General features: G+C 28.0%; 3 protein-coding genes and 1 long non-coding RNA gene across 4 annotated transcripts in view; 1 reads left to right on the top strand and 3 right to left on the bottom strand.

Moving 5' to 3' along the window:
- Positions 1-9,386: 9,386 nt before the first annotated feature.
- LOC132947929 (uncharacterized) lies at positions 9,387-12,839 on the bottom strand. Its single transcript, XM_061018559.1, has 3 exons — positions 12,185-12,839; positions 11,060-11,523; positions 9,387-9,542 (listed from the first exon to the last, which is right to left on the bottom strand). The coding sequence occupies exons 1-3, from the start codon at positions 12,474-12,476 to the stop codon at positions 9,513-9,515; spliced, it is 786 nt and encodes a 261-aa protein (XP_060874542.1). The 5' UTR covers positions 12,477-12,839; the 3' UTR covers positions 9,387-9,512.
- Positions 12,840-14,832: 1,993 nt separating this feature from the next.
- On the bottom strand, positions 14,833-44,094 carry LOC132933583 (uncharacterized). The gene is made up of 3 exons (XR_009662905.1): positions 43,610-44,094; positions 16,252-16,472; positions 14,833-14,902 (listed from the first exon to the last, which is right to left on the bottom strand). It is a non-coding gene; the product is annotated as an uncharacterized LOC132933583 (long non-coding RNA).
- On the bottom strand, positions 29,092-37,560 carry LOC132933581 (uncharacterized). The gene is made up of 3 exons (XM_060999849.1): positions 36,033-37,560; positions 31,662-32,156; positions 29,092-30,585 (listed from the first exon to the last, which is right to left on the bottom strand). The coding sequence occupies exons 1-3, from the start codon at positions 36,838-36,840 to the stop codon at positions 30,566-30,568; spliced, it is 1,323 nt and encodes a 440-aa protein (XP_060855832.1). The 5' UTR covers positions 36,841-37,560; the 3' UTR covers positions 29,092-30,565.
- Positions 44,095-59,998: 15,904 nt separating the features above from the next.
- Positions 59,999-72,089, top strand: part of LOC132933582 (uncharacterized) — a 15,272-nt gene continuing 3,181 nt past the window's right edge. Inside the window, exons 1-4 of the mRNA XM_060999850.1 lie at positions 59,999-60,368; positions 60,531-60,669; positions 66,957-67,166; positions 67,762-67,998. Of these exons, the coding sequence (XP_060855833.1) occupies position 60,368; positions 60,531-60,669; positions 66,957-67,166; positions 67,762-67,998 (587 nt within the window). The 5' untranslated portion in view covers positions 59,999-60,367. The remainder of the gene's footprint in view (positions 60,369-60,530; positions 60,670-66,956; positions 67,167-67,761; positions 67,999-72,089) is intronic.

Below are 72,089 nucleotides of genomic sequence, written 5' to 3' on the forward strand. Positions count from 1 at the left end.
TTTATAAAACTATATTGGAAATTTTAAATTTTAGCTTTCCGAATACACCAACAAGATTCACTTCCCCATCGAACGAGATACTATTAAAGAAAGAAGTAGTTTTACTGCTCCAAACGGCAAACAGTAGTGATAGATACAAAAATTAAATTAAAAATTAAAATAAATAAAATAAAACACACATCATTGTAAATTAAGTACATTCACCACTCCACTCAGAATCTAAAACGTTAAAAAGCTGTTTTTTTGGTTTTATTAAAAATATAAGTGTTCTTTCCAACCCTGGTCGGCATGTAGGTACTATGTGTATGTAGTTAGTTCTGATCTACACGTGTACGAGTGTGTATTGTCTTCACATTTATAGGTCTAATCCCGTCAATATGTGTATAATATTGACATTTATTGTCTATTGACATTTATTATTTAGTGTTTTCGTTTATAGTAGGCGTGATGTATATATCTCGATTTTTACGCTCAGAATGTAAAACGTTTAAAACGCTGTTTTTTTTTATTATGAACTTTTTTTTTGTTTTCATTTTAAAAAAATAGTGTTTTATTCTAAACCTGTTCGGCATGTAAACATTCTTGATTTTGAATATTATAATTGTTGAAAAAATATTAACTAAAAAAACTCAAAATGGAAAATGTTATAACCAGTACCTACGCATTTTTTTTATTCGAGTATACAATTGTTTGGTGGTCTGTTTTTAAAATATTAACTATTTTTTAATACTTTCTTTAGTTGTAGGTACTATTTTTATGGAACCCACCTCGAACTTTTTAGCCTTATTTATTAAAAAATTACCTGTGATCTATGCAGTGGCACCGAACACGTACTTAAGATGGTGCATATTTGCACCACCTACAATTGGTGGATGGGTACTGGCCACTGGGTGTGTGGGTCCATATAGTTTTGAAAAACTGACACTTATTGGTTAAAACTTAAAATGTAAAAATTAATTATATACTTACATACCTACATGTATTTTATGAGAGATCAAAGACGTATCGATTTATGTATAAAACAATATTTTAGTAAAGTTTTATTAGAAATGTTGACATTGAACCTAATCAAAAATAAAATTTGTGTTTGCACCTACTAAAAAGTAGTTCGGCGACACTGGGGCTATAGGATTTAGTTCTACACGTATACGTGTGTGTGTTGTCTTCACAATGTGTTTTTCGATTACGTAGGTAACTGTGCTTCACATGACTCGTTAAATCAAAATTATAGAATTAAAATCTATATAAGTAAAATAATTACATCAATGTGATCATCTTACTCTTTATAATAGTTATACATATTTTTTAAATTGCAATATTTTACATATTCATATAACTTGGTTAAGCATTTAAATTATAGTCATCTTGCAGCCATTCTATGTACCTACTACCCTACTGCTATAGACGCTTGTGTACTCTCTTGTGTTATGTTTTTCATGCGCTAACGTTTGCGTTTTACCTCTCTGGTTGACTTATCTGGCATTTATCCCGTCAATATGGATATAATTTTGACATTTATATTGTTTAATGTTTTGGTTTTATGTTTACAGTATGTGTGAGCTATACCCTCGACTGGTCATCTATTTATTATAAAATACAATCACGATGGCTACAAACGACGAGATAACATATGTCTTACCCAGTCTATTAAAGGTTGCTTACCAAGCATGTAATGATGAACAGCAGAAATGGTACGACAACCTGCCCGTTCCGTCCGTTGACTTGGAGATATGCTGCCAATCCATCTTAAAGATTATTCGCCTCAACTCGGACGTCAAGCGTTTTAACCCACATGGCGATCGGCTATCCATGTTCCCCAAAGTGAAGCCCCTCGTCCAATCACAGTTCAGCGATGACTATGTAGTCAAAGACATATGTGAAAGGGCTGCTTTCTACGGACACGTGGAATGTATGAAGCTTGCTCGCGCGATCGGCATCCCATGGTATTCTCCGACGTTGGCGCAGAAATCGGCGTGCGACCGGGCCGCGGAATCGGGCAACCTTGAATGCCTAAAATACGCGCATTTGAACGGGGCCCAGTGGTCCAAATTTACCTGCAACTATGCCGCGAGCAACGGTCACCTAAACTGCCTTGTTTACCTGCATACAAATGGATGTTCATGGAACAAACTAACGTGTATCAACGCCGCAAGAAATGGACACTTTCAGTGTTTAATTTACGCGATAAACAACAATTGTCCGTGGAATGAAGATACATGAAGTGTGGCTGCGTGGGGTCGGCTGGAGACTAGTGCTCTGACGAATTAGCTTTGTGAAAAATTAAGTACTAGTTAATTGATTTGTGTCAATAACAGGCAATCGATAATTATTATTTTATCATACCTTTTTTAGTTGTAGGACCAATAGGGCCTTAATATTATGTAACTTATACTATTTGTAGAAAATAAATATTTATTATTTTAAGTTACTTACCTTTTTTATCATTTGTTTAAGTCTACATGTACCAATACATGCAGCGCACAACACACATATAAAACACACACACACATACACAGAATTTGCTCGGCAAACTTGTCAACCTCCTGTGAGTGTTAAACATAAGATACACTGGTTTGTTGGTGAATGTTAAGGTACGTGGCGAAGTATTTCTGGGATAGGCCTATTGTTGTTCGTATACCTGGCCTGTACAAGTACATTGTACAACTGCAGTTACCTGTATAACAATCAGTGTTTGGAAAGAACGTCGTTCATGAGCGCACGTTCACGTTCATACATAGTGAACGACGTTTATATTTTTAATGAATTCGATCGATTTTTAAGACGTGCAATTTATTTACCATCTAATAAATATTATCTGTATAAAATATATTAATTAATTATACTATAATAACAATATTTTCATTTTTCCCATGATAATTCCTATAGTATTTGTTTGATTGCAAAATATATAAATTAAATACGTTAAATTCCAGTGTCGCCGGCTAGACATACAACAACAATAATATTATGATTTTCAAGAATTAATAATTTTATCACTAGGAAATCCTTATCAAAATGTAACTCAAATAACGTGTCAGATATTAAAAATTAATTCAGATAATTTATAAATTGTTTATGTTCTAAAGTCTAAATTGTATTTTTATTTTTTGGTTGAGTCGTATATGTTTATGGGTTTTTAATTTTTATACTGACTGCAGGCTAACGATTCATAAAAAAAAAAAATTAAATGAACGACCCAATGAACGCGTTTGTTTGAGAAAAACACAAACGTGGACGTGAACAAGTTCCTTTTTTAAGGACTGAACGTGAACGTGAACGAGTTAATTTTTTTAGGGAACGTTCCAAACACTGATAAAAATACAAATTTATTGTGTGTACAACTGTTGAATTAAAAGTAAATAATATATATATGTACATGTACATAAATCCTTTAAATCGTATTCCATGTGAGATAAGTAAAATAATAGCTATACGTTCAATATACATATAAAAACTATTTTTTAGTTTAAGTGTGTTGCGATGTCAGCACCATTGTTTACAGATGGAGGTGATTTGGGTGTCGTATCATCCCATGACTTTTTTTTAAACTGCCGAACCATATTTATTTTCTTATTTAATTAAATACATATTTTTATTAATAGGTTCTATAGTACTAATATAGTATATTTTATAGAAACAACAAATAAAACCCATATGGTAGCTGTTACTAAGATAATGTTGCTTCGCAATAAACACTAATCACTATTGCAATATTATACAAATATATTGAAATAATGCAATTTACCTCGTTTTATGATTTTTTTTTGGAAATCTATATATTTCAACGAGTCAATTACAATGGTGCAATCAGAATTTATCAATCGGACTTAGTTCCAAGGTTATAACCTTTTGAAGTTAACAATTTTGAGTATTTTATGTCGACGCAGATTATTCTACAAACCTACTCGAAACAGTTCATTCTGAAACTTTAATAAATAGTATGCAGTTATTTATTTTATTCATTTAATGTATGTATGCATTTATACATACACCTATTTACATTATACAGATTACGGATCACCATGGTTGGACTGAGAGGTTTTTATGATATAAACAAAAATGTTTTGGTGCTGATGGGAGGGGGTTATTGGGGTAAATGTTTCAAACCCACGAATCACGACATAGGCGGCGGCGGCCGTGGGATCGACTATAACAATGGCTTGTCGGTCAACTATTTTTCGACCCTTAATATCTCGTTGTATATCTCATTTTTTGTTTCAGCTTTGTGAAAAGTTAAATGAATAATATTGTTATTTGTCAAAATTATTCATTTAACTTTTAGATCAAATATAAAAATCACTCTGAGACCTTACAACATACGTCGAACACTTAATCAATCGAATACCTACGTATTGTAATTAATAGTTTTTCTAAACAGGAAAAAATGTCTGTGAAAAAAGTTTTATTTTTCGTAAAATAACAATTGTTAAAAGGTGGATTGAATCTACGATACTAATACATTTAAAAAAAAAACAGTAATACTATTATTGTTGCATCATATCACTCTTGTACTTCAATGCGATTGAATAAAATAACCTATTTTTTATGTAGTATTTTAGTGGTTTTATACGTTTTAGTTGAATGTGTAGTTATTTTGAATTTGAAGAGCGTGCGTATACGATTAAATTTGTTGGACCCGAGTGAAGTATATTATATTTTTCACTATACAGTATTATATAGTGCCACTGTATCCGTAGTTTAAAACGATACTATGTGTATTAAACTCTATGTGTGTATCGTGTTCTGTGGGGTGTCCTCTTTTGGCTTTACGAACACAATAAAATCGTCCTTATAGTTTATACTCGGTAAAAATAAATGTCTTCGAATACCTCCCGGGGAGCAATGTGTACAACATACTCGTATGATAACTGGCAAACTGATGCAACCTTGTTTGTCGTGTGCATTCAATATACATTTAACGGCGAGTTTCAGACCTATTGTACAACTATAAATTAGGTAGGTATCTACCTACGTTTTACCCATGTGAACGCGCGTTTTATAATAATGTAAACATTGTTGTCTAAGCACGCGGAGGACCTTTATTGATAATATGGATGTATATAGTTATATATCTATACTCATCCTATACGGTCTTGAGGTACTTATTTGGGTTTCGAAAATACGACCGCAGTATGATAATACACGATATTATTATATTGTAGTTGAAGGTTCGTACGTATAAGAGTGGCAAACCGTTTTTTTCTCAAACGGCGTGTCTAATGATAAGTTAATAATATGGACATTATGTATATAATATATATGATATATAAATGTGTATATGGTGTGCGTGAGTGTAGGTGTGGTGCCAGCTTTGTTCGTCAGACGGAGATTAAATTTGTGGGTTTTTTGCGGAATTCGAAGACATTTGTATTATTGTACGGTTTTAATGGATTTTATACGACTGACGCCTTTATAATGCCATTATTGTACGATACCTGATACTCTATAAAGTCTGTACAATGTGTCATTATATTAATGTGCCTAGACGAGGACACGATTACAACGATTATTATGGTATTAATGTCTTGCATTCCTACCGGGGGAAAGTCGATTCGCAGAACCTATAATACCTAAGTTTCAAAAAAATAATAATGTAGTTGTAATATATTATACAGATATAAATCATACACGAGTATGTATATAAAACAGTCGCCTTCCCTTTCCATGTCACTTAAAAAAAAAAATATTAGGTCGTATAGTTAATTTTTCTAACTGGACTATTATTTTTAAGCTTCATTATTAAAAAATTAGAGTGATGGTCGGCCTATTATGAAACTTAATTGTAAGAAAATTAGTAAATTGTTTTTGAACGATAGTTCAATTTTTAAGCGAGTTTTGTGTATAAAAAATAACGCTATTTAAAAATGAGTTCCTATATTCTTGTTGTATGCAGTCTATACCGCAAATACTTGCGTCTAGTCTATTCCAAGGTTAGACAATCTTTTTCTGTATTATGCCAAAAAATTGATTATATGTAAGTACCATACAAATGTAACACGGCGAATGGCGATCTTAGCATTATTAATGTTATTTTGACACAATAATATTGTTAAGTAATACAATATTTACGACTTTTACTATTTATTTAATATTGAAAAACATAATTATAGAAATACTTAAAATTTATATTTAATTTTATTTGACGTTAGTGTGCCATTCAATAACATCAAATATTCAAATGTGCCGCAAATGCACACGTACCTCAGGTTGGCCACTTCTGGTATTTACGGCAGTGGTTCAAACCCCCCTTCCCCTATATACGCCACTGTCTATGGGGATGAGCGATTCCCCTGGATATTTATATACATATATTGATTCCGCCGACTGCGATTTATTAAATAATAACCGATGTATCATATTATACAGATTTTTTTTTTAAATTAATAGTATAGGTACACGCAGCTAACTATAATAGTAGATATATTTTTTTTCAATTTAAATAATCGTCAAACTTTGTAATCCACAAAAGAAAAAAATCAATATTTCCCTAAACTTACAAATTATTTTACAAAATGTATAGGTATTATACAACACAATTAAATTTTAATTACACATATATTATAGCAGAAAAAACAATAGAATAAAATATAAACTCGTTAAAATAATAAAATAATAAACCCTCAAATACTTTGAGGTTAAAACAAAATGATTATTATTTTTACAAATAAGTAAAATTGTCTTTTTTTTGAATACCTAGTTAGAATTTGATGACATATGTTTTGATGTCAGATTTATATAATATAATATTTTAAAATATCAATATTTTTTTTACTTCAATAAATCAATTTCAAATTTGAAGTTGTAGAATAGAATAAAATATTATTTATAGGGTCAATGTCATCGAGTAGAAAATTTTCGTTATAAATAGTTGCAATCTTCCGATTTAAACGCTGGATATGAAGATCGGCGAGATCGGTACAAACATTGATTTATTATAATATTATATACATCAGTATTCGTAAATAATTAAATTGGTTAGGTTTAATTTGAATTTCTTTGTGTATGATTTTCAACAACGTTATTTTGTTACAAGTAAGCTCTAAATTACAATTATAGTGTGCACTGTGCACTAATGAAAGAACAAATCTAATATAAATTATAATAGATTTGTTCTTTCATTAGTATTATAATTTATAATATTTAATACGTATATATTATATAGTTTTAAACGTAGGTACCCATGTTAAAACTTATATATCATAAAATAATATTGACATAGGTAAATTTAAATGTAAGCCTTTTAAATTTTGTTTTATTATTATTAAAATAAAAATTTACAAATATTTAACGGACTGATAGATGGCAGAATCAACATCTAAAAAATTTCAGAGGAGTTGAAATGCGGCGTGATTTTATAAGTGAAAATTTAATTTCGTCGCGATTTGTGTAAGTAGGTACGTCTCTGTCTATACTTATGGATATTATGAACAATTATAACATGTGTTCAAGTGTGATCAAAGGCAGGAACGGGATTGGCCCATCGGAAAATCGGAAAATCCCCGATGGGCCGCTTTCCTACTAACTAGTTGACGGGCTTTAAGATTTCATAAATAAATCGTTGCTGCAGAACAATGGTGGCGTCTGAACATTTTTAATGATTTAATGACCACCCCATTTCAATGTTTTATTTTAGAGACGTCAAACCACTTTGTAATACAATATAATAAATATTGGGGGGACGAGGTGGCCGAGCGGTCTAACGCGTCGGATTTGGCACAGCTGCTCTGAGTTCGATCCTCGACCACCGGGCGGCATTTTTCTCCGGGCAAGTCACGGTGTCCAGAGAACAAGTGCCGCCATCCGGGCATGGCAGATACCTACGGGTGCCCAATCAAAAATTCTGCCAAACCCAACACACACGTGTTCCTCCCCCCTACCGACATTAACAACCCACAAATAAACCACTACAGCTAATGACCATAGTTGCCGAAGCTTAAAATCAATAAAAAAAAAAAAATAAATAAATAAATATTGTTTTATAATTATTTTTATAAATTATTATAATAATACTTTATGACATACAAATTTGTATAATGTAAAAAAATAATAAAAATAAATTATTGTATATAGAATTAGTATAATAGGTACCTAGGTAATTAGATAACAGCGTGCGGTTTATACGTTTTTGTATTACTGAATAATGTTTTACTACTTAGATAATATTTTAATAAGTATATATATTTATATATATATTATATATGTTATTGTTATTATTTCTAAATTTATGTATTTATTGGTAATTTAATTAAATCGGTCAAATTTAGTTTCAAAATGATAAAACATACAGTTTTTACTATGAATTTTATGGTGCAATACTGCAATCGGATTTTGGCCACCGTACCTGCTTACTATTCCATTAACGAGAGGTTCATAGAGTTTATAAATGATTCATTGCTGTTTGTATACCTACAATAGTTTCTCTAAAATCCATAATATATTAATAATATTATTCATATCAAAAATGGTGATAGGTACACACGTCCACATATTTGGCCATTTCAGTGATTATGGAACACAAATATTTATATATAAAAATAATAGAACCGAAACAGGTGCCTATAAAGGAACTATTCCAGTACATTTGACAACCATTGACAATAATGTTTAAATATTAATTACAAAAATAAATGATTGCCAATAGGTTTATGGCAAACGTAGATAGGTACATCTAATTCAGCAAACTAATGTTTCATTCAACAATATAAATTGTGATAAGGATTAAGTTACATAATAATTAAAAATCAAAAACCATTTTTATTTAGTAGACAGCGTACATAATAATATTATAATACAAAAGTAAAATAAAATATTTTGACAGTGATGATGTATTTAAATGTATTATTATTATATACATTTCAAAAATTATTATAGCTATTAAATATAATAAAGTAAAAATACATAACTTTTAAAAACCATGACAGATAAATTGAAATTATTTTATTAAAATTATTATATATTTTATTATAATAAAAAATCAAAAAAAACTACTTGGTCCATAAACCAAAATTACTTAAAGAAGTGTATAGAAAATTAATAAATATGTTCCTTTGACAATGATAATTCTTATATTATATTATATTAATATTTATGTTTCAAAAATTATTGTAACTATTAAGTATAATAAACTAGAACAATATAACTTTTAAAAACAATGACAGATAAATTTAAATTATTTTGTTAAATCTATTATATTATATTTTATTATAATAAAAAATCAAAAAAAACTATTTGGTCCATAAACAAAAATTACTTGAAGAAGTATATAGACAATTACTAAATATGTTTGATTTACAATTTACAAAATTAAATCTAAATGTATACATGTTTATCAATTATCATTTTTATAAGTATATTAATTTTTAATTTAATTCGTTACAACTGTTAAAATCATAAAATAACATTTTTAATAGGTAATGGACTTAGATGCCGAACCTAAATTCAATAAAAAAAAAAAAAAACATTTTTGACAACTTATACTTACAATTGTTCTTACGTTCAGCTTTTTGTATTTTTCAATCTTTTTTAAGCAATTTTTTCATTCCCTTAAAACATAATAATAATAAATTAAGTATTTTTTTAAAAGTATAAATAAATATAAAAATGTGGGTAAGTCCGATCTGCTATACAGCGTAGGTGTAAAGTGGGTCACTGTAATGGATGTGTTAATTTTGAACTCAGTGATATAAAATCATTGAATACGAAAAACGATTCTGCGCGAAGACAGTCTGCATTATACTGATCAGCTAATATTACTGTCTGAGTATATTTTATGAAATTATTGCTATTAACGTAATTTATTTCACTATTTGTAGGTTGAATTAATTTTTGACGAAAACATTGCATTTTAAAAAGTCATTATCTGTGTACAATATAAAAATATAGCTACTTTAAAAGTTTCAAGTACTGACGAATAAATATATTTAAATTATAACAAAATAACTAAAATTGTTATTCTTTGTTTAAATATGTAATTTCTCCGACGCTATTTTCAATTTCGGAATCTCAGAAGTAACAACTAGATTCACTTTTCCGGCTACCAAGATACTTAAGTTGAAAATAGAATAATTATTCCAATTACCTACTAATCATGTATACAGACACGGATAAAAAAAAAATTAAATAAAACACACCACATTGTAAAATAAATACATTTATCGCTCAGAATCTAAAATGTAATAAAGTTGTATTATAGTGTTTTCGTTATTTTATATTGAGTTGATATCAGAATGAATGTAATATTTAGGTGGCTAGGTTATTATTTTTAAAAGACTGATAAAAGTAAAAATCTACTAAGTACCTACCTAAAATATATTTAATTCTAAAATTTTCCAATTTTGAGTATCTAAATAGGTATATACTATATATTTCATTCAGCTGAATGAGTAATATAAAGAATTATATAAAGAATAAAGATAACATACCTACTATATGCACCAATTACTAAAAAACATAATTTATAATTTATTGTAGGTACCTATTGGATAGTATGTCAGTAGCGTCATTTTTGAGAGGGGTGGCAACATTGTTGACTGGCCCATAGAAAAACTGAAAAAAAACCGCTCGCTGACAATTACATTACATTACAATTACATTTTTATCTCAATACAAATAGCATTCTTACATAGTTTTATACTTGCTGGTTACTATCATAGGCATAAATAAACCATTTTTTTGAGAGATAATAATGACTAAATAATTAATACATAATATGTAGAGGGATACCTAAATATATACATATTAGCTTCAATATGAAACCCCAAAAATAGCCCATAACCGATACCGATAACCAATAGCGGCATATGAATTTTTGGAATGACAAAAGGGGGGGGGGCGGAAATTGCGACAATTACGAGTAACGTAAGAAACATTCCAAATACTCATAGTTTATAGGTACCTAACCATATTATAATAATAAAAATAATTGAGATGGAATTTTGTATATAACCTATATTATATTATATTAATTATAATTTGAATTATCAAGAATCAAGACTATATAATATTATAATATTATACTTTTAATATGTAAAGTAATAATTTTTAAAACATTATACCGTACCATTATGATTTGGTTGTTAACGACTTTCAATGAATAAACCAACTTTTGTTTAAATTGGTGTCGCGCAAAACTTATAGACTTCCGAGCATTGCTATGTTCTTTCAATCTTTTATCTGATATCATCGCCAAATGTCGAAGAATGCGATAGCTTCTAATCAATTCCTGTATTCCCATGCCGATGGAAATGGTCACAGCTGCATCATCAGTTGTAGAAGTCGTTATCTGATTGCCATCAGGAAGTTTACCAGAGAATTGTGTTAAAACGTATTTCCAGGTCCTTGGAATACCATCAGCTTCCAAACATGCACGATACAAATTATTTGGATATCCTTGAGTGATTGGTCCAAGCAGATGGTATACTCCATCACTAGTTCTAACAATATTTTTTGCTATCACAAAAACTAATCTACCAGCATCGTAGCTTTCACATGATATGGTTTGACGATCATTTTCCAACAAAGTTCCTAAAAACATATATAAACCGAATTATGAATAAATTATACATATTGATAGTGTTAGTCCAAGCACTCCAAACTATTCAATTAAAGCAGTATACAGATAACAAATTATCAAATATTAACCGAATTCAATTAATAGCTTTTAAAATAACCTATACGAATTCTAAAATAAAATTTGTAATGAAATGCTCTTAAATAAATTTTGTTATACCATAAAATGTATATTTGTAGCCACGAAGGACAAATTATAAAACATCTTAGCAAATAAAAAAAGGTGTGCAAGTGAGTACCGCTCTCCTGTACACTGGGTTTTGCTATTAAAATACTTTATCATAGAAAACATTGCTTTTAAAATATTATTGTGCCTATAAAATATAACAATATAGGTATATTAAACGTTTTAAGTAGCCATTAATAATATTATTAAATAACAACAAAATAACTAAAATTGTTATTCTTCGTTTAAATATATAATTTTTTCAAAATTTGAACTTAAAATGTCTATAAAAAATATTGTGCTTATGTATTTTTTATATTTTTTGGTAACAGTATGAACTATTTATGAGAATCCTTGTTTTAAATTTAATATTTTATTTGATGCACTTATTTTTATTATATTTTTGGCACGATGCTAAACATTTGAATATAAATATATTTGAATACTTACCACTTAATGCGGCGATCAAGCTTGAATCGCCCTGCTCTAATTTTATGCTTTTGACGTTCACACACCAATTAGATAAATACTTCGGTTCAGCTTGTCTAACAGTCTCTATCAAATGTGGACCATAGTAACTTGGCGGAGGCGGCAAACGGTAATTAGCCGAGTGAATTGATCCAATACTGAAATTACCCGTCAAGTGAGAATTGTTTTTAGGTCTGTTAACATTTGATGATGAGGTGGCCGCATCGTGTGTGCTTTCACCAAAAATGCTTGATCCTGCAGGTTGTAGATACATTTTATAAAATACTAGCCGTTGAATTAAACTCGCAATATTTTTTGTAAAGATAATTTAATTATAATTTAATAAGTAAGATTTGACGCAACAAAAATACAAGATACAACACGTGGACAATTTAACAAGCACGGACAGAACACAGAACCGACACCAACGTGGACTGCGAACGCGACGGTCACTGCCTACGGTTCAACAAGTGTCCGGCAACGAACACGCAATGATCGACACCAACGCTAATCACAAGGGGTGGTGTCTCTCCAAAACCAATACAATCGGTATTTTCTTCCATGCTGAGGCGAAACAGGTTTGTCTGTTTCCCTCTTGCGTGCGTCCCGTTCTCGCATGAACACTCGATGGCCACTGGTCAGCTACGTGATGTAGTATTATACGTTTGTATTTCTTTTTTCATTTACCACCCTTAGCAGTTAACGTAAAAATTTAAAGTGGTATAAGAACTGCAATAGTTTAATCGCTGTTTTAACAATAATTATTGTACCCATAACCCATTTCACGGTTGTTGGACGTCGACGGGCCTTCGGACATTGTGATATCGGTCCAATACGCATCGTGCTATAACTTTTAATTATTTATTACCTATTGTTATTTTAGCCGCGTAAACATTTTTGTTACATTTTTTTTTATATATGTACACATTGGGACAATGTGAGTATTTATAAATCATTTTGCAATGTAGATCCTACATCTCTACTAGTTGAGTCCCATGGTCTTCCAAATTGTGAACCGAGATTTTTATACTATTTTTTCATACTAAATTGATGCCAACGTTTTGTTTTAACGTGCATACGAATTGCGGCCCAGGTTTTATTTGGGTATTTACTAATAAGACATTGGTAAAAGCTTATTTTAATTTTTTTTATAAATTCGAATTTGTTAATTTGGTGTTTTTCATTTTTTTATATCGTATGAGTTTTTCTTTGTATTTTATATTTGTTCTGTGAGTACTAGGTGGGTATCCTTTCCCTGAGTACTGTTGGTACAAGGCGCTCAGGCGCTCATAGGTTTTTGAAATATAAAAAAGTCATGAACATAAAATATGTATAAATTACCTATACATATTTCCAAAAAATAATAATATGTATTACACAATAATTTGTAATTTAACACGTTGAATTCCGATGTCAACTCGTAGGTGACACGAGTAACTGAGTCAGTGGAGTGGTGAGGCGAGACGGTTTTCTTTGAGCCACGGCTCCGTTGATTTTTGGGGGTGGTGGTGGTGGTGGTGATGCCCAGGCGCGGACTGACTGGGATGCTGGGATGCTACAGCATCTCTTGCCCTAAAAAATATTTGCCTAATATTATTTATTATATATTTAAAGACTCTAGACACCTAATGAACAGCAGATCGTTACCAACTTACGATTATTAGTCATCTATAATATTGTAAAATGTTGATTGAAAGTTTGTTGTAACTTGATAATTCACGTTTTTAACATGTATTCAGTATTTTTTTAAAACAAAATAAAATATATTAATATTTTATAAATAATCTACATGTTTTAAATTTGCCCCAACAATTTTAGATTCTTAGCGGAGTAATGAATGTATTGATTTTACAATAAAATGTGTTTTTTAAATTTATAATTTTTTAAATTTTTGTGTCTGTCATCACACTTAGGACAGTAAAAGTGCTTGGATTTTCTTCAACAGTATCTTTTCTAATAGGAAAGTGAATCTAGTTGGTACTTTTGGGAGTCAAAAGTAAAAATGTCTAAATAGTTTTCAAATGTGACGTGACAAACAAAAGAAAAATTAAGGAAAAATGGAAATTTTTACACAAAATCTGTTTTCGAGAAAATCGATTTTGGTTTTTGGTGCAAATCTAAAACAAATTACCGTAGATACATGAAATATTGACTGAATGTTTATATTAGCATTTTCTATACACCATAACGTTTCCAAATATTTTGACTTATTTTGAGCTGTTTACGGACATTTTCAGTTTTAAATTTTTTTAGTTTTTTTGTTCTATAAATATCAATAACATTTTATTTGTTAGGAAAAAGAGCGTAAAAATATATTGTTAGAATAGCAGTTGAAAATATTAAAAATACGTAAGCACATTTTTTTCTTATAAAAATTATCAAACTTAAAATGTAATAATTATTTTGTAACTAAAAATTTATAAAATTTTCAACTTATGTAGCTAAGGGTTGAAAATTTAAAACAAGGTTCCACGTAAATAGGTTATATATTAATTACTTTATTCACAATAATATCATCAAATATACTTGGTAATATCATAGACTGACTGACCGTTTTCACTCAGAATCGTTTTTCTTATACAATGATATTATATCATTGAATTCAAATTTAACACCATCCATTACAGTGACTAGTTGCGTATTTAGAGGGGACAATTGCCCCGGTGCGCCAAATTCTGAGTCCTCAAAGGGGCGCCGTTGCTAGATGTTATAACAAAAAAAAATTATTTATTTATGTATTTTATTATACTGTCATAAAAAAAGGCTTAAATATAAAATTATAATTTGTTTTATTTGATTATGAAAGTTGACTTTTTTATAAGGAATAAATGGAGTGGTAGGTAATGGTGAAATAAAAGTGTTCTCTAAATTAGTGGAAGCATAAATATGCAATAAGGGGAAAATATACATTTTAGGTTATCACATTAACAGGGCGTGAAACCGACTGAAAAATTTTCGGTTTCGGTTTCGATTTTGTGCACTGGTTTTTATTTTTTTCGATTTTGGTTTAAATTTTTTAACACCGGTGTTAGGGTTTCTAAAATTTGTGTCAAGGCCTAGAATATTTACGTTCATTCTTAGTTATATATTTTTTTCGAATTGCCGGATCGAGCGTTCGAATTGTCTGTCAAAAGATTTTCAAAAAAAATACCGTGTTTTAAATTATTTTTTCGGTTTCGGTTTTGATTTTGTTTTTGGTTTTGGTTTTAAAACGGTTTATACCGGTTTAAGCTCTGCATTTTTAACGGAGAGAAAAAGTAAATTTTAAATTAGAGGAGGCTTAAAAGTTTTTTGTGACAATGAGCAATTGGAAATTGAGAAAAAAAGGGGCGCTAAAATGTGTGTACCTAGGGTGCCAAAATCGTATATACGCCTCTGACAGTGATACAATATAGAGTTAGTCATACTACCCTGATGGGTGGGAATACGCAAACTCGCGGACTTCGTAAGGTGATACCTTTGAAACTAAGTTCGAACGAGAAATTCTGATTACATCATTGTTCATAACTCATTGAAATACATGTTTCAAATAAAGCTAAACGGCATTTATGCTACAAAATAGTAGTTATACTTTACATTTTCGGAAATAACTTTCTTGTTTTTGGTTGGGGAAGGGGGAAAATATGTTGCCCCTACGGCCCTAGACTTAAGATAAACGTTTAATTTGTATTTGAATCGACTCCTGGAGTACCTACCGTGTATTGTTTTGATTTTATCGTTAGCAATAATAAGCAATAATAAGCAATATGGCAATAAGAGAGTTTATTGAAATTACATAAAAGACAATAATATAATATACATTTTTTTTAACAAAGTTATTTGTCTCCCTGTTGGGCAGTGGTTCAAAAAAGAAAAAAAAACCGCCTTCGTAAGTAAAATTAATTCATACAGAATTATATTAGTATAGATGATATTAGGACTTAGAATACCAACAATTACCAAAAATCAAAATTATTATGCAGGCAGCTATTATTGGTATCGAATACCGCAAATATTAATACTAAATATTAACAAAAGAAAAACGGAAGTTAATTATATACCACACTTACGGGATACAGTAACAATCGTGGCATAATATCCGTGCATACCCTCTTACAGAAGGAACAGGAACGTTTGTTGTGATGATTGTTGAACAAGTAACTCCTGTCGCCACCGCAGCGTGTTGACGATTTCGAGACAGAATAGCGAGTAGAACGACAATATCACATGCGACCCTGGTACCGCCAACTCCCATTTAGAGAACGGCGTCTGCTACTCACCCCGGTCTATTCTGAAAAAGATGTATTTTTCACATAAGACACGTGCGTCCTACACCCCCATGCGTCCTCTCTGTCTTACAAACGCATAACATACCAAATATTTCACTCAGCAAATCACGATTAACTCTGATAGTTTAAAAATTATAGTGAATTGACCTCTTATAAAATTTAAAGGTAAGATTATTATCAAGCGAACCTCATAGGTTTTTTTAGATTTTAATATTAAAACAAGTTATGAGTATTTTAATATCCACTATCAATTCACAATTTTAAAATAATTATCATTTGTCTTAAACGTAAAATATTGAAAAAAAACTATGAAGTTCTCTAGATGATAATCTTACCTTTAAATCTTATAAAAAGTCAATTTACTATAATGTTTAAACTAACAGAGCTAACCGTGATTTGCTGAGCGAAAAATGTAGCTTTAGGACGTCGTGGTCGGAGCTGGTGTGTCAGATCTTTTTCATAATTTAAAATTAGAGAACATTTTGCAGGTTGGATTCAAGCCTGATTTTCAAAATAATAATTATTAAAGCTAAAATTTGCAATTGAATAATGCACAATATTTGTTATTTTTTAAACGTATTTTTCTACCACTATTAAAAGTAAAATAAAAATTCGGCCTTTAAACCGACCTGAAAATATTCTCTCCTTTTAAATAAAAAAAAATTAACAAAATCGGAGGGCATGAGAGTTTTTTCTGTGAAGTATTTTTGGTTGATATTATAGTGTATATATCAACGCCCCCTAAATAGGCATTGAACTGTAGATTAGTGGAAAAGTATTATAATAAATTAAGGCATAGTAAATAAATATAAAATATAATTTTCAAATTTTATAGAATTTCGGAAAATTAGAAAAACCGGCACCGACGCCCTTAATACAAATACGTTATACTCGTACAGTCGTACACGGGTAATTCGTTACCTAAGGGTAAGGCTAAGGGTACTTACTCGTCTATGTTCATACTATACCTTTATATTCTCGACACCTATATTCCACGCTTTCTAGATTTTAAATTTTTACCAGGTTTATTAATATTATCATTATAAAATATTATATCGTTATTCGTTAATGTTGTATACTAATATATAAAGAAAAAAATTGTTTTCTAGACCTACTTGACCGATTTAAAATTTTTTTTACCATCAAAAATCTGCTACACTTTCCCAAAAATCTAGCTATATTTTGTCTCGACGAGGGGCCCTTCATGTTTTTATTTGTTTATTTAATAATTAGTATATTATCAAGAGATATTTTTCTCCTGAGTTCTACGTATGTATTGATGTGATTCAAACACCAATATTATAATATGAATTTGTTATTTTGTGATTTGGGACGTCGTGACTATTATTGTAGATATACTCTCAAATTACCTAAATTCGTAGCAAGATTACAAATAGTCAATTCACCAATTGAATGCAATTTACGTTAATGAGCACTTATTATTATACTAAATAGACAATTATGATTATGATCTAATTATAATGATATAACTGTGTAATAATACTATAACTGGCATATAATACAATGATAGTCACAGAACCTTATATTGCAAAAGAGTAAATAGATAGATGAATAACTAATTAATAAGGTGAATTTGTCCGATGATACGAGATAATTAATTTAGACAGTCGTACCGAATCCTGGAATAACTCAATATGCATACATATATGAACGCATTCGCTTTGAATGCAAAAATATTGTCGAAGTGAATACTGGCGCGATGATTTTTTTATTGTATTTAGGAGGCACAATTCTAAAGACTATAAAAAAATCAAGTGCGCTAAAATGGATACGGTCAAACCATCAGTAGCTATAAATTGTTTCAAACTTTGGTCTTTATAGGTAAGGGCAGACTGGGCTACTACTACTGTGCTACTGTGCAATTACACAGTGGGCCGATGTCATGTTATATTATGTTCCTATGGCTGAAGCTCCTCAATACATTTTCCTAGAGAGCCTTTATACTTGTATAAGATAGTGGCCAACTCGGTGAACATTTTCTATTGGCTGTCTGTTATCATTGATAATAGACTCCATTTTTCGTCCAAATTGGTGTATATCTTACCAATGTTAAATACATTAATTGTCAGTTGTTTTTACACTACAATGTAATTTTAATAATATGTAACTATTAATATTTTGTTTTGTTGCATAATTATATAATACCCATATTCATATTTTGTATCATAGACTATAGTTATATATTATAAATTAAGATATATATAAATACCTATTTATTACACCCATATTTCATATTATATTATACAATAATTTATTATTTTAGTTACTGTTATGCAGTACCTAAGCATATTTCTTTAATATTTTATAAATTGACTAGTAAATTATATTATTTCCTATTTTATACATTTAAGGTATAAAAAAACGCGGGAACTTTTTGGACGAAACATGGCTGATATTTATTCAGTTGACCACTCTCTTATTATCTAAGCTCTTTACATTTTCCTAAAGAGTAATCCGATAAAGGTTTTCCCACATACCCTACATCATTATAAATAGTAAATGACAGCGCTATCTAACTAGGTAATTGAGCAGCTGTGAGGGCCATTTCTTCACGTACACGTTAAAAATGAGTTAAAAATGATTTGGCGGTAGTAGATGGCGCTGCCGTTAACTAATTACTAGAGTAATAGTAGCCTTAATAGTTTATTATCAAGGCACTTTACTAATTACTTTAAATCTAAATAATAATACTGACACGTCTATGATACCAAGCCAACTAGAGCCATTGCCCATTGCCCACAACCCACGAGCCTTGATATCAATGTAACTTTTACATAAGGAACGTAAAATTATGTAATAAGACAAAAAAGTTAAGTACTAACCATTATTTGTGTGAATTAAGTAATTTTTACATTTTATTCGTTTCTATGTAGATAAATAAAGCGTTACGCAAAATCTTAGTTAACTTTTATGTATTATACCAGATTTTTATGCCGATATTCCTGATTTTTGAGAACACATTAAGCTATTAACTATAAAATTATATTCCATTTCTCAATCACAATTGTAACAATTTACCAGTAGTTGCCTTAATCAACAAACACGCTTAAAGCTATTAAAGTAAACTACACTGCAGTCAAGTACTCAAGTCTAGTAACATTTAATTAGCTAGGTAGAAACAATGTAGGTACCACTTATCTAATTTTTAAATCTTATTTCTAGTTGATGATCAGCTATAATAAATAATATCAAATTTCTGGTTTAACTTTTACACCACTTCACCTGTGAGTCATACACTTAAAACACTACCCTCAAAAACAGTATTACTCGGGTGAGTACACTTTGTTATTTAATTACTATTTAATTCATTATTTACATCTATGTAAGTATTATGTGTCACTTGTGTTAGTCTAACAGTTTTATACCAAATTTTACTTGAAAAATTGCATTTCAGTATAGTAGGAATCTGCCAACCAATTACTCCTAACTCTATAGGAAGAAGAATAAATATCATTAGCCCCTCTATTCGAAGGAATGAGGAATAAGTGTTAAATAATCAAATAAATATACTTATTTAACCACAAAATACCAAAGGTTGATATAATTTGGGTTTATTTTTTAAATGTGGAAGTCATTTAACTAGGTTGTCCTCTTTGTTATTGGTTTATAATTGTATAAATGAAATTATAATTATTATTCATCATTATGTGTAATTATTTTATATGGCGTATGATTTTATTATTTTTCAGAGGCATTGACCAAGTATACGACTATAAAAGGTACATTACCTACTTTGATAATTATATATAGAGATGGTGTTGGAGAAGGCCAAATATTGCATGTCCAGAAGACAGAAATTGGACTTTTGCAGGTAGGTTTGTTCAAATTAATTTAAATTATATATTGTAGTATTTTTATTTTTTTTTGTAGACTGCTTGTGAACAATTTTATGGAGCGAGTTCTGTCCCATTACCGTTTGTTATAGTCACGAAACGTATTACTGTATTAGTGCAAGATTTTTTTCTTCTAGTAAAAGAAACCCTGAAAATCCTCGACTTGGCACAATTATTGATAGCGATGTTACCGACCCAACTAATAATTAAGAAGCCATACATTAATTATTTAACTTAAATGTGTACATTTTATTAAAATGGGATGAAAGTAACTTAATTCCATTGTATTAGATTCTGAGTGGAACGATAATTGTATTGATTTTACAAAGATGTGTGTTTTTTTTTTTTTTTTATGTCTGTCATCACGGTTTGGGACAATAAAACTGTTTCGATTATCTTCAACAGTATCTTGTTCGATGGGAAAGTGAATTTTGGTGCATTCGGTAGGTCAAACTTTTAAATTCCCAATAGATTTTAAAAGTGCCAGGAAAAACAACATAAAAATTAAGGAAAACGAGAATTTTTACGTAAAATTGGGTTTCCACAAAATCAATATTGGTTTTTGGTGTAACTCTAAAACAAATGAACGTATACACATGAAATTTTCACTAGTAGTTTATAAATGCATTTTCTATAGATGATGAAATTTTCAAAATATTTTGATTTGTTTTAAACTGTTTAGGAACATTTTCTGTTTCCAATTTCATTAGTCTCTTTTTCTATGAATGTCATTAAAACTTTATTTGTTGGGTAAAAGAGCTTGAACATTTAATACAAGGCTTCTAAAATATTGTTACAATAACATTTGAAAAATATTAAAAACCATTAGTCCCAGTTTTTATTTATAAGCATTTAAAATTCAAATCTTGACAAAATACAGAAAAATTCCAAAAATTAGCAAATTATTTTAAGTTGAGAATTCATAAAAATTTGACTTTTTGAATCTAAGATTTCAAAATGCAATACAAGATTCCTCATAAGTTTGTCTACCTTTATCAAAAAAAAATGTCTACAAAGCAAATCAAATTAAATTTTTATGAGCGTTTGAAGTTTATATTTTTACAATATTGGATATTCACTCGAATTTTACTGAATGTTTATATTTTCATTTTCTATACACCATCAAATTCTGAAAATAAAATATTGAAAATATTTAGATTGTTTTTGAGCCGTTTACAGACATTGTCAGTTTTCAATTTTCTTAGTTTTTTTTTTCTATAAATATCAATAAAATTTTATTTATTAGGTAAAAAAGCGTGAAAATTTAATGCAAGGATCCTGATTGATTACTGACTTGTTACAATAGCAGTTGAAAAATATTAAAAATACATAAGCAAAATTTTTTTTTAAGCATTTAAAGTTCAACTTTTGACAAAATTTATCAAATTTAAAATTTAATAAATATTTTGCTGTTAAAAATTTATAAAATGTTCAACTTTTATAGCTAAGGATTGAAAATTTAAAACAAGACTCCACGTAAATAGGTTATATATAAATTACTTTATTCAGAATAACATTATCAAATATACTTGGTAATATCATAGGCTGACTGACCGTTTTCGCTCAGAATCGTTTTTCTTATATAATTATATTATATCATTGAATTCAAATTTAACACCATCCATTACAGTGACCCATTGGTATTCTACTGTACAGCAGAGTGACATCAACTTACCCACCTTTTTTTTTATTGATCATGAAGCCTGGCAACTATGGCCATTAGCTGTTTGTTTGTTTGTTTTTTTTTTTTGTTTGTTTGTAGGGGAGGAATTTGTAGGTTGTTAAACACGCGTGTTTTTTGGTTGACAGATTTTTTAGTGGGCATCTGTAGGTATCTGCCATGCCCGGGTAGGGGATGGCGGCACTTCTCTCCGGACACCGTGGATACTTGCCCGAAGAAAAATGCCACCCACTGCCGGGTTCGAACTGGTGCCGGTTGCGTCACAACCGACGCCTTAATCCACTCGGCTACTCCGTCCCCCCAGGTATATTTTATAAGACGGTGTAATTAATTTAAAATAAATAATGATGCACAAAAAATTGAATAAACAATTTCAAGATTGATCATGATACTGCCAAAGAATACCACTTCCATTTAAACGAAAAGCTATTCTTTTTATATACAAATACTAAATAAAGTACTATTTTAAGAGATAAATTATTATATGAACCTACTATGAATTCTTGGTCAAATACTATTTTAAAGAATAAAAAACCCTTGCCAATATAATATTTTGCAACTGATTTAAATCTACTACCTAGTTTCTTACTCCAAAAGTCCAAAATAATATCTAATATATTTTTTTTTTGAATCTGTAGGAATTGCATGTCAATGTCGCTTGTCAATATCAAAGTAGATACCAGTGTTAGTATATAGTATCGTCAGCATTTCCGTCACTACATCTGTAACGGCGACAACGTACAGCACGCACAATGGACAACTCTTTTCTTCCCGATATTCACCGTCTCTTCCTACGCATTACACACATGATCCTTTCTAATGTCTTTGCTAAATCAATGTAAACACCACCATAGTTTATATATTTTTTTATTTTGTTTCTTTTTACGTTGTGTCAACATAACCAAAAAGAGTTCGTATTATACTACCGTCGTGTTGCTGTGGTGTGTGTACTGGAGACCTCGCTATTAAGGCAGCTCCCAAATTTCGTTCGTATTTATTTTTATATACACGTTACATTTTTTGATCATTGGTAAGATGACACAATAATGATTGTAATTTTTCTCTGGTTTCGCGGATACTGAATCTGCAGATCATTTAAACAAGTATATACAACGACTACCATTAAATCGTATATCGTTTACAATTCGGTGAGTACTTATTTATTTGGTTCCGTTTATAATACCTATCATCTCTGTTAGATAGTCCGGACTGACTGTCTGACTATAGTCAATAAGAATTGAGCGTACGGTGATCATTGCAATATCATCTGCGTTGGCATCATTCTTCATTGGCGTAAGTCCGCCAGCAACCATTGTGCGTTGTGTGAGTGGCCGCCCAGGTCGTCCAGATGCAATACGCTGTAGATCGGCCAACCATTATAAACCTCCACCTCAATCACTGAGGCGTGGACCTTCTGGATCGTTCAATGGATGTCGTGACAACTGGACATACTTCCGTAGCATAAGTTAGTTGTAAGATTATATTCAATTGTTGTGAGCTCTGTGGTCATTGCACCATACCGATCCGATCATAGAGAAAAACCCCTCCATAAACTTAAACTGCATAATCCTCTTTCCCATTGTATAACTTGTATCCTTCCACCCTCGCGTTTTCGGGGCGTTTCGATTCCTTGTTGTCCATCGTCACGTCATCGATACCCACCGTCACATCGTTGGGCTGTGTGTTGAATTGCCTATATCTTGGAAGTAGGCGTTGTCTGAAACGTTAATCGTGCATGCAATTTTGGTTGCCTAACCGTGACTCCTTCAATCTTTTCGGTAGATACAATCACAAGAAGTTCAATCTATCGAATGGTCAATCATCGATTACCTAACAATAGCTAAGGATTGAAAATTTAAAACAAGGGTCCACGTAAATAGGTAAATATAATAGGCTGACTGACCGTTTTTGCTCAGAATCGTTTTTCTTATACAATGAAATTATATCATTGAATTCAAATATAACACCATCCATTACAGTGACCCACTTGTAACCTACTGTACAGCAGAGCGAAATCCACTTACCCACCTTTTTTAAATTTGTGTCTGTGCACATTATAAGTAGTCAAAATAATAAAATAATTTTTAATAAAATAACTAATACATAAAATACTAACTATAAATGTTCGATGTCTTGAGACGATTTCATTTTTTTGATTTTGGAATTTTCGTTTTTTCTTACTAATATATCAGCGTTTGACAACCAGACAAATTTATAATTTTTTTTCTTTTGCAACTGATCTGATTTGTGAAAAAAAGGGTTCTTTTGAGTCTTGTAACACGTTCATTAATAAATATATTTTATTTTGGCCAATTATTACTCAAAACATCCGCGGTTAACTTCGCTGTTTTAACATTTTGGATTAAATTTTTCCTTATGTCATGTTTCGCAAGTTTCGCTACTATTATACTTTTTTATAATCCTAAGTGGTTAACTCTGTAAACGTCTAATATATTTATATCCGAATTACCTAGTTTTCGTCCTGATTTTTTCAACGATGGAAATACAATTTTCATTTGTAGTAGTAGGTGTACCTATTATATCCACTGTAATTCTTAGATTTTGTTGTTCGATATCATCAATTTTCGATTTTAAATTCAAAACTTTATTTGATAAACGTATATTTTCATAGGTATTCGATTATAATATTTTCAACTCTCCCATTATACTATCAATTTTTTCATTAAATGTAGGTATCAAACTGTGTGCTCATAAAAGCTTCTGATTTTGTAATTTTTTCGATATTTTTTTCCATTGATTTTCCAGATTGTGATGTAATAACGTTATTTTTAGAATTTGGCGATTTATGTACAGCAGTTTGGCAGTTTGAGCAGGTTTGAGCTAGCTTTAGTGTTATTTGACATTTTTTTAAAACTTTGCTCAGAAAATTCCGCACAATAAAAGTGGGAAAAACTGTCACATAACGAACACTGGACCATATCCTCATTATGTGTACGTTTTTCCAGAAATGTTGCACAATTTTTAGTCATTGTTGGACGGAAAGGTAATATAATTTAAAACACCGATAACGCACGTCGTATAGAACGACGAGTTGATAACGACTTGCACCCGTGACGTCCAGATAATAATTGAATTTATCTAAAATGTTCTTACACAGTTATTCCATCTAAGATTTACACAGTTCTATTTTCAATTTTTCCGTATATTAGGCATTGTGTGGATCACTGTAAGTAATGGATGTGTTAAATTTGAATTCTGTGATATGAAATCATTTTATAGGTACGAATTACGAATCTGCGCGACGACGGTCAATCAGCCTATATATTATTGCCAAGTACTGCAGTGCCGTAGTCAGGGGGTGGGCACTGGAGGCACGTACAACCCAACCCCCCCCCCCCCCCCAATATTTTTTTGGCCTATTTTATATTAAATAATATGTTTGATAAAAATTAAAAGTTAAGGCTGTCGAAAGCGAACCATTTTGAATGGGTTGGATTTAGGAAATATTGAACACCTATCGTTGGTGCTGTAGGAATGTGTGTGTACTGTGTAGTGACTGATCATTAGTGTGTGTGAGTTCACCGAACGCTTTAATAATATGTAATTAAAGATTAACGACGGCCAAGATCCTTAGACCTAAGTAACGTACATACGCGCAGTCACGACACTAGACACTGTTCAACTTACATGTGCCACAAAACTCCCCAAAAGCAGAAGAAAACTTCACCCAGTACCAAATTCCCAATTTTAATTTTGAAAACATATTTGATTTCCTTAATCTCTTTTCTAGGTTATGTAGGAAATGGATTTTTTGATTTGTAGTATTGTTTAATTAGTATACAGCCAAAGTAATTTTCTTTTTCTTTTTAAAAATTCACTTTTACTTTGGTGTTACTAAAAAAAAAAATTTGCTTCCTACAAAACACGGACAAAAAGTGGAGAAATTCTTATATTTTTTCGAAATTAAAATTGGACTCCTGAGATCTGGAAGTATTTTTTTTTTCCGCTTGTTGGTCTAAATGCACAACAAACGACCAGCTTTCAACAGCCCTAATATAAAGTCTTGTATTTTTGTTAGTAAATTTTAATAATATTCGAACAAAAAATGGAATGTTTGGTTTACAACATATTTTGATATAATGATAATATATTAATATGCTTATATTAAATGTAGGGACCATAGTTGTTAACATAAATATATAGTCATAAAAAGAGTAGATACACTTTATGAACAGAGGGATCATAATGAGATAGGTATTCTAGCATTTCAAAGGCAATAGAAATAAGGTGCCCCCCCGAAAATTTTTTTCTGACAATGGCATTACCAAATAGGTACATTTAATGATATTATTGCTATTAAAGTAATTTAATTCCAAAAACATTGTATATGAAAACATCATTCTGAGTATAAGCTATAATAATACAATTTAAATGTTTCACGTACCCACTAATAATATTTTTAATTTACAACAAAATAATTAAAACTGTCATGCTTTGTTTAAATATCTAAATTCGTCCAAATTTGAACTTTAAATATCTATAAAAAAAAATGTGCATGTACCTATATTTATTAAAATTTTTGGGTAGGTATATTAAGAGGATGCCACACACACATGACGTGTTGTATCCGTCTTACAAACGCGTAACATACCAAATGTACGCTCAGAAATTCACGTTTTATGCAGTTAGCTTAAAAATTAGAATGAATCGACACCTATTATATGCAACTTGATGATAAGAACATTATCTGTGTTTTGTTGGAAGTTTTTTTTACGATAGTTCATTTTTAAGTGAGTTATGAGCATTTTTAATTTACATAATTATACAGGCATAACTCACTTAAAAACTGAATTATCGTAAAAAAACTTCCAACAACACGCGGATAATGTTCAAGACATCAAGTTTCATAATGGTGGCATCTTCTTAAGAACTACTACGAGAAAACTTGTTTTAAATGTTTAATCCTTAGCTATAAAAATTGAACATTTTATACATTTTTAACTACAACATTTTCAAAATATATCAACATTTTGATGAATTTTTTCAACATTTAAACTTTAAAATTTTACCAATTTTTCTTTGATATTTTTCAACTGATATTATATTACAAATTATGAAAAACCTTGTATTAAATTTTCTAGCATTTTTATCAATTGAAAAAATGTTATCAACTAATAGATAGGTACTGAAGAAAAAACCAAAATATATTCAAACATTTTAAATGTGTATATGAATAATTCAAAAATTTCAGATTTTTTGAAAACTAACATTTCTAGAAAACGCTCAAATTCTCGCTATAAATATTTTTAAAGAAAAATAAAAAATATTTAAAAAATCAATTGTTTCACTTTCAACATATCGTTTAAACTTGAAAGCATTGAAAATAGATTACATTTTAATTCAAATCCATCTTACAATTAACAAGAAACAAGTACCTACATATTTCAACTATAAGAAATTATTTTTTATAATTTATACTTCAATCAATTTTTTCTTATTTTCAATAGTTTCTTTAATTATAGTATAAGAAAAAAAATACTTCTTGTAGTGCATTCATCTACCAACTATACAAAAATGATAGTATATTTATTTTTAATACTATGGAGTATATAGTTTTTTAGAAACTCAGAATGTTCCAAGAACTATCGTATAGGTACCTAAAATAGTAAAGCGACTTAAACTTATAAGTATCAGGGCACGATGTAGAGAAGAGAAGGTGATAACACTCCGCGAAAAAAGTGGCACAAATTTAGTTAACATGAATACTAGGCACCGCCACATTACTCGAAGGCCGGTTATATTAATTATTTGCTATTATGGTGCATTAAATATAGACCAAACTAATGCGTATTGTATAAATATATTCATGAATTCAATAAAATAAGCATATTATAGAGGTAGACTTCCAGTCATAACAAATAGTATTTAAAATATAAATCCCTTCCCAATATTGTTCAAAATTGATTAGAATTATTGTAAGAACTATGACTGTCCATTTAAATGTCTACTATTGAATATTTAGTTACCGAACAATAAATATTATATTAAGTTTTAAAATATTATTTTAAAAGTTTAATAGGTAAATTAAATAATTAAAAATGCTAAATAAATGCTATCTATGTACCAGGCTGTAAGACAGGATACGCTAGTGGAAGTGAAGGAAAAAATATTTCATTGTTTAGAGCTCCAAAGATACTGTGACTATATTAAAGACGAAAAAATATTTACATGATTTTTTATAAATTTTAAGTAGGTAATTACTTAATAGCATTACTCCACAATAATATAATAATTATATAGAGTATTATTATTATTTGGTATCTAATAATAATTTATACAATTAGATAAATTATTTGTACATAAAATTATTTTAAGTAATTTTCAAGATACGGATACTAATACTTTAAATTTAAATATGATAATTATTAGGTAATAAACAATATTGTTAACATCTTTAATATTATGTGATAACTACTTACTTATATGTATACTAATTTATGTATTATACTTAGGCACATTGCCTATTATTATTAATGTAATAGTGTCTTAGATATATTTAAATATTTTTAACAGAAGGTACCAAATACCAATATTACGTAATTATTGAATCAAAAGTAAATATAAAGAAGTATATTATATAAATAGATTTGAGTTACTTATAATATATAGAAATTATTAAATTTGTAATGGTCTGTATTCTGTTATCTGCAATTTTGCTATAATTTTCAATTGTCAACTTCTAGGCAGTTGAATAAAGTATATCATAAGGCAATAAATGATTTGCAATATGAATACCATACGTTAAAATTATCTTATTGAAATACCAATAAATAAACGTAGGTACACACAGGTATTTTTTATTATAAATACAATATTTATAATATTTTTGATTCATTGCAATAAAACACAATACACATGTGTCTAATGCAATTATTCAAACACCCGGCCTTCGAAGCTTGTGGTAGTCCTGGTGGATATTATTTAAACTACAAATTTGCCGTCGAAAACTAAGCCACTTTTTTTCTCCTGGCCAAGCCGAGTGTTATCACCTTCTCTTCTCTACATCATGTATCATGGTATACCGTTATCATGGATAATAATTAACAAATCATACTTCAAAGTATATTGAATTTCCTAAAGATTTTTTTTAATTTATTACTAGAAAACAATATCATACAAAATACAAGGAATGTGCAAAAAATGAAAATAAGTTGATATATTTATGCAATATTTTTGATATATTCAACACTGATGAAATTTGTGCATTCTAATCTATCAGATTCCTTTGCAAGTCTAACACCAGTCGATAATATTTCAAAAAATGATATTGTATTTTGCAAATATGAGGGATATATTTCATATTTACAGCAGCAATAACTAAATTATTATAATTATAAATTTCCAAATTTCAGTTTTCAGTATATTGTGTATAAACTATAAATGTCTCATTTACAACTCACTCACACAAATAGTATGCATATTTTTTTGATCTACAAAATTTGATTTAATTTTTTAACATCACTAAATTAATTTTAAATGCTTAAGCAGTCAATTAACATCAAAACACAAAACAATTTAAATAATCATTGGTTATGATATTCTAGATAATAATTAACAATGTTTATTTACATTTAAGAAGATGTCAGTGCAATATTTGTTTTCTCTATCCGTCCCATGCACAACATAACAAATTTCAAGTTCACATTAATGATTATAACCATAATAATTTCTAAGATTAGAGTGAAAAGACCTTATTGTGAAATTTGAAGTTGCGAGTGGGTCCGAGAGAGAAAACAAATAGTGCACTGACATCCTCTTAATGAATAAATCATTTTTTGACTTTTTATTTAGGTTAATAATTTTTAATTTATTATCCATGTAATAATTACATCATAGTACTATCTTAGTTAAAATAATATTAACAGGTTGGCATTTAATTTAAAGCCTTTTTTTATTCAATAAAGTTAAACAATAAAAAAAAAAAACTTGAGAAAACCAGCAGTTCAAATATGTTGATAATGATAATGTAATGACAAATGGACTTAATTTCTAGTTCCTTATAATTAAATATAATAAAATAAACCACAAAAAAAAAACCACAAAAAAAAACATTATTAAAATGAGATGTCATAAAAATAATTTTAAAAATTACAAAATAATTTCAATACATTTACTGTTGAGTCAAGATAATTTTTAAATACCTTTATGCAGGTTGATATAAAAAAAAAATTGATTCATAAATCAAATTTAAAAAGAAAAAAAACCTTTGAAATATTAAGTAAGTTTTTAAATATTGCTTAATTGTTTAACAATACTTTTATTAATATTATTTAAACATAACAAAATCATTAATTATGAAACTAATAGGAATACAAATATTATAACAAGTTTTTGTTTTAAGAAAAAATGAAAACAAAAATAAAAATAAGTTAACAGAAATATAATATAAGGACAAAATTCTTTTGGTGTCATCTTAAAAGTTAAACTTCACATAATGTACATCTTTAAATTGTCCAATTTTTTTTTTTTTTTTGTTAGTTAAGGCACCGTAAAAATTTCTGTTGTTTTGATTTCTTAGTTTTGTTTTATGCTGTTGAAACTATTCATCCATCTTATTGTCTGTAAATAAAACATTCAAAATTATTAATAATTCACTATTGTTGTAATAGATTTATTTAGCATTGAAAGAAAATAGTAGATAATAACATGATTTATTTTGAAATTAAAATATAAATTTTAGTGTAAAATAGAAATAGAATTGGATTAATTTGCTGAAAAGTAAATTTTTTTTTTAGATTGTTTAAATCTTAGTTGGTTGCTTTAAAATATTTCTTAGTTTATTGTAGTTATAATAGCTTTATTATCAATACAATGTTAATAAAATAAGAAACTTAAACATTTTTTTTATTTATAAGGACAAAATATATAAAATGTTCTTGAATAGTACATAAACAATTGTTTCATTAATATAAACCTAACCTTTTTTAAATTGTCTTAATTTTGGAAGCAATGTTTTTTATTGATCAAAACTATTATGAAAAATAAACATTTACTATCTGACAAACTAACCTTAAGAGGACATCGCACCCACATATGTTGTCTCCATTTTACACACGTACGACACATACACGTAAATTTTCATTTGCTAGTTTCAATAGGTAGCCGTCATTTTTGATATTAGAGTGAAATGACCTATTATCAAACTTTTAGGTAACAACATTATCTGTGTTCTCTCGTTGGTTGTTTACAATATTTTAATTTTTAAGTGAGTTATCAGTATGTAAAATATTAATATTTAAAAATGCTCATAACTCACTTAAAAATTAAAATATCGTAAAAAACCAACGAGAGAACACAGATAATGTTGTTACCTAAAAGTTAGATAACAGGTTAATTCATTCTAATATCAAAACTGACAGCACCCTATTGAAACTAGCAACTAAAAATGTTCTATGGCATACGTGTTTAAGACGGAGACAACACATGTGGGTGCGACGTCCTCTTAAGTTTTAAAATCCCATATAATATTATCTTATAAAAATATATTAAAATATCTAAACAAACAAAACTATGCAGACCGCCAATGCAAAAAAATAAATAAATATTAATTCCAACATTCTAAGTAAGTAGTATATTTTCCAATAACTAACAGGCTTTAAAAAGATTAATTAATAAATAAATAAATTAGTATATACCTGTTTTGCACTGACTGCCAATGATCAAGCAAGCTTTGACATACTTTCGATGAAATTTGTGCTTCAAAAGTTGAGTTGGAGTATGACATACTGCAAATGGTTTTATTGTTCTAGATGTTGACAATTCTGTCAATTGTTGACGAAATTCTATATCATTGATTAAATCACGTCCAAAATTGGCTTTTAGTCCAGAAGAGTTTTGACCAGTTTTTTTTTCCTTGTTATAGATTGTGCCTTTTCTAGTCATACTCTCATTGAGATTTACTTCAACTTCCGTTGACAAATTTGTTAAAATATTTCTCCAGGTTTTTGGAATACCATTTGTTTCTACACATGCACGAAACAAATTAACTGGAGATCCTTCAGCGATTGGACCGATTAAATGGTATAATCCATTATCTGTTTTGACAATCTGTTTAGTCTTACGAACAACCAAAATACCAGCTTTATGAACTTTCTTCAATTCTGTGGTTTGATCTCCTGCTAATAAAGTACCTAGAAATACAAAAATAAAATTATAAAAATATGCACAAACAAAAAAATACACTAGGTATTCAAGATACAGATAAAGTAAAATAAAAGATATTATAGACATTTTTATTTTATATTTCTTTAATTTTGTTACATAAAATGCTGAAATTAATAAAATGCGAGATAAAATATAAAGATTTTTGTTCACTATTGTGATGTGGAAGCTGAATTGTCACATCAAAATTATTTTATAATTAATAAATAAGTTATTATTTTTTATAATATCATATGAATTGGTTAAGAGGACGTCGCACCCGCATGGTTGTCTCCGTCTTTCACACGTACGACATAGGACATTTTTGTTTGCTTGTTTCAATAGGGTGCTGTCAGTTTTGATATTTTATAATTTATAATTTTATAACTGTGAATTGACCTATTAACAAACTTTTAGGTAACAACATTATCTGTGTACTTTTGTTGGTTTTTTACAATATTTTAATTTTTAAGTGAGTTATGAACATAAAAAACCAACGAGAGCACACAGATAATGGTGTTACCTAAAAGTTTGATAATAAGTTAATTCATTCTAATATCAAAAATGACAACACCCTAAAACTAGCTAACGAAAATTTGCTATATCGTACGTGTGTAAGACGGAAACAGCACATTCGGGTGCGAAGTCCTCTTTATAGTTGTCAATTAACACTTTGATTGGTATTAATGTAATTTGATTTGTGTGTGATACACAGGAACGAACTATGTTTCCATATAACATATGGGTTGTAATATTTTGATATTACGAGGATGTCAGCACACCATTAAATGTTTTCTCTCTTTGATCCACTCGCAAACATAGCAAATTAATGTTTAGCAGAACCTACCCTGTGTTGTTACTTTTAATATTTGAAGAAATCATCTATTATCAAACTTTAAGTTCAGAACATTTCCTGTATGTGTTGGGTTTAATAAAGATATAATAATTTATATTTTAAGCAGTTTTAAATTTTACTAATTTACACAAAAATAAAAATATCATAAAATTGGTAACAAAGTGACATAGGTAAGTAATGTTTTTAACTTAAAGTTTGATACCTTATAAGTGAATTCACTCTAATACTAAAGGTAACAACATAGGGTTGGTTCTGCTTAACGTGAATTTGGTATGCTGCGCATAGGTCAGAGAGAGAAAGTGCGCTGACATTCTCTTAAATGATTAGACTTTATATACCAGTTTGTAAGCAAAAACTTGGTACACTCTATAATAATTCACGTTACCTACACTACTAAGTACCCTACACATATTCTAGAATTCTGTCTGCGAGAAATTTATGATCCAATAGTCTAGTTTCATGTCCCACAAATAAAATTCAAAAATGTGTATAGGGTATCTGTGAATGTTACGTCTTTCCTTCCACCAATCGTGAAATACATATTATGTAAATGTATGACGTAAGTCATTATTACGGTTATCTACTCGGGTTTGATCCCATAGCTATGCTGCCTGTGTATGTCAATAGTCTATACATTATACACTATTCACTGTACATAATAGTATACAGTGAACGTATGGTACTATTAGCTCTAGTAGTTAGTAGTCACAAGGTCTGTTTGTCTGCACTCTGCGCATACCAATACTTGATATTAAAATATACAAATCTTATTTATCTTAAAATACTCAGGTTCAACGGTTTTCAAAATGTGTTACCTACTTACTAACAATTCAATACCTACCAAATATTAAAAAATAATCTGTTTTTAATGTTTTATTGTTTTGGTTGTCAATTTTAAAATGAATGAGTGAATTGTATATTATACAATAAGTATGTTCATTACCTAATTGGAAAGTCAGTAGCTCTAATTTTAAACCTAATGCAGATATTCGAGTGCAGTTTTTTTTAAATTTAATGCATGACTAGTACTATTAGCCATGTAATAATAATAATATTTATATACCATGGACTAAGAAAAAAATTCCATAAAAGTTGTTTTGTAGAGTTATTTATTTATGATACAAAGAAAATACAATTTTTAAATCAGTTGAATTTTGAAAAAATGACAACTTATATTTTTAAAAATATAGTATAATTTGAAAGGTATTGTAAAATTATGTTTTTTTTCACTCTTCACACTTCAATGACCAATGCTAATCCAAAAGGAAATAAATAGAGACCCGAATTATATGCACTAAAAAGGTGCTAAATATGGTGCAAATATACATGATCAAAATCACAAAATATGCTCCTATAGTCCTATATGCAGTATATTCATCTAACATTTGGGCCAAAAAAAAAAAGTTAATACATTTTTTGAATCTAAGCTATAGAGTATTATTAATACACTGTATTGCCAAATAAATTATCTATAAAATAAAATATATAACATTTTTAAATAAATCACATTTTAACCAAAATATATATATACCTATGTACCTATTAGTTTTATATTATTATTATACTTAGTTAAGTGGGTTCAATTAAAGATCCTACATAAACTAAGGTAGTTACCATGTTATTATTTTTTTTCTATTCTTGGAGCAGCAAAGTTGTAACAAATACAGTGTTATGCTAAACAGCTAAACTATGTTAAAGAAAAAAATATTAATTATCAAAATGATTTCTGTGATTATTTAAAATAACTTGTTAATCAACATATTAATTCTAGTTTGTATTTTTATAAAGACCAAAGAAAGCTTAAAAAATTATTTTTTTTTATTAAAAGTGTATACAATAATGTATATTATACAAATTATATGCTTTAATAACAAAATATGCTTTAACCCCTCAAATATACATAACCTAACCATAGCATTTTACAATTTTTAATTTTTATATTTAGGTAATTAGGTGTAATCACAGAGAAAGTAGAATTGATTACTTAGGTATATTAAGTATTAAAACCTTTGTAGATAATATTAATTAAATTTTTTTTTTAAATCAGTCACCTAACCTAATCAAACCGGTGAAGGATTTCTTTTTTGTTTATAATTATTGGAAAATAAATAGGTATTTATTATTTAATCTCTTCACTAGATATAATATTTTCAAATATATAATGATATATAATATACCTCTTATAGCTATATTATATTAAAATTATAATAGCTGTAAGTATACCTACCTACTAGAAGATTGTGCCAAATAAGAAAAATAAAATTTAATTAATGGTTTTTACATTCAAGTATTTATTTGTGTAAAGCATACATAATATAATCACTAAAATCATTGTATTCTAGTAACTCTAGTATTTTGAATTTTCTATACATGTAGTATCATCTACATAAAAATACAGGCTGTAATTAATCTTTAATTACATACAGCGTTCAGGAAATCATGCACACTAATGATCGGTCACAACACACACAGTCACATATTAATAAAAAATAAAAATGCTCATAACTCTCTTAAAAACTGAATTATCATTAAAAAAAATCCACATACAAACACAGAATCTGTTAATAATGTTACTATCAAGTTTCATAATAAGTCAATTTACTCTATTTTTTTAACTAACAAAGCTAAACATGATCTGCTGAGTGTAAATTTGACATGTTACTCACTTGTAAGACAGAAACAACAAATGTGTATATCGTCCTCTTAAAGAAAAAATAAACATTAGACCAATGTACAACACTTTTCCCTACTTATATACTATTGTTTCATGCTTAATATCTAATTAAAAATTTTATTTTTAATAAATTTTGTGATAATTATAAATAATAAATGGTCAGTAAAAATGTATCCATTCAATTATTTTATTTTATTAATTTGTATATGGCTAGAACAAATTGTTTTTGTGTACTTAGTCATAAAATCATTTTATCCCTAAAACCTCAACACTCAACAAGTCATGTCCTATTTATCAATAATAAAAACACTAAAAAAAATGTTCAACTTCAATTACCTGTTAATGTGATGACTGACTTTGAATTGCCCTTGTTTGATTTAATTTGCTTTGTATTTAATGACCACTTGGTTAAGTACTTCACTTTACTTTTTTCCAAACTTCTTAATGAACCATTAGACTGTTCTTGACTAAGTTGAGATCCGCTGGTATTGTCACTACTATTTGGTATCTGAACAGACTCAACTAATTCTGAATCAAATTCCATTGTGTCGTCTTCATTTCCATTGTTGAAGGTGGTAGGCGGTGCATTATCATTTTGTGATGACACAGAATATGGTTTTGGCGCAGTTGGTGGTAGAAATTCTGGTTGTTGAGTATCTTCTTGAGCAGTGTCATTGATTAAGCTTTCTTCAATAATTGTGTCACAAAAGTTCATTGTTTTATTAAGAATATTGTTCGACTGGCTATTACGTGTCAACGTTGTTTTAGGTATATATTCAGCAACCGATGGTCGTTTAAATGCATTTGCGGGTTCACCTGTGTTGTTTACCTGTGACCCGCCATCTTCCGTTGGTTTACTCGACAGTTGTGTGCCATTATCGGAAGGCATTTGCATTGTGTGACGTGTGAAGTTTGCACCATTGCGCTGTCCATCTTTAGCGATGTGTTTAATACGCCTTATGAATAAATTGAATTCGGATTCAAATTTACTGAAAGAATGTACTTGCAAAAATTGATCCATTATATCTCGCAACTGTACACTCTTCTCTTCAATAATATCATTGAATAGTAGCGTTTCGATTGGCGGTTGTGCCATCTGTTGCTGTTGAAATGTCGAGCTCGACGCTGTCCTTTGGTTCGCCATCTTTAAAAACCGATCCACAATATTATTGTATGTTGTCGATGATACGAGAACAGCGGTACGCGTCGAGATAATAATGCGACACAACAACACCGTTTGTCCAACACGAACGAAACAATCAAACGGACCGAACGAAATAAAAAAACACGGACAATTGACGTTGGTTTACAGTAATAATAATCGTGCTTCGTTCAAACAACAGAATTATGGACTCCAAACAATGAATATCGAACGCGACTGATTAAGTTGCATCACCGACAACCCGCCAATTCAAACGTCAAATTTCAAATGAAAACAGCCGAATGGTCGTTGTTGTAATCACGGTACACAGCGTAACATGGCGCTGACCGCCATGAACCACGGTACCGTTTACCTCCAACGCTTGTTTACTGTTCCATTTTATTTACGCGTATTTTTTAAATTTAATGCCGTTCACTACTGTAATATTAATAATTAACTAATCTACAGATTACTTTATGTCGTTTACCAATAATAACTGTAATTCTTTTTTTTTTCATTTTTTGATCCGAACAAATTTATTTACGTTCATAACCATGGTAACTGTTTACAAAATATGTCCTACATACGCCGTACCGGAGTCCTTACCACCACAGCGGGCTACGCGGTAATATAACCGTGGGTACTGGGTAATGGGTATCTCTATGCACAACAAAATAATCAAAATAATAATCAATAGAAATTATTAGAATAATATTGATTTTCAATTCCATTTATCTAATGTATGTATACAAATGTATGAATAATGAATATTTTAATCACGGATCAACATAATAGAAATACTATAAAAGTTCGTAGTTCAAATCTGTTGGCATTGTTCAGAGAAAATTTCCTTCAAAACTTTCTAACGTAAAGTATATTAAACTGTTATAAAAAAATTCATTCAGCCTCGCAAATGTATCTCCACTCTCCAGTGTTTCAGTAGTTCGGTGTTAATGTGTTATAGATTGTTTGTAGTATTTTTCACAACGTAAATTATTGACTCCAATCAAAATAACGAAGGTTGCATGCATGTAGTAACACTACCAAAAATATTCGTCCTATTTTCCCGTTGCCTTTTTTTCTATTGCCGGTTCAATCATCTTAGGCCATATTATAATATTATGTATGTGTATAATATTTTTATGTACCTCCTACCCGTGTCCCGTAAACATTTAAATTGTTTTAAATATTGTTGGCCATAATAATAATAGTGTAACCTTGACTTTGTCATGAGTGTGTAATGTGCAGCTACTGCTGAAATCCTGTTGCACCTACTGCCTACGATCGTAATGCGAATGGCGAATATGATTTTCCCAATTCCGACACTCACGCCGCCGCTGTCTAATCTCATAAAATGTACCCGAAATGGCGGCAGTCGGCGACGCGAATGCGCGTTTTCATAGATTATTTATCATAATAGTTTTATGGTTTTTAAAATTGAATTTTATACCATTGATCAAAAAATACTAGTAAATACTTGAATTTATAATCAATGATTATACTAAGTACCTGCCACGGATATATATGCTATAATGTAGTATATTATTTTATTATCTGTGGTGCCTACTGACGACGCTATCAACAATCGGCGTACACACACAAGCGGGTCTGGGTGAATTATTGTTTTCAATCGATCATAATATTATTATTTATAAAATTACGATTATTGACCGCGTATGGTTTAAAAATAATTTTAATAATGTAAACATACCAAAACACATTGATTATTATGAATAGTCTGCGAGTTGTGAGTAGGTAAATATAAAAACACTACAGGATATATTATGTAGGTACTTTTTATTCGTAAAATGCATTAATATCAAAATATTTATCGATGAGTAGGTGGTACGTTATATTTTATTTAGGTTGTCATGAAACAAGCTAGAGATCTATATTCAATAAAAATATCTATTTACATACAAATCCATAATATATGCCCTCGTAATAAGTTTTTATCTATACAATCTTTAAAATAGGTAGTTATTTTAATATGTTTTCCAAATTCAAATAAATAATATATATCTTACAACTATTAATCACAATAACTGGTGTACGTGTTGTGTATAGATAAAAAGTATTTTTGTGTAACAAATGCTAATTTTCTTTTAGTAGGTAGGTACCTACCTCTTTAAGTGGGCTAGGTAGTTGGTATATGAAAGTCTACTTAACTCCAGATAAATAAATTAAACCTAAACTGCACATGTCTATCATTAATCAACAATAAAATAATTTATTTAATTAATTAATTTTAAATATGGTGATTAGTGGACAGTAAAGTTCATATAAAAAAAAATTGTAAACCGCCCTTTTATAGAGTAGGTGTTTCGTCACTGAGTAGGTAATTGTAATGGATGTGTTAAATTTAAATTTGATGAGAATCTATCAACTTTTATTTGAATACATTTTAAATACTATTTTAGTATTTTACTGTGTAGGTATAGAATATTTTATTTTCAGATACATACTTTTCTTTTTACTTTCTAATTCTTTTTAAGTAGGTACCTACTATTTAGACATTTAGTATATGATAAAAACGATCAATCAATATTATATTAACTAGGTATTTAAATTTAAAAAATTTCAGTTTTCTCTAAATGTCAATGATATTCTGTTTGTTGTATAATTAGTTCATAGTTGCTACTTATATTGAGCGTTTGATTTTTCATAAGAATTAATTTTAAATTTACATATTTTACAAAATAAAAGTTTTTTTCAGTACATCTGCACTTAAGTCTCTAACACTCTTTCAAAAATTGTATTTTGTTTGTATATGGACATTTGAAGTTTTTTCCATTTATTGACACAATATTTTATATAATACTAGAACTATCTTACACAACTTCAAACATCTATGAACAAATATCGTAGTCAGGTACTCAGGTATCGTAACAATTACATATGTAATTTATTTTAAGATATTTGTTTAAACATTAAAATAGTATATTTTGTTATAAAGGTAAATACATAATAATATTCTATCGATTATTATAATTTTATTATATTATAAGTCATAACCTTAGTACCTATAGAACTTAATGTAAATTGTTGTTTGTTTTAGAATAAAATTACAATTTATAAGTAAATATTATAAATAAATAAGCGCTGCGATAGTGATATATTATAATCACAATGGCTACAGTTTTTTCAATTTAATATAGCTGTGAAAATACTGTGTTGTCTTACCTAACCAAACCTTTTATATATATAGTGTAGTTTGATTCGAAGACAGAAATTCGTATAAAATGCATTCTAGGCTCTAGCTTTATCTCTCTTTGACTCTTATGGAAAATATCATTGGTGAGAGTGAGAGGTCCAATGCGTTGAATAATTGCATCACATTTTTATATTATAAATATGTACAGACTTCATTTTGATACAAATGATCTAAAACTGACCTACTGTTTTACTAAGTACAGTCTATTTGAACATTGTCTACAAATGGCTATTAAAGTTTGTTTATCAGTGTGTAATAAGTAATAAGTTCAAAAATGTCCAATATGTATTTAATATTAATAATATATTTAAAAATTATAAAAATAAAAACAATGTTTATTTAATAAATAATGATTAGACTCAGTTTTAAATTAAGTGTCTGTCCAATAAATCAGGTAGGTAGGTTAGATAAGATAAAATTATTATTGCAGACTGCAATGTATGTATAAGAATCTATTAATTCTGCAGATAGATTAAATATAGGTAGGCACAAATTGATAATTTTTAGAGATTAAATTATACATTAGACAAAAAATTATTAATTATGAATTAAAATGCATTTTAATAATGTAGGTATATGCTTGAGTGTTAGACCAAATATTATGCAAAACGATGAGAAGGTAAAACAATTTTGTTAATAAATTAAATTCCTATTCATATGAAATTGGATAACAGTCTATAATTGATGTAGAAAATGGACATCATAATGTGCAAAATTCAATTATTAGTTACAACTATTATCACTTTTTAATAGTAAGCAGTAATCACGCAATAAACATTGAAATTTATCCTGTAAAAACTAATTTAAATGAAAATACTAATAGTTTATTTATTCGTGTTTATTCAAATAACAGACCTGAGGCCCAAAGCATAAAGATTTAACAAAAGTTAAAATTAATTAAAAATGTAAAATATATAGGTAACTACATACATAATTATAGAGGAGGTATGCCAAATATGCAATAGTCATACTCATGTATGGGATATTCGGATGGCCAGGTAATCTAGGCAAAAAAGTACAAAGTAAAAATATCCAATTTAAAACCGTACCAAATTTGTTGTTTACCTACTGATTCGCTCATAATATAACATATTTATTTGTTTAGCTCCAAAGCGCGATGACAAATTAAAAACACATTATCGTAAATCCAATAGGGCCTATGCTAAAACTGTTTTTCTAGTGCCCATTGAAATAGAACTTCTTTAAATTAGGAAAATTAGGAAAATATATGTAATATGTTAAGTAGCTAGGTACTATTATAGTATTATGTCTTAACTCTTAAGGGCAGAAAGGCCTTAATTCATTAGAAATTTAGAATCCATAGATATATCAATATTATGTGGTTATATCTTAGAACCGAAAAGTTTTTGTCGTATAATAAAATTACTAAATGGTTTGTTAAAAAAAAAGATTTGCAGAATGAAAATCCCTGGCTCTAGGAAAGAAGATCCTCACACCACAATATTACTGACATGTCACAACCACATGAAAATTATTGAACAAATATTTTTTAAACTCTAATAGTTAATATAATAAAATTACCTCATTATTGATATTTGATTACAAATATAGTAAAGGTATACTTATCATTAAAAAATTAATATATTTATAGTAAATAATTTTCAACATTAGGTATAACATTAATACTTTGTTTTATATTACTATGAATAAATCTATAAAATTCATTAGTTTGCAAGTAATATAGTAGTCTGAGGATTTCTTATTCCTAGGGTCGGCGATTTTTCCGGGGTGTTCATTGGGAATCGCAGAAAAAAGACCAAGAAAAAAAAACTTAAAAAATTAAAAATATATTAAGGGGTATATCAAATATCAATATCATGAGAAAATGCTATAAAAATTAATTTTTGTATTTCCAATAATATGGTTTGAGAGTAAAACCCCTATTATCAATATTGTAGAAGAGAATTTAAGCGTATAAAAGTAAATTTTTGATATTTTAATTAATAAACCCAATAAGTAAAATATTACAAATTTTAGAGCTAAATATTGGACATTGAAAATAAAATATCGAAAATCGACTCATATACGTCTCAATAAACTTCTTCTCTTCAATAATAGTGTCCATACTATATGTAACTCGTGTAAGCATATTATTGGAAATATGAAACTAAGTTTCAATGTTTCACTAAAATTCACATTTGTAATTTGTGTGTAAAGTGATCACTGATCACGTATTATACTACGCACACATTTACACGACTCACATACACACACATTGCCTATATTGAACTCCTTAAAAACGTATTACAAAGAAAAAGCATGTCAACCTATATAAATCAATAAAATTATAAAAAAAAAGAAAATAATTTGTTTCCAGATCCAGTATTTGTACATGTGGATTTTGAAAGGGCCATGATTCTAGCAATTAAAATTGTTTTAGGAGATCAATACATCATAGGTTATAGGTATAATAATCAAAGTTTGTTTTTGTCATCTTATTAAGTCTGTACACCGTAAGATTGAAGAGTTAGGTTTAAAGCGGGCATGGATTATTTGAAAAGTGTGATGTGTGATGATGCCATAGATTTAGACATTTAGTAACATACTTCGATTCAACTTAGATAGTTAAATTATCATTAATTAGTTTTTTTGTAACTATTTTATTATATTAAAATGATTTGACTTATTAGCTTTTTTGCAGATTTGCAGTGTTACCGGTGATAAATGATAATAATAATTTAATATAAATAGTTTTTTCTTGTGATAATCAATTATTATAAGTAGATATATTTAAAAATTTTAAAAATTGTTCTTTTTTCTGTGTTCTTTTTTTCCTTGGTCTTTTTTCTTTTACTGGGTTTTTTTCCCGGGGATTAATATTCCCCGAGTACCTAAAATAAAACGTAATTAATGGAGCATCGAAGCACAACCGCTCAACAGTACAACACACTACAAAAAAAAAGGTTAGGTTAGGTTGTAGTGTCGCGCCATCAGTTATTACAAATTACAATATTAAATCCAGGCAATATTTTCCATTGTAATTTGTAATGTATTAAAACCACGATTGTATACTACTATATATGTCTTGTATAAAAAAAGCCAACTTAGATACATAACAATTAACAGTACAATTGTACAAAATTAAAAATAGTACCTACAACAACGATAACAAAACAGTAACCAATGGATGGCCGCGCGTGGTTGTAGACGACGTAAGCGGTAGAAGCTCGGAAGGTTCCTATTAAAAATTTAAAATAATAATAATACCGCGTACTTATATTTTGGGGCTGTCGGCTGTGTATTTTAATATTTTTAATTTTATAACATTACATAGGTACTTACTACCATAGCTTCTCTTGAGTGTTATGATATCACAAATTATCAAATTTAATTATATCATGATAGTATTATAGGTAAGTACTTCATATACCGTATAGTTACAAAATATAGGAAGGTACTAAGCACGAATTAAGATATATAAGTATATTAAGTATATCTTAATTCGTGGTACCTAGTACCTAATATTTGAACGTAGGTAGTGATATTTACAATATGTGATTTTGTGATCTAAGAAATTTATTATAATGATTTACTAACCTTACTTGTTCTCTTTTGAAACATAATAAGTTTATTTTAGCCTTTAGGCCTTGATATTGAAGTATTGAACTCTTGAAGATAATCTTTTAGTATAGTTGCATAGTCTCATCGTTTATATGGATAGAAGGCCACAACTCCTAAGTCCTGAAGTTGTCTAGATAACAAGTTAGATGCCACATTTAACTTTATGCCACAACTTTTGTTTTGTAAATCGTCACAATAATATAGTTCAATAGTCTGTATATTTGCCTGCAAAACCGTATCGACGAAATATTTTTGATGATTTACAGTCGTACACTCGTATGTGTACATTTTTGAGCATTTTTCACTAAAAATTATTTTTCTACTTTCTATAAAAATAGTCTATGGTGTTTGTCACTTTGCAACAAAAATTGAAAAATTCACAAATAAGAAAACTTGCATATAAAAAAACACTAAATAATAAATACCTACAACACAGACATTCGAACACACGGCACCTCGGACACTAAGTACCTACTACACACGACTAATACGAGTCTATGAAGTAGAACTACGGCCTACCTATTAACTATGTATTTATGTAATTTGCGGGTATGGCAGTATATAAATATAGAACTGTTGCAATGATAATAATATTATCTACCTATAACTATACTTAATTATCAAAAAGGTATCGGTATATCCCACAATAAAGATATAAGATAAAGTTATATTAAACCAAAATTAATGTAGATCACAGCTAAAGCTAGGTGTTGGTAATATTTTACTATCACTGAATCACAATTAATAAGTACTACTAAGTAGCAGGGCTGGAATTTGAAAAAATAATTCCGTTTTATGCTATTTACAATTGAAACTTTACACAATTTTTGCGTTCATCGTTATTTAGAATTAAAACGTTATACAAGTTTTGTTTGTATTTATTGTTATTTAGAATAGTGTTAATACCTATTAAATGCATTAGGTAATAATAAGTAATAACTAATGCGGTCAGGTAATGTCGTGGATATACGGAATATAATATTAAATATAATCAATTATCCGTATGCATGAAATAAATATTTCTACGAAACCAGTATAACTTTTAAATAGATAGATTTTAAATTGTTTCGTTTTGCATTATATTTCGTTCAATGAAATTCTATAAATTACGTTTTGCGATATTTTTTGTTTAATGATACCTATTCTATAAATTACGTTTGCGTTATGTTTTGTTGAATGTTATAATATTATATAATTTGTTATTAGTTATGTTTTGTTTTGCGGTATTTAATTATTTTTGATTATCGCTTTCCGTTATAATTACGTTTACAAATTTCAATAGTTTTTTGTCAAATATAACGTTATAATGTTATATAATCATAACGTTTGCAAGCCCTGCTAAGTAGATATTAGATTCTGAGCGGAGCGATGAATGAATAGATTTTACAATGATTATGTGTGTTTTTTTATTATTATTTGTAGGTATTTGTATCTGTCATCAGTCATTACCTTTTGGGACAGGTAAAATGTTTCGATTTCATTCAACAGCATCTTTTCTGGTAGGAAAGTGAATCTAATTATTACGTTGAGAGTACAAAAACAAAAAATTCCCAATAGAATATAGCATTAAATAAATATTAAATATCCATATGCACGATTTTTTTTATAAGCATTTAAAGTTAAAGTTTTGACAGAATCAAAATTTTAAAATTTACTGTAGTTGAAAATTTAAAAAATGATAAGTGTGCATAGCTAAGAGTTGACAATTTAAAACAAGGATTCTCATAAATAGTTCATACTGTAACTAAAAAATCTAGTAAATATAACTATCACAGTTATTTTTTAGACATTTTAGTTCAAATTTGGACGAAATTACTTAATAAAACCAAGAATAAAGATTTTAATTATTTTGTTGTAATATAAACATATTATTCGTAGGTATTCTAGACTTTTAGAGTATATTATTATATTTTATACACATAATCAAAATTTCAAATTTTCAAATTTCTTTGGCAAAAATGAATTTAACCTACTGCAGATGTATTATGTCGGCTAGTAGTAAAATAAATTACTCTTATCACAAAAATATCATCAAATATACTTAGTAATATTATAGGCTTGCAAAATTAAAAAAAAATTAATAAATTAAATTAAAATAATTAAAATAATTTTCAGAATTACGCTCAGAATCGTATTTTGTATACAATGATTTGATATCATTGAGTTCAAATTTAACACCATCCAAAACAGTGAGCAACATGTAACCTGCTGTATAGTGTACAGCAGAGCTTACCACGCTTATCAGCTTTTTTTTTGTAGATCATTATTAAAATAATATTATTATTATTAATATTAATATTATATATCGGCATATACAACTACTATAAATCATTTTTATTTACTTCAAAATTACCTACAAGGCTATAAATCATTAATATTATTATTGATTTCATCAATCATGTTATTAGAATGTGCGAATGTTCATTTTTTTCTAGAACATCTTCGATATATTTATTTTTTGTAATTTCACTGACCATGTAATTATTCTGAAACAGTTCTGATTCTATTTGAATTAAAATTATTATAATATATTCAATTTTTATGGCTCAAAGATTAGTTTCAGGCTTAACAATTTAATAGAAGGTTCCTCATAAGTCATAATTAGTTCTCACTGAAACCCAAATCTATTATTATTTATATATTATATAGTCACAATTTTGTTATAGACATTTGTCATTTTGTATAGATACATTTTTTATTTAATCGACTCCTTCAACTGTACAGCAGAGCACAGGTACCTTCTCCCCCTTTTTTATTAGAAATTACTTATGCTCAACCTATTAATTTTATTTTATTAATACCTATACTTTATGAATCTATCTGACAGTACTACAGTAGGTAGGTACATAGGTGCTAATAAAAAATATTAGATGGTTCCATTTTTAATAAAATAAAATGTTATCTCTATATTTATAACAGGCATAGGTGTACCGTTTTATTTTCGGTTATAATAGTAGGTACTTACCTAATCACTTATCATCTATAATTATACTAGGTATAACTGTATAATAATATTATAATATAATCTATAAATACATAATTAAAAATATATACATTTAATATAATATTTTGCATAATTGTTATGGCTTATTAATAGTATTATACTATAATGGTATATCGATTATTGGTAAATCATATTATATAATAGAATCTACAAGTTAAACAAACCGTGTGTAGTGTTAGTTGTATAACGGTTTAATTTATTAATTATTACGAATTACAATACAAGCGTCAACTTATTTAAGTTTCAATAGATTATAGATATCAAACTTAAAACAGTTATGTTACGTTGGATGGATCAATTTTAGAATTTATCCAGTTGATTTAATATTTTTAATGAATATTGTGAAGAGTGGAGAACGCTGAAAAATAGTTAGTAGGTAAGCATTTGTTATGAAAATAATATATAATATATAGTTAAATATGATATCTCTCGAGCGTATGTTAATACGTTTTTGTTCTCTTAACAGTTTAATCGAACAAGTCACAGATCAGTGGCGTAGTCAGGGGGAGGGGAGCTGTACTTTTGTAGCCCGCGAAATATAAATAAAACAAAAAAATTATTTCTATGGTCTGAAAGTTACAAATACAAATTTGTAAACATAATAATGTCGTACACTCGTACAGGAATCGAAACCTAAAATGAAACTTCGGCATCAGTGCCTAAGATAAACTTATTGGAGATCCTATAGTTAAACAAATTCTGTGTACATAAACACATTCACAGCCCCCCCCCCCCCACCCATAAAGAAAAATCCTGACTATGCAATTAACTGATATAGAAAATCGTTTTCCGAATGAAATATGTAGTATTTGGACTGCAATTTGCACGGGTTGGTATACATTATTCGCTCAAACATAATAATATCATTGTGATATGTATCATATGACAACAGTTATAATTAAACATTTTGTTTCATTGCACGGTTTCTCGTCTATCTTAAAAGTAATATAAAAAAAATGACCCGGATTACTAGGCACGTGGAATATAAGGCTGGGTCTAGACTCCTCTCCATACCTTGCATGTGTTCAATTTTAAAGTTTTTTGACCTAGCAAAAGCATTTTTATTGACAATAATTTAAAAAAAACTAATACAAATAAAAATTTTCTTATTCTTATAAATTGCTCAAAACGAGATAAAATAATTTGAAAATGTTATGGTGAATTTTAGTATAGAAAATACTAATATAAACATTTGGTGAACATACAGTTATTTTTTTAGAGTTACACCAAAACCCAAAATTGATTTTTTCAAAACCTGGATTATTTTGTTATTTTCCTCAGCGTTTTTGAAACTACTGATAATATTCAACTTTGACCTCCAGAGTAACAACTAGGTTCACTTTTCTGCCTAAAATAGATATTGATAAGTTGAAAATAGAAGCATTTTTTCTACTTGTTTACTGATAGAAAAAAACACACTATTGTAAAATCAATAAGTACATTAAAAGGGAGTGAGCTTGATGAAACACTCTGTACAATACCAACATTCATTAATATAATTTTTGAAAATCATTTACTTTACACAATTTTTCTCATAAAAGAGTGAGATAATGTTTATTATGTTCAATGTACATTTAATAATGAATGTTGTATTGTCTATATCCAGTTGCTAAATGTTTTCGTGTGTGTACAAAAGCATTATAAATGTGGAGTAGGCAACTCTACGCTGGCTGCCGTCAGGGCCGGACTGGGTCAAACATTTCTACCGGGAAAACAAAAAAAAAATCGGCTAACTTTGGTATATCTATAAAAAAACCCCTAAAAAGACATAATATATTTTCATATAAAATGATTGTATATTATTTTGAGAATTTAAACACTTAATATCATTATTAAAAATTAAAAAAATTAAAAATTGGTTAGTGCAAAGAAATGTTATCATTTCTATTTAAAATACATATGTTTAGACTTCAGAATATACATTAATACATATATAGCAATTTGTTAAGGTTTGAGCTTTTTGCGAAATTGTGTCCACCGAGCACATTATTCTACCTTAGTTCAGCCACTACGGCGACACCGGAATATAGGTGGGAGTTTGTGTGATAATAATTGTCGCACATTTTAGGCGGAGCAGACGTGCGTTATGATAAGGGATTACCGATTAACTAGACACAACACACAAGCATCCATTATTGACAAATTATACATTTTTTCATATCTATTTTGAGGAATTTCCTTAACTTTAAATAGTTTACTAATACAATCGCATTAGAAAATGCGTCTATGTCTGTCGACAGGATGAGCCTTAACACCTAAAAAAAAAAAAACGTCTCAACGAGTACAAGCGGCCCACCGGGAAACTCCCGTATCTCGCCTGCTCAGTCCAATCCTAGCTGCCTTAGCTAGTTTTTGTTAATTTAGGTATATTATTTCCAATGTTAAAGGACTGTATTATGTTCTGAGTAGCGTCTTAAACTATTTAGTTCGTTACCTGAAATATTGGTGTTGTAGGTATATTTTTTTGTTATTTATTTATTTATTTAGCCAAAACAATTACAGATTAGATAATTACAATAAAACAAATTAATAATAGCTGATACGAATACCAACTGAGCTATAAGCCCGTATATGGTATATGGAGTTCAACGAAATTACAATTCGTTTAAAGTAAAATACTAATACAAATAAAAATATGATATAATTAAATAAACATAACATGATAAAAAAAAAAAAAGGTGGGTAAGTGGATGTCACTCTGCTGTACAGTAGGTTACAAGTGGGTCACTATAATGGATATTGTTAAATTTGAATTCAATGATATAATAATATCATTGTATAAGAAAAACGATTCTGAGCGAAAACGGTCAGTCAGCCTATGATATTACCAAGTATATTTGATGATATTGTAAATAAAGTAATTTATATATAAACTATTTACGTGGAGCCTTGTTTTAAATTGTCAATCCTTAGCTATAAAAGTTGAACATTTTATACATTTTTAACTACAAAATAATTATTAAACTATAAATTTGATAAATGTAACTAATAAACTTTAAATGCTTATAAAAAAAATTGTGCTTATGTATTTTTAAAATTTTTCAACTGCTATATTGTAACGATATATCAGGAGCCTATTGGTTATTGCATTAAATTTTCACGCTTTTTTACCCAATGAATAAAATTGAAAACTGACAATGTCCGTATTCCGTAAACAGCTCAAAAAAAGTCAAATTATTTTCAAAATTGTATGGTGTATAGGAAATGCTATTATAAACATTCAGTGAAATTTTCAAATATCTACAATCATTCTTTTTTTAATTACAACGAAATAAGAAAATCGTTACATGAGAAATCGAGTAAATATCAAATGTTGTAATAATATGAAATTCAAACGCTCATAAAAATTTAACTTTAATTTCTTGTAGACATTTTTTTTTTATAAAGGTAGACAAACTTATGATTAATTTTGTATTACATTTTCAAATCTTAGATTTAAAAAGAAAATTTTCTATACATTTCTATCTCAAAATATTTTGCAAATTTTCATCATTTTTACGTATTTTGTCAATATTTGAACTTTAAAAGCTTATAAAAAAAAATTGTGACTATGGATTTTTATTTTTTTTTTTATCTGCCTTCGAAACAATATACTAGGAGCCTTGTATTCAATTTTCAAGCTTTTTAACCAACAAATAAAGTTTTATTGACATCCATAGAAAAAAAAATAATAAAATTGGAAACTGATAATGTCCGTAAACAACTCAAAATATTTGGAAAATGTTATGGTGTATAGAAAATGCAAATATTGACATTCAGTCAAAATTTTATATACCTACGGTCATTTGTTTAAGAGTTGCACCAAAAACCAAAATCGATTTTTTCGAAAACAGATTTTGCGTACAAATTTTTTGTTTTTCCTTAATTTTTCTTTTGTTCTTCACGGCGCTTTTGAAAACTACTGGAAAATTTTTAATTTTGACCCCTCAAAGTACCAACTAGATTCACTTTCCTATCAGAAAAGATACTGTTGAAGAAAATCTTAGCATTTTTACTGTCCTAAAAGGTGATGACAGACACAAAAATAAAAAAATAAAAAAATAAACACACATCATTGTAAAATCAATACATTCATCGCTCCGCTCAGAATCTAAAACTTTAGAAACAAAAATGTACATCAGCATACATATTATAGTTACATATTAAAATATTATACGATATTATGTTTAGACATATTGACTTTTTATGATTTTATTGATACACACATTATCATCAAGATTACTAACTATTTTATTTATTGCCTTTTTTATTTGATTAATTAATTATATACACCAATATACCAAGATAGTAGAGTGTAGACCGTGCAGCAGTAAGTTACTGTGGTATTTAATTTACCTTCTCATGGTTCACGATTATTTAATGTAAAAAAAGCTAAAATATAAAAGCAAGATCAAGTTTATTATTTTTGTTGTAATTATATGTAATGACACTCATATCAACAATGACTTATATCACCTGTTTAACTATGGATCAATTTCATAATTACTAACTAATATAATTATTATTAGAAATTATTTTAACGCACACTATGAACTCATTATTCATTAATATATATACAGCTACGTGTAGCAGGGTCACACTGCATGGCTGTGAAAGTCCCACCAAAATGTGTTAATGTGTACAATCAGTTAGGATTAGATTAAGTGTAATTACAATTGATCTAAATATTTTTTTATCTTAATAGAATTGACCCCGAATTTTTATGAGTGCTTTTATTATAATATATATATATATATAAACATTATTTCAGTCGCCTCGCTAATAATTTTACACTCGTAAATTTTATTGAGTGTTCTATAATCCACATTATGAGGCTTGGTCTTTTTTAAGTGGGGACTGGTGGGACTGTAGAAATATTATCTTCATATAGGCTCAATAACCATATTATATGACATAACATCAACTACCTACCTAATAGATATCGACTCATTTGAATTTCATACCCATTATATTGTTAATGTCAGTCATCGATAGTTAATTTTTAATTTACTAAGGGAGTTAAGAATAAAAGTGCAAAATAATACAATTGATTTATCTGTAATTAAAATAATGAAAGTATTTATTTACAAATAACAATAAAAAAGAGTGCCCGAAAACGTCCGTATAGACAACACAACGACGCGACGCGACTGCAGATCCATTTAAAAATATAGGTAAAATGGTATTATTAATTATAATAATATAAAAATACTAATGAATAATAAAATTGGAGTTATATAATAATAATAATAATAATAATATAACACTTATGATGATTATACTATGATACTATGATTATTTTGATTATGAAATGTATTTTTTAGTGAAGAACTTATTTTATTAATTCTGAATTCCTAAGTCACCATTAAAGTTTAATAGAAAATTAATGTTTTTTTTTGTTAAATATTAATTTCCATATACAATTAAAAAAATAGGTAATTTAAATTTGGAAATCAATTGTTGTATTTCATAAGAAATGTAGGCATGCACTTAATCGTTTGATGTATTCTAACTATTTTTATTATACAAATCAATAAATTATAAATTATAATACTTTTTCTAAAATTGTTTCATTGGCCATAATCTAGTGATAAATAAATGAAAATGTAATGGAACTATGGAAGAGAAGTAGTAAACAAAAAAAATAATTTAAAGATAATATGCGGTTATAGTCAGTAATACGCATGTAGGTATAACTCGTACATCTATTACAATTAAACCTACTGAAACTATTTCTCATTTTTACGACGATATTATTTTAAGATTTTCTTTAATAGAATTTGAAGATTCCGGTATTTAAGTCATGAAATTTTAATTACCAACATTTTATTACAGGTTGCTCATCTATGTCGCAACTACGTAGTGAGGGCCCCAGGCGAAGGAGTTATTAGGCATTATTTAATTATTATAACAAATTAATATTTTTATTAGTTTAATAATTTATTTTGATGATTGAATATATACATTTTACGATGTTAATTTTTGTGTTAACATCAACATTTATATATTAGATTCTGAGCGAAATGTAGATGCTTATAAGTTTTCCAATATGTTTTTTTGCCCCCCATCACCTTTTACGAAATAAATATGCCTATCAATCATCTACTTATAGGGCAATAATTCATGGTAACAAATTGGGACTAGTTGATATTATATAAGTTATACATACATTTTTTGCTTCAAAAACTTGGAAATTTAATTCAAGGTGCTGCTTGCGGAATTTTAAAAACAATTTTAGCGTACATCCACAATATTTTGTTATAAGTGTCTGTAGTACAAATGTTGACAAAACTCTTAAAAATCACGAGAATTTGTAAATTATGGTAAGTTAGAAATTTATTAAAAATGTTCTGTTTATATCTAAGGATTTGAAAATTTAATACGAAATACCCATCAGTATTCTTACCTTTAACAAAAAAAAGTTTGCCAAAAGTCAAATTAATTTTGTATTAGATTCCGAGCGGAGCGATGAATGTATAGATTTTATAATGATGTGTATTTTTTTTTAATTTTTATTTTTGTGTCTGCCATCACCTTTTAGGACAGTAAAAATGTTTGAATTTTTTTCAACAGTATATTTTCTGATAGGAAAGTGAATCTAGTACTTTCGGGAGTCAAAAGTAAAAACTTCCCAGTAGTTTTCAAAAGCGCCGTGAAAAACAAAAGAAAAATTAAGGAAAAACTGGAATATAGTTTTTGAGAAAATCGATTTTGGTTTTTGGTGCAACTCTAAAAATATGACTGTAGGTACATGACATTTTTACTGAATATTTACATAAGCATTTTCAAAATATTTTGAGCTGTTTAAGGACATTTTCAATTTCCAATTTTTTAGTTTTTTATTCTATAAATATCAATAAAATGTTATTAGTTGGGTAAAAAAGTTTGAAAATGTAATAAAAGGCTCCTAATATAATGTTTCAAAGACAGATGAAAAATATTAAAAATCCATAGTCACAATTTATTTTTATAAACATTTAAAGTTAAAATATTGATAAAATAGGTACGTAAAATTCACGAAAATGTGCAAATTATTATGAATTAGAAATTCAACTAAAAATTTTATTTTTTAATCTGAGATTTGAAAATGTAATACTTGATTCCTCATAAGTTTGCCTACCTTTATCCAAAAAAAAAAATGTCTACAAGCAAATCAATTAAATTTATATGAGCGTTTAAAATTCAAATTTTTTCAACATTGGATATTCATTCAATTTCTCGTGTAGCGATTTTGTTATTTTATTGTAATTCAAAAACGAAAAACTGTAGATATATGAAAATTTCACTGAATGTTCATTTAATCAATTCCTATACTTAATACAATTTTCAAAAAATGTTGACTCTTTTTGAGTTGTTTATGGACATTGTCAGTTTTTACTATTTTTAAGTTTTTTTTTTTCTATAATTATCAATAAAATTTTATTTGTTGTGTAAAAATGCGTGAAAATTTAATACTAGATCCTGATATACTGTTATAATAGCAGTTTAAAAATACATAGGCACAATTTTTTTTTTTTGCACAAAATGTATCAAATTTAAAATTTAAAAATTATTTTGCAGTTAAAAATGTATAAAATGTTCAACTTTCTATAGCTAAGGATTGAATATTTAAAACAAGATTCCACGTAAATCGGTTATATTTAAAAATTTTATTCACCTTAGTATCATCAAACATACTTGGTAATATCATAGGCTGACTGATCGTCTTCGCTCAGAATCGTTTTTCTTATACAATGATATTATTATATCATTGAATTCAAATTTAACAACATCCATTACAGTGACCCACTTGTAACCTAATGTATAGCAGAAAAGAAATTTTTATCGACAATAATTTAAAAAAATTAATAAGAGTAAAAATCCCCTACAATTAGCTTAAAAATAGCCGAAATAACTTTAAAGTTATATAGTGTATAAACAATTCTGATATAAACATCTGGTAAATATTTCATGTAATTATTATAATTTTTTTAAATTTACAATCAAAATCAAATTTGACAAAACTGGCTTTACGTAAAAATTTCAGTTTTCCCTTTTTTTTTTTAGGTTTTTCTGACGTTTTAGAAAATATTGAAAATTTTTATTCTCATATTCCTCCTCCACCTCAAGTACCAATTTGATTCACTTTCCTTCCAGGAAAAATGTTGAAGTAGAAAATCAAAGCATTTTACTGTTCCAAAAGGTGATGACAGACACAAAAAAACACTCATTGTTCTAAAATAAATACATTCATATCACTGTACTTTTCAAAATAATTGAAAAAAAAAGAAATAGGAAAACACGGTAAAAACAGAAATATTAAGTTTCCTACATAATTTTAATAAGTCAAACATTTTGACTAATATTTTTTTTTCTATGCTGTTCAAATTTAGAAAAACTTCCACTCTTTCGTGCTTAAAATGTTTGTTTGAATGCATTGCTTATTGTTATCAAACTTTAAATAATATGATACTATATTATACATTTCACAATAGCAACAATAAAATTACTAAAACCACTCCTTATGCCCGGTTTGTACTTTTTTTATTTATTTATATTATAATCTAAATTTACACAAATGATTTTTGGACCAACGCCAACGAACTATATAGTGATCACAGAATAGACGATTGAGCAGTTTATACAAAAAAAAAACGAACTAAAATATTTCTTTAAAATTAAAAATACAGCAAATTATTAACAACGCAAATTTTCGTATTCAGAGACTTATGAAACATCGAATTAATTATACTTTAAAATAATTAACTTAAATCTGTAAAATTATATTCATGTCAAATGTTTAATATCGACCAAAATATTAATAACGAATAATATTGTCCTAACGTCGAAAAAGGAATTCGTGTGCGTAATAATATCAAGTTAGTATATAATTAAACAATTTTAATATTATTACTGTTATTTTTGTGAATATATAATATGATGTAGGTGTTTAACTAATTATTTATGTTATTTACTATAATATATAGTTGTTAAATATTATTTAATTGGTTTTTGTTATAACTTATAACAATTATAGCAATAATAAAATATAATAATATGTAGGTTGAGGGTAACAACGTATATCTACACATTATACTTACAGACTTATAGGCAGGGATGGTAAAAATACATCACCTCATGACATCATGCATTTCAAATACAAAGTACAATTTACTTAAATAGGGTATTGATAATACAAAAACAAAATACTTTTTAGATGGATTAACTCAAAATCTAATAATTGTTGACTATTGAAATTTTCAACAAATATTTATGTTAGCATTTACCACGAATGATAATAATTCAAAATATTTAAACTCTTTTCAAGCTATTTATAGAATTCAAAAATTGATAGATCAACATTCGTTAATTTACCGATGAAAATCCAATATCGTGAAAGTGTTAAAATCAAACGCTCATAAAAACTAATATTATACTTTCCAGAAAACTTTTTGTGTTTGTTTAAGGTAGGCACATTTGTGGAGAGTCTTCAATCAAAATTTCTAATGGAAGCAATGAAAGGAAAAACTTTTATGAATTTTTAACTGAAAAATAGTTTTTAAATTTTTAAATTTTAATGCATATAAAAAATATTTGTGCCTATGTATTTTTAATATTTTTGAACTTATATGAATGAAACTTATAAGAAATATAGTATTATATTTTCAAACTTTTTTACTAAATGACAGAGTTTTTATCGAAAATAATATAAAAAAAATTTTTAATGCTTTAGCTAGCTCAAAAAGAGTTAAAATATTTCAAAAACCTTACCATTTGTGGAAAATGTTTATATAAGTATTTGGTGAAAATGTCATTTACGCTCCGCTCTGAATCTAAAATTTATAATATTTTAAACCAAAGATATTATTAATTAAGCACAACCTGCGTACATAACATGTATTATATTTATTATTTATAATATGACAGTTAAACAATAATTCATAAAATGTGTAAAAGTTTTTTTCACACCTGCACAGAAAGCTTAGTTTTCCGGTGCACATGAATTGAGTACTATGTCTGGTAAACGACTCTTTTTGAACGAATTCAAGTTACTTTTTCACCTACAGTTAACTATTATAAGTTCCTAATGTGATATTGCCATAATATAGGTAGGTCGGGGCGTCAGGCAAAACATAATATCATTATATAACTCATAAAGCTAACCTAATCACATATATATATAAAAATTTGAAATAGTAAAAATATAATATCGTAATATAAGATATCATAAATCAAATATATTAAAACTTAGTATAGTGATTTTTTTCTGTATTTATATATTTTATTAGGTAATGTGTTTAGATAACCTTTTATTCTTGTGGTTTGATAATTGTTTAGCTGATTTATTTATTTTATATAGATAGTACTATTTCTCATATTATGTTTACTGGGTACGACGTTTTTCTAGATTGCTTATCAATATTATAGTATCAGTTTGAATATTTTTAAAAGCTATTTTGTCAAAATTTGAACTTTAAATGCTTATAAATAAAAACTGTGACTAAGGATTTTTAATTTTTATCATCTGCCTTTGAAACAATAACCTAGGAGCCTTCTATTAAATGTTCAAGCTTTTTTACTCAACAGGTAAAATGTTATTGATATTTATAGAAAAAAAACCGAAAAAAAATGGAAATTGACAATGTCCGTAAACAGCTCAAAATACGTCAAAATATTTGGAAAATGTTATGGTGTATAGGAAATGCAATTATAAACTTTCAGTCGAAATGTCATGTCCCTACGGTCATTTGTTTTAGAGTTACACCAAAAACCAAAATCGATTTTCTCAAAAACAGATTTTGCGTAAAAATTCACGTTTTTCCTGAATATTTAATTTTGACCCCCCAAAGTACCAACTAGATTCACTTTCCTATCAGAAAAGTTACTGTTGAAGAAAATCCAAGCACTTTTACTGTCCTAAAAAGTGATGACAGACACAAAAATAAAAAAAAAAACACACTTCATTGTAAAATCAATACATTCATCGTTCGCTTAGAATCTAAAATGATTCTGCGTAAATTCGTGTTGTCCAGGTTGCGCGTGGGACAGAGAGAGAAAACAAACAGTGCGCTAACATTCTCTTAAATGCGTTTTGTCTATGTTGCACGTGGGCCAGACAGAGAAATCAAATAATACACTGACGAGTGACGACATCTTATTGTCCAGATTCCCTACAAGTAAAAGATTTTTACAAGAGTTTGAACACCGGGAAACTGTATCTATTGTTTAATATTAGTTTAATGTTATAATGTTGCAGGTTTTGTCTGTTTTAAATGTACCTCATCGTAATTGAGTACCTACCTAGGTCACTGCAATAAATTACTAGTGAATGTGTTAAATTTAAATTCAACGATTAATAATTGTATACAGGAAAAACGATTATGAACGGAAACGTTGCGTCAGCCTTTATTTCTATTTAGGTATATATTTCATAATTTTTTATACAACTTACAACTTATAAGTAATTTATTTTTGTATTAGTTGTATTAGGTATATGATAAACTATTTTATCTCATAAAAATCACATAATATATTATTAATTATTATTTACTTATAAGTCATTGACGTACTGCGTAGTATAATGTTTATGCCGTATAAATAGCTTAAAATTAGTCTAAATATTTTTACACAATTATATCCGTAAGGGCTTATTATTTTTTAATATTTTTAATTTCTGTAAGAACAACTTATTAGGAACCTTGAATTGCATTTTCGAGCTTTTTGGCCGAAAAACGAAAATGTTATCAACGTTAAACGAAAAATAGTATAACATTTGATATTTTTATAAATAGCTTAAAAAGTGGTAAAATTTTTTGAAAATTATATGCCGTTTAGAAATAGGCAATAGCTTTGGGTGATTTTTTTTATTTTATTCCGAACTGCAAGAATATCATATTATGGTTGTCGAATAAATGATTTTGACTACTTTCACCTACGTTTTGTCTTGTTCACTTTCACCATTTCTGCATAGTCGTGTATTGCTTGGAACCACTAATATCAGTATTCAGTAACACAAACTATGAATACCTAATATATAGTTTAAATGAAGGGAAATGTGTATGTTTAGGTTTATTAGGAACTTATAATAATATGTTATAACTTAAAAACAATATTTGCAGTTATTATTAGTTAAACGGTAGATTCTAAGCAATTCAAGGAGTATAAGTAGTACATTAGAATCTAATTATTAGATTAACAACGATGAGTTTTTTCTATTATACCTAGGTACATTTTTATAAGCAATAAAATATAATAAACTCACAATATACTATTCCAACTATTAATTAATTCAAAAAAGAATCAAAAAGTTGGCTCAAACTATTTTATTTTTACAACTGTTTACAGTTTCAACTTCCTTGGAATGTCATGTTCATTTCTAAATCCATGACATAATATTTTATATTTTTATTTTATACATAATATGTATAAATAATATTATATTATATAATATTAGTATTCTGATGATTATTTTGGCTACCCGATCATAAATGTATATAATGTCCAATGGGTTCGTATAAAAACTGTTTGGTAAATGGCAAACAAAATATTACTAAAGTATGATATACAATATGCATGCATCGTGTATATTGACATAGGCACAAACTAGGGCCTAGGGGGGGAGGTTGTACGTGCTTCAGCGCCACAGTAATAGAACACTAAAATAATATGAAAAATGAGCTGTTTCTCTATTTCGTGTGATGTTTTTACTTTTTTAGTATACGACGTTTTTATCAAAAATATTATTATGTATGCCGTATGCGTTGTTACAAGTATTCATTTACATTTACATGTAAATCCGAAACGTGTGTAGAAAGGATAAGCTTTTCGTCGACGCGCCGTCTAAAACACTGACCCATGTATGACTGTGGAGCTACTGCGTCTTACAAATGTATCATAATATTATATTAAACATTGATAAAAATGTAGCTGTCAACGTTAATGAATTAGTATTCTACTATTATATCAACCGTAAGATAATGTTAGTATGAATTATATTATAAAATTATTATAAAGAACGTAGATAACTATTATAATAGGTATATGGCTATTATACGGATACCTTAGTGTGATATTGAGGTATCGTGACTTTGAAAAACGTACGAAATGTACGTAAATATATTATAGGTACCTACCTAACGTTTCCTGACCAAACGCGGTAGTCCGGCTCGTATATTGTTATAATATCGACGAGTGCACGTGTCCTGCGTGCTTTTATGTATCGTGACGAAGTGTTGGTGCAAAAACAACCTTTCGGGACACGCACGCACGCACACACTACAGCTGGCGTCAATTATGTTGTTATTAATTTTTATTTTTCGTATTTTACTATCATTGTACATTATTATCATTATCACTATCATTGTATTATTATTATTCCCACTGTTAGGGGGTACTACTATAATAATAGTGAGCAGCTTTACTCGACAACAGCAATCGTCCGCGGCAGCTATGACAGGTGGCCGTGACGGCGGCGGTCGTCGTATCGTAACTACACATAAACGATAATACCGGTTTAGCCATCACTTTCTACCGTCGAGCCATCCTGGTCGGATGGTGTAGTCTGCACACACACGGTGAGCGCGCACCGACGTGAACGTTGCGCAGTCGTTTGCTCGCCTCGCGTCGCGTAGCCCACGAAGTCGACGGACGTCCGGTTCAATAGGAATTTTCTTGCAATATTTTGATTTAAGAATTTTTTACGACGACGACCCGGTCGCGTTATTTTTGCACCTTAGTCTCATCGCCGTACACACCGAAATACCTACTTTACAAGTAAGACTCGACGAAAAGGATTAAACATTTTAAATGATTTTATTATGTAACACTGTATTATTATATTTATTGATTTTCGTAATTTTTCTCCGCGGCGCAGACGATGCGCGTTGGCCATGTTATACATACAATAATATTGTGTTATTTTATCGATTGACACAGTGTCGTACTCGACGAAAACTGACGATGCCTTGGTGAAGCAGAAGTTCAAGACCATCATAGAAGACGGGAGCAACGTGCCGGTCGACACCACACGGCCAAAAGACGTTCCGGAATGGTTCGACGCGGCATTGTTTGCCAGGTAAAACCATCTCACTATTGACACTTTACAGCTAACGCAATAAATATGGGTTATCGATGTGTTGAGCTTTTTCTAGGTATACCTAAGTATTTGAAATAAATGACGCGGCAATGTAAAGAAAAAAAACAAAAATTTTAAAAATCCATTCTTCCAATAACGTCATTATATGCGTGGACTAATACATACCTACCTTACATTGATAATACACGAGATTACAGAAAAACTATTTTAGTGACAAATGAGCCAACCGAAGTCGTTTCTATAAATGTCGAATATATTTTTTATAGGTATACCTAACTTATGTTTTATATACGCATATATCTAATATTATTGTGACGATCGTTACATCGCAAGCTATAAACGTTGGAATAAATTTGTTGGTTTCTGTTTCGTTTGTATAACTTATTATGCAGACTGCACCCATAAAAAAAATGCAATACATCGTTATGCAGTTATAATGACATAAATTCCTACATAACGTAGTTTTCAGTATTCCTAATTTATTGTTGCAATACCAATCTTGAAATTACATTACCCGAATATCTAACGAACATATAATGCGACTATGTGAGTTATAATAAGTAATAACTATTAATAATATGTGCTAATCAAGGTATAATAGAATACCCGGTTAATTGTATGTGTCATACTTACATACCACTATTATAATAATATATTCGTACACGCAAATCAAATTTCACAATAAAGTATATTTTTAACATTTCTGATTGCACGCGTGAAATATTAATTAGATATCAGAATGGAATCTTGGAATGCATACAAATTGTTGGTACTTGAAAATAAAATTATTATCATTCAAATCACCGAATACATTAATTACACATGATCGTAAAAATCTAAACATTGAGCAATAATATTTTTTTTATGTATAATGCGGTTAGCCAGTTTATATTATATTCATACGTTTTAACAAAATTACTTAAATTCATTACGAATAAATGCGGTACAATAGTTTAATTAAAATATAACATACTCAATTACTTTTATAATATATATAATTAATTACCCATATGATATAGGTATTATAGGTGCGGTTGTTTAATATGAGCGGAACGTCGAAAAACATGAAACACTATAAATTATCGACAGGTTACAATGTTAAATTTAAACGTTAATATACATAATAGGAAATTGATTATTGATTTTAAAATCATAAATTCTAATTTAATAATTAAATTACAAAAAAAACATATACAAATCATAAGACGTAAAATTATATAACAAAGCAAGCAATCGATTAACCATCATAACATTACAATATTACAATAACATTCATTTAAGACATATTTCCATGGCATGTATATATGATATTATTTTACTTGATATAAAACAAGTCCAATGACCAATAGTGCTTCTCTTATTTTAGATACTAAGCAGGTGTATCTATTGATTTCCTTGATATCTATTCATCACCTTTTGGATCAGTAAAAATGCTTCAATTCCCTACAGCATCTTTTCTGGCAGGAAAGTATATCTAGTTAGTGCACTAGAGTTCAAAAGTAAAAAGTTCTTAATAGTTTTCAAAATCCTGGGAAAAACAAAATAAAATTTAAGGAAAAATAGGAAATTTTACACAAAACCAGTTTTCGACAAAATCGATTTTGTTTTTAGTGTAGGTACCTAACTCAAAAACTAACTACCGTAGATACTTTAAAGTTTCACCAAATGTTTATATGACCTTTATCCATACATTACATTTTTAAAATATTTTGGCTTTTTCTGAGCAATTTATAGGTAGGTATGAGAAATAAAAGATTTTGTTTTTAGTTATTTTTTAAATTATTATCAATAAATAATTTGTCCATTCAAAAACTAGAAAATTTAACACAAGGTTCCTCATAAGTTGTGTTATTAGTGTAATTAAACAAAAAATGCAGGGAAGTGGATGTCACTCTGCTGTACAGTTGGTTATAAGTGGATTACGTTAATGGATGGTATTTAATTTGAATTCAATGATATAATATTGTATATGAAAAACGATTCTGAGCGAAGACGGTTTGTCGGATATTTTATATTATATTTATATTGTTATTACTTATTATTAATAGGGTAACTAAAAGTTGAATTAATATTATAAAATTACAAAAAATAACTAAAATCGATATTCTTGGCTATTTAATATATAATTTCGTCCAAATTTGAACATAAAAAATTTATAAAAGAAACCTGTGTTATTTATATTTCTTAGGTAATTTACAGACAAACCTACTTCCAAGGAATCTTTTTTAAATTTTCAATACTTACCTATCAAAATTGAACATTTTATACATTTCTAACCACAAAATAATTTTTAAATTTTAAATTTGATAAAGTCTGTTAAAATTTAAACTTTAAATGCTTATAAAATAAAATTGTGCCTATGTATTTTTAATATTTTTCAACTGATACTGTAACAATATATCAGGAGCCTTGTATTAAAATGTCATACCAACAAATAAAATCTGAATGATAGTAATAGAAAAAATTGGAAACTGTAAATGTCCGAAAACAGCTCAAAACAAGTCAGAATATTTTCAAAATATGTATATTAGCAAATATTAAACTTACTAGCTAAGGACTGTACATTTTAAACAAGGTTTCTAATAACACACAATACTGTAAATCCAATACTATCTAATATTTTCCTAGATTATTTCTATTTACTGTACCTATCAATATTTTAAATTTTATCGTACAGTCATTTCTACATATTATTATATATAATTATATATTCACATCCTTAACTTATAATAATTAGTCTTCTTATTTATTTTGGTATTTTTAGGGTATGATGTTTTATTAAATTTTTATTTTTTCATAGTTAATTAATGATTTGTTCTGTATTAAAAGTCGGCAGTGTACCTATCTCTTCTCATATAGACTCGTGTTTTAGCGGAGCCAGGTATTTTGTTTTATCTCCCGTTGTAGAGACAGTTTGTGGTTTTTGTCTGAGTCAGTGCATACCGCCTGACCATCATAAATCATAAATATCAAATATAATATCATTATTTATGTTATGTTATTTTATTTTTACGTATTTTTGTATGTCAGCATTCAGCCTTTTGACCTATGATAATAATTGATAGGTATAAGTACTTTATATTATCCCTGTCGATGTTTTTATCATTCATTGTTTTAGCTGTCATCGTTTCGTACTTTTACTATATCAGCCTTTGTAAACTAAAATACTAAATACATTTATTATAACTTTTAACTTTTAACTACTTAAGTAATAAAATAGGTCTATGATTATCTTTGTATACTTATTTTTACAAATTGAAAATTTGTAGTATTTGAACGATTGAACCTCACTGACAAATAACAGTGCCTACCACCTACAGTTTATTTCTTATTTCTAATAACATTAATTATAATGTATTTTTAAACAACTTAATTTATTTTATCTAGTAAATATCTTGCCTATAGTTTGTAAGAAAATCTAATTTTTAATGAACTGGGTATTAAATAGGTTTAGTTCAAAATAAAATATTACCTATTCTAAAACATATATTATTATAAACGTGCATTTATATTTTTATTATATTAATTGTTCATAAACATTATAACAATTAAATGTTTATCTGTTAAATAAAATATAAAATATACTTATATAATCAAGCAAATATAAAAATTAAATATTACCTAGAGTTATAATTCACCGTAGTTTATTTGTTCCAAATAGGGACAGCAAATTATATGGATAATAACGTGTTTGTTAGTATGTTACGTGTTAACCTACTTTTAGATGTTAACTTAAATTTTAACTTGTAAAAGTTCAACACAAGTATTTAGGTACCATTAAATGATTCATCAAATTTAAACAGTCAACAGCAACGGTAAAAATCACTATAAGTACCTTTGCAGATTGATATTTTAATATTTTGCTTGACTTAAAAAATTGTCAACTTGTAATTTTAGAAAACATTTTTACACCAAAATGTGAATAAAATACGACCATGCGTCATTTTTGGAGAAATATTTTGAGTATTACGATTGAGCACGCTTTTTATTTTCTGTTCCAATGTAGCCAATTTAATTATTTTTTAATATTGGTGTATTAGTTACTATCCGTGGTAAGGGTATTATAGAAATAATATGCTCTTATACTTCTTACTATTCTGGCATATTACTACATTTCAATGTTAATAATACTTACAAATTTTACTTACACAATACACTTTTCTCATTAACGCCTACAAATAAATATTTATTAGTGTGATTTTCTTGAACAAATAAACCAAACTAACGAGACCCCTAGGTAACTTCTAGTACCTAACTTTAAATGTAACTTACTTTTAGTCACTGACTACCTGACTACCTACCAGCTGTTGTATAATCTGTAACTATCACAAGTTTCCAAGTTACAGCAAACTAATCAAGTAGGTAACTGCCTGATCGTATCTGAAAAGTTATTGAAAAAATTTGTCATAAACTGATATAGTTCCACACTTCCACAAGTCACTTGTGACTTTTTGTTATTAAATAAATAATATGGCAACGTCGCTCGTATTATCGTGGAGCTATGCATGTGATATTTTAAACCTGCTCAATCGTCTGAAAAGAAAGGTGTTTAATCTTTCGAGAGCCAAATGTAATGCCTATGTTTCGTTATATTCATAAGTCATAAGCATAACTCATAACTAGTCTGTTATTACTAATTTCATAACATTATTATAACAATAAAAGTTTGCAGTCGGTATCGGTTAAATATTCTGTTACATTTTTCCAATCTATACACCTAATATGTAGATAGGCTATAAATAATACTGTGTAGTGTATACAACAATAATGTAAGCTATACCCAACGCCGTTTTGAGGTCGAAAAAACGTGTAGTCTTGGAGAGATTTTTGTTTCGTCAAACAAGTGGGGATTTATTATTGTGAATTCGTTCAGCTAATTGTATTTATCCACAACTGTGTTTTAAAATTATTTGATTTAATATCGCTCTGTTCAATTGGTTGGAATGGAAATAGTTGAGCTTTTTTAAATTATAGTTCATGTTTGACTCTGGCTATAAAAATTGGTTTGAAATAGGATTTTCGATAAAATAATAATTAATAGGTAACATACTGGAGCGGAATATCTTGGCATTCATTAATTTGTATTGTTTTGTTTAAGACTAAGAAAAAACCTCATATAATTTTGTTTATAATTTAACATTTTTTCCTACAGAAACCAAAAAATAATATTAAATGTTTCGAAAATAACGTTTTGTATTGAACTGGTTTAATGATGCGTGTATTTAAAAAAGTCATAACAAATATTAACTGTTACATTACTTAATTGTTAATAACTACGTTTTGACTTTTTGATGTATAGGTACACCATAATATTTTAAACAATATCTATGAAATATATCAACGTCATATGAATAAGTCATTATTTGTAAATATAGCATTATTGTGGATTTAATAATGACTTAAAAGTCCTTGAAATTTGTACGCTTATTTTTCTACTCATTAATTAAGCATAAATATTATAAAATCGAAATTATAGACTTTATAATATTGAATTCAACAGTGATTAAAATAAAAACATAATAACCAGAAATACATTAAAAAATAGTTTTTCTTTGTTTTCAGTCAAATACAAAAAAAAATTTAATTAAATACTTAATGGAATATTTGAAAAAAAATCGAAATTTGGACCTAATATAAGTTTTAAATTTTATTTAAAATTGTGCACAAATATACAATAGTAATACTTTTTCATAATTTATGACATAACTTGTAATTTGGTTGGAATAAAATATGATGAAATGCTTAACATAATATAAAATATTTTCCCTAATAAAAGCAATAAAAACGGTAATCTACATTTAAATTATCCATGTCGTCTAAAATATGCAAACACGTGTAAAAAAAAAAAGTAACTTCAATAAATTTAAAATGATCGTAAATTATATTTGAATTTTATCTTACAATAATAAATTATGGTTTCTGAATATAATTAATTGATTTTCAAAATCATTTATTTTTCTTGCTAATACAATATTTTGTTACTACTAAGATAAATTTGAAGGTAATTAACGAATTTCTTAACTTATTATACAAATGGTTTATATTATTATACTATAAAAATATATAAACACATAAAACATAATATCTACTATAGTTGCGGCAAGGGGCCTAAATGGCCTGTATTAAAAAGCCAAAAATAAAATAAATAAATATTTCCTATAGAACTTCTGATATTAAAATTGAAATAACAATAGAATGTATGTAAATATATTATAATAATAGAAACGATATGTACAAGAAAATGTTTTATTTTATTTTATTTTCAGAGGGCAAAAGTATTTTTATTCAAATTTCTATGCAATATTCGCTTCAAATTTGATTGGATTAATATTGGTATTAACAGTTCCAACAATATTGGATGTATTAGTGTTCACAAATAAATCTTCTGATCCATTTACCGCTTTCAAGAGGTACCTTGATACCATCAGGCACATGCTGAGGTGGTATAGATACGACGTGACAAATGTTAAGTCAAAGTAAGTGAATATATAAATCATATTATACAATAGGTTTATTAATAAATTATAACTTTTACGAATGTCTTTTAAAATAAAAAATGTCTTTTCGAAATATTTGGAAAATTCAAAATGGTTCCCTTAATTTACATGCACTGCGGCCTTATCATGGTTGATAATCTATATTAGCAGTTTATTATAGATTCTTCTTTAATAAACGTCAAATAGTAACATTGTTAATAGTGTGCTTTCCGTTTTTAAGTCACAGTTAAACTTATTCGTGATAATATAAATATATAATATACTTGTATTATGTAGGTATTATTGTAATATTTATTGTTTTAATCTTATTATTACTTTTTTTTTTATTATTTGAAATTTTTAATTGTTTGTATTGATTTAAATCATAGGTTAGCGACCCTAAATAATGAGTTAGCGACCCCCAAGTTAAGAAACATTGATCTAATTTATATGGACCTAATGACGTATATCAAAAATCTTAAATAAATATAAGGAATTTATAGTATATTCCTACCTTTATACAACCACAATCAATAAATATTATCCATTCAATTACATATGAAAACCAGTTTACTTTAAATTATATTATATTTAGATCTCAAATATCTGTGGCCATTGTACACGGACTTCATTGTGCTGCGAATCGAGTTTCGAATAAGTCTGGACTCGGACTGCGAGTAACTCAAAAAGATATGGCTTTAACTCAATTTGGATTCATGGGCTTACTATTGTTGAGAAAAAAAGAATTGGCTATTGTAGGCACCGAAGAAGATGAAAGGGCCATTCTGCATTTTTGGCGAACTATTGGATACATGTTGGGAATTCAAGACAAGTTAGTAATATTATCTATAATATTATTAGATCGAACTCGTAGTCATTATAATATTATATATATACTACATATGAATGTCAAGTGAAACAGAATCGTTATTTTATCTATTTTTTAAATGTTTACTTTAAGGCACTAAGACATATTTTAAAACACATGTAGGTATAAGAAAATGTAATTGTTGGATAAAATATTTATTAATTATCCAATCGAAATCACATGTTTTTTATTACATATTTTAATTATTTTGCATTCGTCATATATTGCGCACTGACTAATGCACTAATGAATAACATTATGAATTAAATATTATGTAGGACATAGGTAGTAGTTACCTATATAATTTTATTTATTACGAATCTATATATACTTATACAATTTTTTTATAGTATTTGATAAATTTAAATTATTCCAAACATGACTTAAACGGTTAGGTAGGTTGTAGTATAAATATTGTAGTATTTAGTATTGAATATTATTGACTTTTGTACATTCTGAGGGTGACGAACTCATCACCCCTAACACAAATAACTTTTTTTTGTATATTGTTGGGCGTGGTTAAAGTGTCGTAGTGTTGTGCAATTGTACCTATACCGAGTTTATTTGTATAGAATTACGTACGTTTTAAATAATTTAAAAAAATCAATGTCCTTTTAGGTCCTCCTTATATTATATTCTGGTCAGGGAAAATAATATTTTTTCATAGGATTATTTTATGTGATCTACTATATAATAAATAATGATACTCTAACCAGACAATATATCAGGTTACTCTAGAATTGTAATCAATTTTTTTTTTTTAATTTTTCAGACATTTATCAATTTATAATTGCAGAATAAGTAGGTACTTATGTAATTGAAAAAAACTATTAAATTATATGTATGTAGTTTTCGAATTTCAAGAACAATAGTACTATTAGTAAGTATATTGTGTGGTATTATTTAAGGGGATTTGATACCAACTGTCTTTTAGGAGCAATTTTTAGATTCTGAGTGGATCGATGAATGTATTGATTTTACAATGATGTGTGTTTTTTTTTTAATTTTTTTTTTGTGTCTGTCATCATGGTTTGGGGCAGTAAAACTGCTACGATTTTCTTCAACAGTATCTTGTTTGATGGAAAAGTGAATCAAGTTGATGCATTCATGAGGTTAAAATTTTAAATTCCCAAAAGCGCCGGGAAAAACCACATAAAAATTAAGGAAAAATGGGGATTTTTACGCAAAATCAGTTTTTAACAAAATCGATTTTGGTTTTTGGTGTAACTCTAAAAAAAAAGACCGTAGATACATGAAATTTTCATTGAACATTTATATTAGCATTTGCTATACACTATAAAATATTCAAAATATTTTGACTTGTCTTGAGCTGTTTACGGACATTATACATTTTCAGTGTTGTTAGTTTTTTTTACTATGATTGTCAATACAATTTTATTTGTTGGATAAAAAAGCTTAAACATTTTAAGAGAAGACTCCTAGTATATTGTTTCAAAGATGAAAAATATTAAAAATCTATAGTCACAAATTTTTTTTATAAGCATTTTAAGTTCAAATATTGACGAAATACGTAAAAATGATGAAAATTTGCAAATTATTTTGAGTTAGAAATTCAGAAAAACTTTTTTTTTTAAATCTAAGATTTTAAAATGTAATACAAGATTCCTTATAAAGTTATCTACCTTTATCAAAAAAAAAAAAAATATGTAAGAAATTCACATTAAGTTAATATGAGCGTTTGAAATTCAAATTTTTTCAACATCGGATATTCACTTAATATCTCTTGTAGCGATTTTCTTATTTTATTGTAATTCAAAAACGAATAATGTAGATACATGAAAATTTCACTGAATGTTTATATTTTCATTTTCTATACACCATAAAACTTTTTTGAGCTCTTTATGGACATAGTCAGTTTTCAATTTTTTTAGTTTTTTTTTCTATAATTGTCAATAAAATGTCATTTTTGGGTAAAAATACGTGAAAAAGTAATACAAGACTCCTGATATATTGTTACAATAGCAGTTGAAAATATTAAAAATACATAGGTACAATTTTTTTTATAAGCATTAAAGTTCAAATTTTGACAAAATTTATCAAATTTTAAATTTAATAATTATTCTGTAGTTAAACATTTATAAAATGTTCAACTTTTATATCTAAGGATTGAAAATTTAAAACAAGGTTCACGTAAATAGTTTATATATAAATTACTTTATTTACAATAATATCATCAAATATACTCAGTAATATCATAGGCTGACTAAACGTCTTCGCTCAGAATCATTTTTTTTTATACAATGATTTGATATCATTGAATTCAAATTTAACATCATCCATTACACTATTACAGTGACCCACTTGTAACCTAATGTACAGTAGAGCGACACCCACTTTTCCACCTTTTTTAAAATATTTTTAAGTAGGAAGTGATCATTAGTGTGTGGTGTGAATGTGTGTTTAATAAATAACGGAGATTTCCCGCACGTGCACTCACATGTCAATAACGCACTACACACGAATATTACTTATTGGGTTTATTTGTTGATAAAAGTATCAATCTTTTGCCAATCGTAGGTTTTAACTAACCTATTTATCTGAAAATATGTTTGATATCGCACATAAAATTTACGTGAATACGATTTTCTTACATATTTATATTAATTTGTTCACTCCAATGTTATTAAAATTCTCAAGGGGGCTCCAGCGTATCATGTTTCAAGGAGTAATATTTATGCAATTCACATGACATGAACATTTGGGCTATGTCTGTTTGTGAATAGTTAATGAACATTTTAGTTCGTTCGACTGTTCGAGAATCACTGTAGTAATGCTGCGTCGGGTAACTGGCGTGGCGCCAGATGCAACTCTTGCACGCGCACGCACATGTCAATAAATCGTTAAAAATGAAATATATACTTGTTATTTGCATAACTACTATAAAAGCGGTAGTAAATTAAACATACTTGCTGAAGTTCGATTGTAATTTCGGAAAAAACGGTTGAATTTATAAGCAGATAGACTACGCTCTTTTGGAATCACTTTTTTGATTTAAAACAGATGTGCTCAAAATAAATACAAATATAATGCAATTATTTCATGAGTTTTTTGAAAAAAAATCTTAATTTTAAGGTCCTTTAAAATCAATTACCTAAAAAGCCATAATATTTTATCAAAAAATTCATTCATGGATAAAAAACTAAAATCGAACATTCTGAAGTATATGTAATTTATCACCGTTTAAAGTGGTCTAAAACGTATGAAAAATACGGTGTGCTGCGATCCCCTTAATATTAAAAATGAAAAAATCTAATTTTGAAAAATGTAGGATGTTAATTTCAAAAAAATGAAAAATCATTTTCAAGTGAACAATGATTATAATGATCATGGTTACAATGATTTCTTATATGTTTTCTGAAGTTTTTACCTTTTTCCCATCAAAAAACATAACACGATTGTGCATTTTTTACCTTTTTATATTTTATATATTTTTTTGACTTACTATTAATATTTTTGAATATACGCCATATTATTTTCATCGAGCGACTTTCTCTTCCCGTCAATCATGTCTCATCAAATTTGCTTATTGTATAACATGTAAATACATGTTGTAAATAAATCAAATTTTGTTTCAATAAATACATTAATTAGTAATATTATATGGTGTTCGGAATTTTTAAAGGTAAAATCATTTTGAATATTATATTTGTTGTGGTAGTTGTATAAACAGTCAAATATTTCAATACACGTAATATTTCCATGCATAATGTATAGCTCGAATCTTCTATTTACTTCTCTTTTCTTCTCTTTTCTTTCAGATATCCTTACATGGAAAAACCGATTCCCCTAGTCTCCTATCTTAAATTGTCTTCAAAGTTCCCTATCCCACGCCTCACATCTGTCCCTTTCCAAATCACTGCACTGCAAACCACGAATGGTCTTTCGCATTCCATTATTATATTGTGTAATCATAAATTTATCTCAACAGCGAGTTTGGTTGTAGTAATTACTCATTAGTTCTGGTTTTAACCTTAATGTTAATTTAGTGTTACACTACCATCGTTCCTTGCAACGTTTTGGCTCGTCTCGTAAAT

Source organism: Metopolophium dirhodum, chromosome 1 (assembly GCF_019925205.1).
Source record: "Metopolophium dirhodum isolate CAU chromosome 1, ASM1992520v1, whole genome shotgun sequence".
NCBI lineage: Eukaryota > Metazoa > Arthropoda > Insecta > Hemiptera > Aphididae > Metopolophium > Metopolophium dirhodum.

Excerpts from the sequence above, each read along its gene's own strand:
- LOC132947929 (XM_061018559.1), bottom strand. The coding sequence starts at position 12,476 with ATGTATCTACAACCTGCAGGATCAAGCATTTTTGGTGAAAGCACACAC. Across the intron at positions 11,524-12,184 it reads CTTGATCGCCGCATTAAGTG|GAACTTTGTTGGAAAATGAT; the intron begins GTAAGTATTCAA and ends ATATGTTTTTAG. Across the intron at positions 9,543-11,059 it reads TTAACAACCAAATCATAATG|GGAATGAAAAAATTGCTTAA; the intron begins GTACGGTATAAT and ends TTATGTTTTAAG.
- LOC132933581 (XM_060999849.1), bottom strand. The coding sequence starts at position 36,840 with ATGGCGAACCAAAGGACAGCGTCGAGCTCGACATTTCAACAGCAACAG. Across the intron at positions 32,157-36,032 it reads GTCAGTCATCACATTAACAG|GTACTTTATTAGCAGGAGAT; the intron begins GTAATTGAAGTT and ends TTGTATTTCTAG. Across the intron at positions 30,586-31,661 it reads TGGCAGTCAGTGCAAAACAG|ACAATAAGATGGATGAATAG; the intron begins GTATATACTAAT and ends TTTTATTTACAG.